This window comes from Mchenga conophoros, linkage group LG5, assembly GCF_057382185.1.
Source record: "Mchenga conophoros isolate Kocher_MC1m ecotype Shallow Benthic linkage group LG5, M_conophoros_male_GT1.1, whole genome shotgun sequence".
In the NCBI taxonomy this organism is placed as follows: Eukaryota; Metazoa; Chordata; class Actinopteri; order Cichliformes; family Cichlidae; genus Mchenga; species Mchenga conophoros.
The window spans coordinates 27,528,306-27,600,394 of record NC_140530.1 but is presented as its reverse complement, the minus strand read 5'-3'; the positions used below and the strand labels follow the sequence as shown (position 1 = coordinate 27,600,394).

At 38.3% G+C, this 72,089-nt stretch overlaps 2 protein-coding genes across 3 annotated transcripts; one reads left to right on the top strand and one right to left on the bottom strand.

Annotated features, from left to right (window-relative positions):
• Positions 1 to 361: 361 nt before the first annotated feature.
• On the top strand, positions 362 to 5,561 carry abraa (actin binding Rho activating protein a). Its single transcript, XM_085274674.1, has 2 exons — positions 362 to 1,392; positions 3,855 to 5,561. The coding sequence occupies exons 1-2, from the start codon at positions 763 to 765 to the stop codon at positions 4,290 to 4,292; spliced, it is 1,068 nt and encodes a 355-aa protein (XP_085130800.1). The 5' UTR covers positions 362 to 762; the 3' UTR covers positions 4,293 to 5,561.
• Positions 5,562 to 15,209: 9,648 nt separating this feature from the next.
• rims4 (regulating synaptic membrane exocytosis 4) lies at positions 15,210 to 66,690 on the bottom strand. 2 transcript variants are annotated; one of them, XM_085274672.1, is made up of 6 exons: positions 65,431 to 66,690; positions 37,690 to 37,834; positions 30,580 to 30,692; positions 28,808 to 28,909; positions 26,392 to 26,531; positions 15,210 to 22,417 (listed from the first exon to the last, which is right to left on the bottom strand). In XM_085274672.1, the coding sequence occupies exons 1-6, from the start codon at positions 65,525 to 65,527 to the stop codon at positions 22,199 to 22,201; spliced, it is 816 nt and encodes a 271-aa protein (XP_085130798.1). In that variant the 5' UTR covers positions 65,528 to 66,690; the 3' UTR covers positions 15,210 to 22,198. The 2 variants fall into 2 exon arrangements, with proteins under 2 accessions (XP_085130798.1, XP_085130799.1); XM_085274673.1 differs by having other exon boundaries at positions 26,392 to 26,528.
• Between the last annotated feature and the right edge of the window lie 5,399 nt (positions 66,691 to 72,089).

The window sequence follows — 72,089 nt, the reverse complement described above, 5'->3', positions numbered from 1 at the left end:
GTCATCTAATAAATTTAGGTAGCATTTGAATGAAAACATGCCTATATATAAACAATAAACTCAGGCACATATATGTGGGGTCACCTATGTATTACTGGCTGACTCAGACCAAAGGCCTGTTTGTGTTGTGCAAGTATGTGTGTGTGATGACAGAAACCACAGAGACACTAAAAAAGAAGTGGACACCTGTTCTCTGGATAGCACTGGGAGAAATTCCACTCCACAGTCACAGCGCATGTTTGTGTGTGTGTGTGTGTTAGAAACAAGTATGGTGACACCGTACTTTTCCTGTCTCACGTGGACTAGATGCCCATCACTTCGTTTATGACCCTTCCCTTTTTAAAGGCCAGTATGGAGCCAGAGGGGCTTCAGCAGGGGATTAAAGTCAAAGTCCTTGCACTCTTCACACCAGCAGCTCACCCACTGACCAACTTATCTGGAAGGGTGTGGATATTTCCGTAAAGATCCATCGTGGCTATAAAGGCTGAGGAACACTGATGATCATTTGGAAAGATTCACTTTACAAGTTTGAAGTCTTTAAGATTTGAGCTGAAACCTTAGGAAGCTGAATCCATTAAGATTCACTTCAGCCTTTTTTAAGCGTTAAGTTAACTCGCTAGAATTTTCACGTGACGAAATTTTTTTTCAAGACTTTTTGGCATCTTAAGCCAATTGACCAAAACTGAAGCTAGAAATAACGACATCACCTGCAAGAGTAGATTATTATACGGGCAATAAAAGTGAATACGTTGGAAATTCACCATGAGTAGCAGTGGGATCGCTACAGCTTCATCCCGGGATCCACAGGCTTTCAAACGGACTGTAAAGAAGATAAAATGTGCTGCTATGGTGGCCAATTTGGCTAAAAGTTGGCAGGGATGGGCTAAAGAACATGCTGGCAAGCAAGAAGCCATGCCAAGTGGCTGGATGCCTTCATCTGTGGAGGAGGAAGATAAAAAAGAACGCAACCATGTTGTTAAACTTACAGTTACCCCACGTGTAATCTTAGCAGATCCCAGTGACAATAGTGAGAATAAGATCAGAACCTGCTCTGTAAACAAGACCGTTCAGCCAAAACGCAGCGAGTGCAGCAGCAGCGATGTAGTTAATGCCATTCGTGGCAAGATGGAGTCAGGTCCTGAGGAGACCAAGCCATTCATGGGCAACGAATCACCAACACGGCGGCGGCAGATGAGGGCACTACAAAGTGGAGAAGGAGGCGGGAGGATACAGAACAGGAAACTAAAGCTCCAGGAGAAGAAGTTGGGGTCAAGAAGCAGCAGCGTGGACACAGATGACAGCGGGTTGGGAGAGGAAAATGGGCTCAGCGACAACAATGAATCTAAAACCGAAAATGGCGAGCTCCAGTCTAAGCAGACCAACAGGCCAAAGGTAGAGTGGCTAATAACAAAGATCTTTAACGATACGTTTAAACAATATCAATATAGTTTTAAAAAAACTGTTAGAAATGTATTCAGGTTTAAAGGTAGATCAATCAACATTTTGATCACATTGACAAATCCATAGAGATTTATCCAAAATTTTAGGTTTTTCTTTAACCCTTAAAACATTCTTCTTCTTACTATTTTGGTTTTATAAAGTGTTGTTTCATCTTTCAATCATTTAAAAAAATATATTTATAGCATGGTTTACGGGAGGAGGAATAAGTGCAAAATAAGTGCAAAATACTAAAATAAAAGAAAAGTAATTGTTGGACTAGCATGACGTGAAACACATTAACATGAATGATAACATAAGTCAGAGACAATTGGATATTTACATAATATCTAACCACAACATCTTTATAAGAGGTTTCTTCAAAATATCTTTAGATACACTTGCATTAGATTTAACTGTCACGTTTCCCTGTACCCAACATTGATATTGTTATTTAAAAAATTTCAAATAATAAGTCAAATAAAAGAGAAGAAAAGCTATTCAGGGATACTTTTTCTTAGTTATTATTATAAAGTGTAGAAAGACACGTGAAAGCACACTGATAGCAGAAAAGCTCCACAACTCTTTATTTTAGAGGTTATTTGTAACTGTCACTGAATGTTTTGGTAATGACAGCCTTACAAAAGAGGCGGAGTATTTTGCAGAGTTTTTGACAAGTCGGCTTTTTACAACTATATTAAATGTCCCCCAGTCAAAGACACAAAGGAGAATAAATTCCCCTAAAATAGAACAAGTCACACAGTGTGAATAAACAAGATTAAGCAGAAGTGCCTTTGATGTCACCTGAAGAAATCCAACTCCCTCATGGACACCAAACATCATAACAGTTACATAACTGCAATACTGAAATCTCTCCCATAAAAGGCAAAGGCTTTTTTAGTGGCCCTCTAGACATGTTAAAGGGGTTGCCAGAGAGCAAGTCCAGATCATAAAACACATGCTGGAATGCAGTGCAGTGGAATATATGTAAATAAATATAGTTACACCCTGACCTTCAGGTGGAACAGTCAGCGAGAGGAAAACAGGGTGAAGGGAGAGAGGTCAATGAAGGACATGAATTCGAGGTAATATGAGACACTGAGAGAGACAGTGCAATTATAATCAAAATATGAAGAAAAATGGTTTCTGAAATTATTTTTGTTTTATTGCTGTGTATTTTTGCTTTGTGTTGTTCAAAAATCCTGTTAAAGCATCAAAGGTGTGCATTATCAAGTTAAACGAGACTTAAGGAATACAGAGAAAAAAGTGATGGGCATACCAAAAAGGTAACACTGCTATTCATAAATCTTTTATCTGCTAGTAAAAAGGCAAAAGAGAAGCTAAAAGAATGTAGAACTGTTGAAAATGGCTGTGTGTGCCGACAGCAAACAACACCTATCAAATTAAACCAGTTTACATGACCCATGATTTATCTGCAAACATATATTAGCATAAAAAGTAACAATAGTAGTAGCACTTTAGTAATAAATGCTAACTAACTTCAGCATATCAGGCGTTAAATGAAAATGAAGTAACCTATCAAAGAAACTAAATTCAGAAAATATTATATGCATGCGTTATTGAATTTCACCGACGCTGCAATTTAAAAGCTCATGGTTAAATATTTCCCTCTAAAATAAACGCGAGTTAAAGTATGCCATTTGCAGTTAATGAAAAAAAAATTGTAAATAAGTGTTTACCACTGCTCAAATCCATGCCAACACTGTTTTATTAGCATAGAGTAAAAACAAATGTTACAAATTCAGATCAGTTCAATTCACAACACGTTAAAGTCTAAGGTGAGACATTAATAGAAAGAAAAATAAGGAATAGCAGCATTATCATCTTGAAAGTTCACAGAGTTTTGTGGAAGGTCCCTCCGTGACACATCTCAAGATTTCATAGATCAAATACCAAAGAGATCTGATGACACTCTTCCGAAGCTCTGGAAAGCTAAGACACATACCAGGGGAATCGGGGTGGAGTGGGGAACTGTGGGGGTGGAAAAAGTTTTTCTGAAAAAAATATACTAAAGAAAGATTAGGACACCCTCTCCTTTGGTTTATATAAGGTTCTCATTTCCAAGTACTCATTTATTTACATCCATGCTTCTTTATTTGCACATGTGCAGTCTCACTGTATTTATCGACAGACTAGGGATCAATTTCACCAACTAAAACATAGTTTTTAAAAGGACTAAGGGTTAATAACTCTACAGATTCCTATAGTGATGAAATACACTGCAGGTTTTTCTTTTGCTTTAAGCTCACCCAGCGCTAAATGAACAATACACAAATGTTTTGACGACCTATGTACTCCTCTTTAATAAATTTCAAAAGACATGTGTTGCTTTGCGCTTTTGTTTCCTTGAAAAGGTTTCAATGGATTTTTCAGTTTTGATTTTAACCTTTCTACAGATTAAAATTGCCACCACGGGTGACATCAGAAGTCGCTGGCAACAGTGGTCCGAACACCACATTGAAGGCCAGAAGCTCAATCCCTTCAGTGAGGAATTTGACTATGAGTATGCTATGGCCCAGCGCCTCCACAAGGGTGACTCTGGCTATGGACGACCCAAAGAAGGCTCCAAGACAGCAGAGAGGGGAGACAGGGCCCAGAAACACATCTACAGGGAGATGGAGGAGATGGTCTGGATTATAAGAGACATGGGCTTCAAGGATAAAGAGGGTAGAACAATCATAACTTTTGGCCGTCTCTTTGACCGCTACGTGAAAATCTCGGACAAAGTGGTGGGCATTCTGCTTCGCTGCCGCAAACACAAGATGCTGGACTTTGAGGGGGAGATGGTGTGGAAGGGGCAGGATGATGATGTCATTATTACGCTAAAGGATTGAAAAAATATTATGCGTATGCAAACGTACCTATAAATCTCATACATCAGAGCTCCAGTAGAAACAACTACTCATTCTGAGCATGCAATGTCATGTACGTAAGGAAAATGTAGTATCTTTATAATGTTTAAAAATTAAACATGCATACATATCTAATGTTTCATACACACACACACAGACACACACGCTAGAGTCATTAGTTCTTCTCATATACCTGACAGATTATGGGGTGAAGGGAAGCTATCTTTAGCTTGCAAACCATGCTCAACTTGCTAACTATGCTACATGCTAGAAGCCTTAAGAATCCATCGCAATGTCAGTCATGGTAGAAGGCTTTACTGAGTCTCCAACTAAACAAACAAGGACTTTGAGTTAATTTCATCTAATAATTCATGACAGAATTGACAAGGGAAGTTTATGTTCATTTAGCTAATTTTGCTAAAAACATGCAAGCAGTGGTAGCAACTTACTAGTCTTGTTTATTGTTTGTTTGTTTTCTTAAATAGTTAAAAAGTACTTTAATGAGACCAATGTCTGCGTTTCCTTAGTTTGTTTTTATTTGTTTTGTTTTTCGTCTTCTTTGGAATGACAGTTTAAGACTAAATAGTTAAATTAAGCTAAGCTAACATTTATTTTTATGTAGGAATATGTGACATCTTTAGAAATAGAAATAATGGATATAAATGTACCTTAAACCTCAGTTTTCAACTAAAGTACTTAAAAGCACACTACACCAGTCTTTCTTACAGGACTACAACCATGTTTACTCTGGACCATGCTCACTTTCAAAGATTTAATCTCCAGTAAAATGTTTGGTCAAAATGGCTTTCTTATTTGGTTGACATACACAACAAAAATTAATTGCAAAATAATGTAATTATATTTAGAAAAGGGAAAATGACAATAAAAAGAAGCTTACATGCAGTAATGTGAATAATGTGAATGAGTTTGAAAAACTTCTGCATGTTAAGTTTGTGTAAGGCGAGATTTTTTTGAAATAAATCATTTTAGAGCAAACATTTAAATGTTAAAATGGGATCATCTCATATTAAAATTAAATGAAAGAGGTGCTTTAAATGTCAAATGTTTGCTTCTTTCAAAGTGAAAGCGTGGATGTTCTTTATATATGTATTACAAAAACTGTAAGCATTTGTATAATGTGTACAGTTTTTTAGTTAGTTTTTAGTTAATTAGTTTATTTTCAGTATTGTTGTGGTCAGAGTGGTGACACATGCTATGTGGAAGCAAACAAAGAATAAAAATTAAATGCTGCTTTTGTTTTTCTATATATATACTCAAACTGTGTTGCATACTAAGCTTATTTCAGTTTGTTTACTGACTGTGGTGTTGCATTAGGTCACTCTAGCTGACAAGGCTAGTATGTCATTGTTGAGTTGTGTGTTGTATGTTTCTGACAAAAACCTTTTTGCTTGCGTGAAAACAACAGTCTGCAGAGCATAAGCTTTAAGATAAAAGATATATGTTTTACATCAAATTAAAATAATATTTAAAAAATAAATAAACCCATGCAAACTGGTTAACTGCACTTGAACATCAAATGCAATATCCTACATGATCACCTTAACCCAAGGAGAGAAATTAAATGTTGCATTTAAAGTGGTTATGTTGCGCACAACGGCGCTTTTACAGGGAGTGCAGAATTATTAGGCAAGTTGTATTTTTGAGGAATAATTTTATTATTGAACAACAACCATGTTCTCAATGAACCCAAAAAACTCATTAATATCAAAGCTGAATGTTTTTGGAAGTAGTTTTTAGTTTGTTTTTAGTTTTAGCTATTTTAGGGGGATATCTGTGTGTGCAGGTGACTATTGCTGTGCATAATTATTAGGCAACTTAACAAAAAACAAATATATACCCATTTCAATTATTTATTTTTACCAGTGAAACCAATATAACATCTCCACATTCACAAATATACATTTCTGACATTCAAAAACAAAACAAGAACAAATCAGCGACCAATATAGCCACCTTTCTTTGCAAGGAGACTCAAAAGCCTGCCATCCATGGATTCTGTCAGTGTTTTGATCTGTTCACCATCAACATTGCGTGCAGCAGCAACCACAGCCTCCCAGACACTGTTCAGAGAGGTGTACTGTTTTCCCTCCTTGTAAATCTCACATTTGATGATGGACCACAGGTTCTCAATGGGGTTCAGATCAGGTGAACAAGGTGGCCATGTCATTAGTTTTTCTTCTTTTATACCCTTTCTTGCCAGCCACGCTGTGGAGTACTTGGACGCGTGTGATGGAGCATTGTCCTGCATGAAAATCATGTTTTTCTTGAAGGATGCAGACTTCTTCCTGTACCACTGCTTGAATGGTAAATGGCCTGTATTTATATAGCACTTTACTACTCCCTAAGGACCCCAAAGCGCTTTACATATCCAGTCATCCACCCATTCACACACACATTCACACAGTGGTGATGGCAAGTTACATTGTAGCCACAGCCACCCTGGGGCGCACTGACAGAGGCGAGGCTGCCGGACACTGGCGCCACCGGGCCCTCTGACCACCACCAGTAGGCTACGGGTGAAGTGTCTTGCCCAAGGACACAACGACCGAGACTGTCCGAGCCGGGGCTCGAACCAGCAACCTTCCGATTACAAGGCGAACTCCCAACTCTTGAGCCACAATCGCCCTAGAAGAAGGTGTCTTCCAGAAACTGGCAGTAGGACTGGGAGTTGAGCTTGACTCCATCCTCAACCCGAAAAGGCCCCACAAGCTCATCTTTGATGATACCAGCCCAAACCAGTACTCCACCTCCACCTTGCTGGCGTCTGAGTCGGACTGGAGCTCTCTGCCCTTTACCAATCCAGCCACGGGCCCATCCATCTGGCCCATCAAGACTCACTCTCATGTCATCAGTCCATAAAACCTTAGAAAAACCAGTCTTGAGATATTTCTTGGCCCAGTCTTGACGTTTCAGCTTGTGTGTCTTGTTCAGTGGTGGTCGTCTTTCAGCCTTTCTTACCTTGGCCATGTCTCTGAGTATTGCACACCTTGTGCTTTTGGGCACTCCAGTGATGTTGCAGCTCTGAAATATGGCCAAACTGGTGGCAAGTGGCATCTTGGCAGCTGCACGCTTGACTTTTCTCAGTTCATGGGCAGTTATTTTGCGCCTTGGTTTTTCCACACGCTTCTTGCGACCCTGTTGACTATTTTGAATGAAACGCTTGATTGTTCGATGATCACGCTTCAGAAGCTTTGCAATTTTGAGACTGCTGCATCCCTCTGCAAGATATCTCACTATTTTTGACTTTTCTGAGCCTGTCAAGTCCTTCTTTTGACCCATTTTGCCAAAGGAAAGGACGTTGCCTAATAATTATGCACACCTGATATAGGGTGTTGATGTCATTAGACCACACCCCTTCTCATTACAGCGATGCACATCACCTAATATGCTTAATTGGTAGTAGGCTTTCGAGCCTATACAGCTTGGAGTAAGACAACATGCATGGAGAGAAGGAAGTGGACAAAATACTCATTTGCCTAATAATTCTGCACTCCCTGTATATGTGCATTTACCTTCTATAATTTCATCAGGAACTGAACAATTATTTAACATTTAGAAGTTATTTATACAAAATTTTGTTCTTGTAAGTAAGAACTTGAATGTCTACGTGTTGAAGAGTTATCTAAGGTATCTAAATGAACTTTTATTACCACTTAGTCAGACATACACATTGCATGCACAATCACCTGTCAAAACTGATAATAACTTATCAAAAAGGTTCCTTACTTTCTCTTGGGAAACATTTTGGGGTTTTGCAATACAAAACAGACACATTCTCTTGCATCGGACTTTCAGAGTGAAATAAAATGACACACGCTTTTTGGTACCGAACCAAACAGGCTAGTCACCACAGCAGCCTTAATACTGAATACAAGCTGGAGGCCAGATAATATTTTCTTTTTAGGATGTTTTTGATATATAGAAAGTTGTATGGCATCAAATGCTACAGATATAGTTATACTATAGACTACCACTGTTACACAGGAAAATAAATTAATAAAACATGACAATACTTGGCAGGCTTATAAGCTTGTGTCAGTATTGACATTTATAACATGTGTGAGTTTATAACTGCTACAAAAGTTACAAAAGTTCCTTTTGTAGAAGTTCATGGCAAAGCCCACACTTGCTGATTTTGTAGTGAGACAATTTTAAGCCCCTCTGGACTTTGGTTTTGAAGTGCTCACTTTATAATTGTTTTTTCATAGCCTTGTCTTGATTGAAAAATACTTATCCAGTCTTTAAGTCTAACATCATTAGCTGTGTCTGGGCCCAAACTCCGCTGCAGGTCCATAAGCCAAACGATCACAGCGGCATCACTGAGAGTTAAGTGTCTAAATTCTTTCATCTGTAATAAAATGATCAGTGTGGCTGCTCTACCAGGTGTAACAATTAAGTTAAACATCCAGGCATCCATGAAAACGGAATTTATTAAACTGAACGCAGTTAGAAGTTAGCAAGGAGTTAGCTCGCTAGTTTCCATCTAAATATAATATAGCCTGTCCTGACAGAGAGGTTTCTGAAACAAATTAAGACGTACAGCTCTGCTATCACTTCCGACATAAATGAAGACAGGAAAGTAAATAGCAGTGGCGTTTGTAGGGTTACTTTAGTTTGGCTAGCTGATATATAATGATGTGCTACGTGATCGCTAGTGACACAGCTATGTTAGCATAATATAAACAGTGAAGGTGGAGGATGAACGCTAATTTCTTTCCACTCAATAAAAGTTGCTGTGAGGATTCTCGATGGTCAGGGAGAAATGTAATCGCATGGCACGATGCTGTAAACGGACCGAACTTAAGTCAGGAGAACAACTGAGATAATTCATCCACAATCCGAGGTTATTCATTAATATACTGCTGCATGAGCTGGGCTGTAGTTGCGTCGTAAGGTTTTAAAAACCGAGCTTTAAAATAAATAGCGGTAATAAAAACCGAGAGAGGGCGACAGTGATCACTGACTGTTTTTAGGGGCTTTTTGAGAATAAACAGAACCAGATACATTCAGAACCAGAGAGACATTCGGGACTGCAATCTCCTCTGCTTCACCGAGACATGGCTGAACCCAGCGGTGCCGGACCACGCCATTCAGCCGGCCGAGTTCTTCTCGGTTCACCGCATGGACAGGACACGGGACTCGGGGAAGTCAAGGGGAGGCGGCGTGTGTTTAATGGTGAACAACAACTGGTGCAACAGTGCGAACGTTGTTCCTCTCACACGCTCCTGCACACCAAATCTGGAACTACTGTCCATCATGTGTCGTCCTTTTTATCTACCTCGGGAATTTACATCGGTCATTGTAAGTGCCGTTTATATTCCACCACAAGCGGACACGGTCACCGCCTTATGCGAGCTGCATGAGGCACTCACACAGCACCAGACACAACACCGGGACGCTGCGCTTATTGTGACGGGGGACTTTAATAGCGCCAACCTCAAACGCGCAGCGCCGAACTTTTATCAACACATCACCTGCCACACCAGGGGTGAAAGGACACTGGACCACTGCTACACTACGGTCAAGGACGGCTACAAGGCACAATCCCGCCCCCCGTTTGGCAAATCTGATCACGCCGCCATCTTCCTCATGCCAAAATACAAACAAAGGCTGAAACAGGAAGTTCCGGTTCAGAGGAAGGTCGCGCGCTGGACGGATCAATCGGTGGCCGCGTTACAGGACGCACTCGATGACGCAGACTGGGGCATGTTCAGAAACAGCTCCGACGATGACGTCAACGTGTTTACGGAAGCGGTTGTGGGATTCATCGGGAAACTAGCGGATGATACCGTGGAGACAAAGACTATCACAACGTTTCCCAACCAGAAGCCGTGGGTGGATAAAACCATCCGCAACGCTCTGAGATCCCGCACCGCTGCCTACAACACGGGACTCATGACGGGGGACATGGACCCGTACAAAGCCGCATCATATAACGTGCGGAGGGCGGTGAAAGAGGCGAAGCAGCGCTACGGGAGGAAACTAGAGTCACAACTCCAACAGAGTGACTCTAGGAGCCTGTGGCGGGGACTAAGGACAATAACGGACTATAAAGCACCAACAACCGGTATGACGAACGCGGCCGTGACTCTGGCAGACGAGCTGAACACTTTCTATGCTCGCTTCGAGGCTGCAGCTAAGGTCTCCAACAATGCTAGTGTTAGCGGCGCTAACGGCTGCAGACAGGAAGATACTGCCAGCACCGGAAACGTGCTCGTCATCTCCGAGCATGAAGTAAGGAGAGCCTTCAAAAGAGTGAACACCAGGAAAGCAGCAGGACCAGACGGCATCCCAGGTCGTATCCTAAGAGACTGCGCATACCAGCTAGCTCCTGTGTTCACTGAGATATTCAACATCTCTTTATCTCAGTCGGTGATCCCCACATGCTTCAAAGAGTCCATCATTGTTCCTGTCCCGAAGAAACCCCACCCTGCTTCTCTCAATGACTATCGCCCTGTAGCCCTCACCTCAGTAGTGATGAAGTGCTTTGAACGCCTGGTCAGAGACTTCATCATTTCTTCACTACCAGACACACTGGACCCACTACAGTTCGCTTACCGTCCAAATCGTTCCACAGACGATGCCATCTCTCATCTCCTCCACACATCACTCACTCACTTGGACACTAGAAGGGGGAATTATGTTAAAATGCTCTTCATAGACTACAGCTCTGCATTTAACACCATAATTCCCTCCACACTCACCACCAAGCTGGAGCATCTGGGACTCAGCTCATCTATGTGTCAGTGGATCTCCAACTTCCTAACTGGCAGACCACAGGCAGTAAGGATGGGCGGACATGTCTCAGCCTCCACCACTCTCAGCACTGGAGCCCCCCAGGGGTGTGTTCTGAGCCCCCTGCTGTACTCTTTGTACACATATGACTGCGTGGCCACTACCAGCTCCACCACCATCATCAAGTTTGCTGACGACACTGTCGTGGTGGGCCTGATCTCTGATAACAACGAGACGGCCTACCTGAAGGAGATTAGGAATCTGGAGAACTGGTGCCAGAGGAACAACCTCCTTCTAAACGTCAGTAAGACAAAGGAGCTGATAGTGGACTTCAGCACTAAGCAGGAGAGGAACTACCAGACCCCCGTCATCAACGAGTGCCCAGTGGAGAGAGTGGACAGCTTCAAATACCTCGGAGTTCACATCACGCAGGACCTGTCATGGTCCTGTCACATCAACACCGTGGTGAAAAAGGCCCGACAGCGTCTCTACCACCTCAGACGCTTGAGAGACTTCCAACTGCCCTCCAAGGTGCTCAGGAACTTTTACTCGTGCACCATAGAGAGCATCCTGGCGGGAAACATCTTAACCTGGTTCGGGAACAGCACCATGCAGGACAGACGAGCTCTACAGAGGGTTGTGCGGTCAGCTGAGCGCACCATCCGCTCCGAGCTCCCTGACCTGCACTCAATCTACAGCAGGCGGTGCTGGACCAAGGCCAGGAAGATCGTGAAGGACCTCAGCCATCCCAACAACAGACTGTTCTCTCTGTTGAGGTCAGGAAAGCGATTCCGCTCCCTGAAGACCAACACAGAGAGACTGAGGAGGAGCTTCTTCCCGCAGGCGATACGGTCTCTCAATCACACCACCACACAGTACTGACCCACACATACAGTTCTTACACACACACTGGACTTTCTGGACTTTGGTTTTGCACAACACTGGTCACTATATTCTTCATTTCCGGTTAATGCTTGTACAGCTGCTGTTATTGTGTATATATTTATTTATATTTAGATTTCTTCATACATTCTTATATAGTTCTATATTGTGTATTTTGTATTTTGTTGTACAGTTATTTAATTTTCAACTTTAATTTATATATTTATCTTTATCTTATTCTTCCCAGTTAAATTTACCCTTCATTCTAATTTGTGTTGTACAGTTATTTCATTTTTAACCTTAATTTATATTTTATTCCTTCCTAGTTAAATTTACCCTTTTTAATTTTTCATATTTATTTCCTATCTTATTCATAGCCTTTTCCTTTTTTGTTTTCTTTAGGTCACGAGCAGTTGTCCAAGCATTTCACTACATATCGTACTGTGTATGACTGTGTACATGACAAATAAAATTTGAATTTATTTATTTATTTATTTATACAAAGCATTAAAACATGTTAAAAACACAAAGATTGGGCCCAGAAGCAGGATTCATCACGTCATCACTTAAAGACCAGATAGTCTGTGATGTTACATGACTGTTTGGTCATCCTACTTAGGCTTTCTAACAAGTTTGTGTTTTTTGATATTATTTTGTTATTAATTGAAACAAAATGAAACAAAATTCACTTTTAGTAAGAGTACGAAATGGTCAGTTCCCCATGAGGAAGTTACCAATCTTACCAGTGAATACACTCATTTAACTTATATCCATTAAATAGGTTTTATAAGTCTGTGCACATAGACTGAACTTTATATTACTTCCAAATCACAACTATTTAATAACAAAGGTTGATAAAAACAACAACACAGATATTTACTATAAAAATATAGTCTATATTATTTGCTCTGAAAGAGAGAGCCTTAGATTACCATTTGCAAAGCAATCTCTATTTGCTTACTTTATTTATAGTTCACAGTCTTTTCCTAACATAACTTTGTCAATATGAGGCAGGAAAGGATATCCCATGGAAGACAGAAAAGCAGAAATGAGGTAGTAAAAAAGAGAATTGGGGGCATTTAAACCAAAATTACTTACAAAAACCAAAAAGTTAATGGAAGCAAAAAGTAACACAAGGAGACAAGTCGAAATTAATTTTTTTGTAATTTTGATCGAGAAGCAGTCCCTGAATCTGTTACATTACACAACAGTGATGTGAGAGGAGGTGCCAGAGTAAGTCGAAGGAGCGTCTTGTTCAACGGCCAGTTCCTTCCTGTACAGAATCAATGTTTTACTCATATGAAACATGTTGTTTTTGTTTGGATCTGTAATTTCCCGCATGGACAGAATGATTTATGTCTCAATTTACATTTGCACCATCAGAGGCCCCCTGCTGGTTCATCCCATTTTAGTGTGTGAGTTTAATTTCCTGTCTTTGCAATGCAAGTCACACTTACTGTACACTTGCATGCACAAACGTGTGTCTGTGTCTTTTTCTTTCTGTCACTCTGCGCATGTGCATGCAAGTCATGCCTTTGCGTGTGTGTGCGAGGGTGCCTGCCTAGAATGACCTGTCTTCCTGTCACGCAACTGCTTTGTGTGTGCATTACAGAGAGAAAGAGACTGCAAGAGAGAGAAAAAAGGAAAGAGAGACATTAATATAAGCTGATCAGTTTGTTCACCAGGGAGTCTGGACATCTGCCAGGGACAGGGAACGACAGGGAAAATAGTGATAGAGGAAATACGAGATTAAAAGACAATGAAAGAGTAAAAAAGGAAACAAGTTAGAAAATATAGTAGATGTAAGTAAAAGATGAGAACTAGAGAAAAAGAGAATATATATATATGGAGAGACAGACAGACTAAAGCTTCAGACTTGGTCATCCTTAGCGACTCTATCTAGCAAAATGAATCCTTCCTCCCTTCTGTTTTATCTCCAACTCATTCTCATCTCATTCTCTTCGTCTACATTTTACTTATTTTTTTCTTCTCTTGTGTCTTTCTCTGTATTTCTGTTTTCCCTTCTCAAGTCTTCACAGAAAATCTTCCCAGGAGCTTTAGTTGATGATCAGTCTACAGTGATGATAACAGAGCACCAATAATTCCTAACTGCACACACACACCCACACACACATTGCATTTACAGGTAGAGATCTACATAGTCACCACCACCCCCAAAAAATACATAAAATAAATAAATAAATAAATACATTGCATTCCTGATGTAGCACATATGATACAAATTTAAAGTCAAATATGCAAATTCTTTTTTTTTTTCATCAGATGGGTGACTAAACACTTAATTTTTTAAAGAAATCTGAATTTTCTGGCAATTATTTTATGGTTCAGGCTTTAAGGGAAGTAAAAGCATGGAAACCTACATGAGGCCCTAACCTTCAAAATAAAGTGTTTTCGAAGAGGGACAGGAGCAAAATCACACAGGCAGAGAGGCAGAAAGGAACCAAGAACTTGCAGTTACTAAAAACCTAAGCATTAATGTCACTCAGCACAGAGAAAGATAACTAATAACTAATAATAAAATCATATACATTGACAAGAACCAACACCACCAAGTTCAAGGTCACTGTGGATTTATGTTTTATAAAATAGTTATCAATAAAGTCACGATGAATGGCTAAAAGGGCTCCATAAAGGCACAGAATGTCAAATAGAGTGACATAAACCAACAACAGGTGAAATAATGATTACTGATGTTGAATGATGCAGATTACTTATCAAATGACATATAGGTTACAATTAAGTGCTTAGTCTGTGACCTCGAAGTGTCTTTTGTTGTAAAGCTGTAGTCCTCTGTCCATCCAAACCAGACTCTCACCCTTATGTAGCTTGTCAGTGTTATGTTGCTTATGGGCTAACTGTGCCCCCTTCTGAAAAATAAAAATTCAAGTATAATTCAAAAGTACTTCTTAGCTGGTATGACAAGTATGTGTCTGATTGTCTCCCTTTGAGTGGATGTGACATTCCTTTTCCAGGATTTTGATGTATTTGTTTTTTTCTTTCTAACAGGGATGATGTGCATTAATAAACATTGCAGTAAATGTCCCAGAGTTAACCATAGGCTTGTTTTCTTCTGTAGCGCTTGGCCAGATCTTAAAAAGGCTGTTTAAAAATAAAGCAATATAATATCGACATTGTACAAATAATCAATAAGCAATGTTTTGTAAGCATAGAACGTCTTTCTGCTGCTTTTTATATGACCACCTTAAATTAAACAAATAGATAAAAAAAACAGATAAAGCATTTAATGATGGAGTTAAACTATTTTATTGACAGCTGGAATAGAATAACAATACACCAAATTGTGCATTTACTCAACAATATAACGGTTTCCCAAAGAATCTGCAAATATATGTGTTTTAAATGACAGCGCAGTGACTAAAACTAAAGTTACAACATTTTGTCACTCTTCTGATAACATTCAGGACTTCAAGTCAGTAAAACATGAGCAACAAATGGAAAGCAATGCATATGGACTTTTGCAGCTTTTTTGTACTTTAATGCTAACGATTGTTAATGCTATTCTACTGGAATAAAGTAAATTAAAAAAATGCAATATACTTACAAATCAGTATTTCAAATATTTAAACAGATTGGCAATTCTTAAAATATGGCGTTTAAACAGATACCTGGCAAAATACCTTACTGTTACTGCTGTTAATGTTCTAGTAGCAAAAATTGCAAGTGCAACAATAAAGACAATGAAGAAAGAAAATGGATAGGTTTATTTATCTAATGAAAGTATAGCTGACAAAAACAATTTTTCCCTGGATAAATGCTCGTCACTAAGGAAAACTTTTCCAGTAACATTGCTTCCAGACGTTGCCCATATTACATGTCCTTGAAAACATAAGAAGGCCTGTAAAACTGTTTTATACTACGCATCTTAAAACCAAAACATCGCCTTCCCTTATTATGTTAGGGGTCTTGGGAATATGTATGGTTTAGACAATTCTCATATGCCTTTAGAAGACATCACCACATGATTTAAAGAATAGAATTTAAGGCTGTGGATTTTTTAATATGATGGCTTTGTATCACTGAGGAAATAAAACAACCATGTTTGCAAAACAGTGAGTTAAGACTTGTGTAGAACTGAATGACTGAGATATAATCTAGAAAGATGAGAGCTAAATCTACACCAAACAGTCATAAAATAAAAACAGTAACAACAAAATAGAACAAAAAAAAAAAGCAAAACAAAACCAAAAGAAAAGAAAAAAACAAAGTTATGATTTCTCATGGCACTTTGATTCTCACTTGGTTCACCGAACTGTGTAATGTATTAAGTCATGGTAATATGAAATGCTTTGAACGCGATAATCTACCAGATGGTGTGTGAGGGAAAACATTTATGAGGGTTAGTTTTGGGCTGTGAGGCAGTTGGGGGCTCTAAGAAGGAAAGAAATAAAGCTTGTGGATCGCTGTCTCTGCAGCACAGCGGACTGGAGGAGATGTGCTGCTTTTGGGATCCACCAGCCACTGTTTCATAATAGCCACAGAGGAGCAGCATCTTCCCTTTCATCCACCCACTCATCCACCTCTTCCCTGTGAGAGAACATAATTTGATATGTCGAGAAACATACACACTGTCACTCTAAAGAAAACGATTCAAGGAGTGCTTGCTTTCTTTCTAATGAGTAAAATCTCATGTACTTCAGAGGGGAAAGATATGGCTGATTTTAGCAGATAACAGAAATTTTTTTCTTTTCTTCTTCAAAGGTAAATCTTTCCAGTGTCACTTTTAGGTTGATCTGCAAAAACACACAGACTTAACCCATTGTACACCAAGGTTAGCTCGGTGTTTTATTGACTACTACATGAAAAAGTAGTTCTCCAGTTTACACATATTGAAGCTATTTGCTGACATTTAAACACAAACTACATAATCTCTGTCAAAATGGGGCAAAACATTAACTATCTTTTGGCCTATTTTAATTTACAATTTAAGTAAGAGATATTTGTCATTATTAAGGATGTTTTGTTTACCTCAAAATTTTGGAGGATTCCCCTGAGGTCATAAACCCTAGGCATATACGTTTTATCACTACAACTTGGTGTTGGGCCTAAAAGACTTTTGGCATAGTGGTCATTTATCGCTGACACAGCACACTTAACCACACCAGACTAGCATTCTGTGCTGAGTCTTTAGAAAGTATGCATTTTTCTGACAGTCCAAAATATCCCCAAATGAATTGTATTATTGAATGTACTTAATATTCAGTGCCACAAGCTGTGCTTGTACATTATATCATCACTAATCTTATCAGCTGCTTAGCAGCAGAAAGTCTGGCCTGCCAGGAAGCATAATATTCATATTTGACTATTTTATTTTAAAGAATGTGATTTTTTTTAAGAATTTGATTTTCAACTGTCTCGACATATCTGCTCTTCATTGATTTATTTTTAAAGTTAATATAAATAAAGACCGAAGGAGCACATGACTCATCTTAATATACTACTGTTTGCTATAACCAGGTGAATGGCAGTTTATAATGTGTAAAAGCCAGCAGCAGCCAAAGGAGCAGGTATGTAAAAATTACACCCTAAAAAATATGAGCAAAAACACACAAGAAGCTTAATACATGTAACAAAATCGTTCCCCTACAGTTTTCTTCATTTCTTGGGCATTGGTCCCAAATGGCACCATGTATACAATCAAGTACCACTAATATATAAAAAGTAAGGTCTGGTTTTGCAGAATTACAACCTTAACAGTGTAAAAGGACCTCGGCAAGATAGGATTAGTGGGGGCTTTTTGTTTTGTTTAAACACCTCATTTGAAACATAAAAGTAAAACGAGGTGCATCCAAACATCAACAGATAAACAACAGCACAGTTTAGAAAATATGTTTTGATAAGAAATGGGTCAAAATGGTTGAATCTATCCTGTAAAATATGTTTTTATTGTTTTATTATTAGTAGTTTTTTTGCTCAATTTGTTCATTTGTTCAGTATATCAGAAATTCATTAAGAACATATGCACAGATTTCTATTTCCATAGATGACACTAAAGTTGTTTTAAATAATGGATTGAAATGTCTTTTTCTCTCTTTTCTTGCCCTGCGTTGATCACTTAGTGTGCCAATTCTCATTCCTTAGCCCTGGCAAAAATGTGTATTGTGTGTTTAAGGCCTCTACTTACATTACAATTGATAGAAATACACAATTAACATCCAAGTGGCAGACACAATCAAAACATGGAGGAATGCAAAAACATACATTTTTGGTCCTGAACATGTCAACAATAACATTAACAGACTTCATCAGGTCAATCATTTGCCTTCAAAATTACACAGTGTCACTGACTAACTCAAAGTGATGAAGGCGAATCATTGCATGAGAAAATTTACACAATGATTATTAACAGTTACTCTTAATCCTGGTAAGAAGGCTGGCATATAAACTGTCTCTCAGACACTTACAGAATTATTATTATTATTATTAACAATATTATTATTAATATTAATATTATTCGAATAATAAATCATACCCCAAATTCACACAAATGACTGCATCTGTAGACGTCATAAAAACCCCATTATTTCCTGCATGCATCGCACACTACTGCTGTCATGTTTCTCCACTGGAGAGGGGAAATTTTGGGAAACTTGTTTAAAGTTTAATATGGTACAGTTAACAATTGTCTCTTTGATAAATGCTTTATAAACATCTGTTCCTTTATGTTGCACAGGGAGCGGCTGCAGGTTAGAGATAGAGAGGTGGGAAACTTCAGTGATGTTTTTTTACATCACTCCTGGCTGCCATTAGATAAATCTAAATCATTTGGATGCATGTATCCTGCTTATGGCTTGGTGAACGACTGAATCCCAGTTTTGTGAAACTGGCTTTCATTGAATCAAAACTGGGAAAACAACCCATTACCCATCAAATATCTAATCTAATCTCTGTTTTGGCACAAAAAGCACTAATACAAACACATTCCTTGAGTGAAAGTAAGGGGAGTTCATTATTTTATATCTAATTATATATTAATTTTATATATTTGTATATATGTATGTATGGTACATACAGAGTTCTAACACTTTTTTACAGATATAAGACACTACATGACAGTTTTGTTGAAAAAACATTGAAAAAAATAAAATGACATTTTTCTGGAAGTGATTTTCAGTTTCTGCATTCAATGTCATTTGTCTGCACATGCAACAAATGGACACGTTAAGACATTTTTTTTCAAAGTAAAAGTTTGGAATTGCACATTTAAAAAAAAAAGTCCCTTTATGCCTCATGATGAATTCAATTGTTTTGTTTTCAATGATGAATCTTACCACAGCGAAAATCACTACTTACTCATGTCATTTTTCTGTCAAGTAACAGACAAATACAGTGAGTGGATGCTTTCTGATTATTGCTTTACAGAATTTTGTTAAACAGTTTGGAACTAAATGCAGCATTAATATCCCTGCAACACTGCTACTGGCAAAAGAGAGGCAATTTTAGAGGCCCCTTTTTAGAGTAAAATTGCTCCAAATTGGGTGATTTGATTAAATTAAAAGCAGATTTAATAAAAATTTGGTTCTGAAATTTTCATTCAAAGTAAAAAAAACCCAAAAACAATAAATTAATTAATGAAATAAACTGGCTTAAAATCTTCATATTAGAATGTTTTATTAATTTAGAAAAAAAAAACAATTAGTCACCTTTATCATTATCTAAATACATTTGCTACATATTTTGACCCCCACTATCATTGGATCTTAACCCAATGTACTGTATTTCACTAGTCTTCCTGCTGTGTAGCATGTAGTTCATGCTTAGTCTTATCAAGTTGTTTGTTAATTAGAAGTTTAAATTAGTCATGCGAATGCTACCAGCTAATGCTACAATCTTACAGTAACTAACAAGAATATCACTTCCCTCTTTCAGAGCTTTGACATTAACCACCTCAGCCATGATAAGTTAACTTTGGCTCACTCCAGAAGACACTAACAATATTTACACATAAAAAGACATTAAGAATCATAAAGTGCCCAAATGAAATACATATGCTTTTGCGTTTCAATAAACTATGAATTTCTCTACAGTGTGCACATTGTGTTTCCTTTAATTCCACCTATTTTTGTGTCCTTTTCTGAAGTCCACAAAACCTGACGCCAGTCCACTCAGATCCTTTGTTTGGATGATGCAAAGTACATTTCATGCTTCCTTCCTCTCTTTCCTTTTTTCCTCTGTACTGAGTGGTAGCATGGCTAATCACCAGGTGCCTTGACGTTCTGTGGATTAGGACTGTAATTTAGAATAAAGGGGGTGATTCTCTGCACAGCCTGAATGTTGCTGTCAGATGTTATAAGTGGTTGTTTTTGTGCCTCCCTCATAATGGCACATGCCGCAAGGTAATTGAAGAAAAGGAAGAAGAAGACACTTGCTGGTAAAAATTGGCACAGTATAAACTGTTATTAGAGAACGTTAGCCAACGCTTTAAAAATAGCGGGGAGGAATCTATTTCCACAGTATTAGCTAAAAAGAAACTACACTTAAACTGGGATGTACAGCAATGTGTTAAGTCAGTGACGTCAGATTGCTATTGCATTTGCTTGTTGTTTGTCAGTGCTACAGCTCAGATACAAAACTACCTCCTGTATTCCATGTGAATGTGGAATGTGAAAACTATATTAAACTAAATAAGAGTAAAACACCTTCAACATGAGCCCATTAAACCCTGGTTGTTTCTTGCCAGGCGGATGTAGACGGTGTCCTCATAAAGGTTAACATAATTTAATCATGCTAAGATCATGCATTTATGGTTATTTGGTTTGAATTCTAATTCTAATCTAATACGATATAATGCATGCATAAAATCCAATTTAGTGTGGTTGTGAAACTATCAAACTAGCATTTTCATAACGATATTCAAGAGGAAGGAGTCAAATGTTTTCACATATCACACCGCCTGAAGTGATTCAGGTTGGTGGACTTTGATTACATCTGGTGCCATACTCTGGAAATCTCTAATTGAACATAATCGGTGTGCTGTTGATTCAAGAAACACCCAGCTATTTTTTTTAAACCCAAAGGATACATGTTTTTATGTGCTTGATTCCAAACACAACAGTAACTGATGTGATTGAAAAGCACCTTCCAAAAATGGTGACAAAACAATCTGCAAAATCAGCTAATACCAAGATTCATTGCAATTTAAAAAGTACATGCTTTGGGGTTATAATGAGACACGTTTTTTTTTTAAACTCATAATGTGGTAGTTCTTCTTCTAAGCCATATAAATTCACTCTTTGACCACTTTATACCTTGTATTCCAGGTAAATGTAGTTAACAGGAGAGAAAGCCAGGACTAGCCCTGACCCACAAAATCAGTTCCAAATCTTCATCCTTCCAGTAGATGATGGGGGTTTCATTCATATTTCTACCTCTCAGATTCTCTACATTTTACCAAATAAAGTGAACAATGATGGGCCAAACGTGTGACACAAGAAATGTAATACAGGTCAAGTGCTAAAAACCAGGTAATGTCTTGGTCAGTTACAACACTTAACTTTATATATTCTTTGAAAGCCTCTCAAGTTGCTATGCACACATTCATTCGCCATCAATGCTCCCTCAAAATGAGATGGTGGTTTGTCAAACAATTTGAGGACAGTCTCACTTTCTCCTAGGACTCGTGGGTAGACAATAACACTCAGAAGCTGCCCAGCCCCTTAATGAAGACACAGAAAGACAACAAGCAGTCCTGGGATGGGGAATTGAATGTAGGCTGTAAAGAAGGGCTGTAGCTGAAGCGAGCTGAGCCTGGAGTCTATCGTGGTCCCAATAGGATGTAATCAATGTCGGCAACCAAACCCTTCTTTGAAGTATCCTCATTAAGAAGGTTTTTGTTTTTTCTTTATAGAGCTCTGAAGAGAAAAAAAAATTCCGGGGGGCGGTCGGTTGCAACAACAAAAGAAATGTACTTCCCATGAGTCTCGGGAAATAGTCTGATACAATATCAAAGAATTATAACACATTTCCAATGAGAACCAGCATGACCAACTGGTTTGTAAATTGATTTCCAAATTAGGGAAGTGATTCATTCCCCAGTGTAGCTGGGCCTGTCGAAGTAGCCTTGAGTGAGATACTTTACATCTACCTGCTCCAGGGACAGCACTGCCTGGCTGACCCAGGTGCAGCAATGCAGGGTTTACAAAAACTCTGTACTTGGTTGAAGCAATGGAAACTTAGCCGCAACATCAAAACTATACATTTCTGCGTGAGTCTTATGATCGCTCACAACAGGGCCCAATGGTGCTCTCCAATGACATCTGGGATGAATGGCGGATGAGCGGTGCCATTGTTGGATCCACCATGGAGGAGGTAGGGAAAAGCTTGTACCAGCCGATAACCATTGTGCTGAGGTCCAGCTCCTCCAGTAGGATTCGAGCTACACCCATGAAGCATTTGCGGTCCATCCGTCCATAGTTGCCCCAAACAATAACCTGTGGAAGAGAGTCGTAGAGTTAGAAGGTAAGACTCTAAAATATACTAAAATATATTCCTATAATAAAAACCAGAATGTTTATTTCCTGCATTTGTAATTACATATAGACTCAGGAAGGGATAGAATGCATGTTTACAGAGCCTACTTCAAGACTGAAAACAAAATAAAGGAATAAGGTTAATAAGTTGCCTTGCTCATCTGTACTAAACCCATCAGTCTTGATAGTTATTCTCTCTGGTACAGCAGCAGAGAGAAGAGTTAGGTGTCAATAAAACTAAATAAAGAGGTGCTGTGCACGAGAGAGAGGGATGATGGTAGTGTTTGGAATCCTGTGTGTGTTTGTACTTTTGTTGTCCTCTGCCTCCTGACATCCTGATAACATCAGGACTCATCTCAGACCACCCAGCAGCTTGTCAAGGAGTGGACAAAATAATCAATATCCTTCAGCAAATGTGTCCACTCATGTTTTGGTCTTGTGTGTCTGTACATCCCAGCACACTGATTTCCTTGATATATGTTAGTGTGTGTCTGCAAGTGATTTCCACAGAGACTCAATGGTCAAATCTATTTCAACCTAGTCTTCTGCTTTTCAAAGAAGGATAATCTATTTCTTTTTCTGATTTTTCTTCAAAAAAGATCTTAACCTTAACCTCTACAAATTAGGAAAGAGACATTGGTAATGGGAGAAGTGAGAGTTAAAACAGCAGAAACCAGTTGTTTGTTAGCTATGGAGGATGACATCTGCAGTGTCCAAGATCCAAAGTTTGCACTCTCTAGGAATAAGAGAAATGCTCGGAGAACAAGGCAGAATCAGTGCTAGATCTCACTAATGTTTCTGGGCCCGAATGGGAGCAAATCCCTCCAGTGGGAAGCTTTCTTAGGCAGCGTAAACAGAAAGATTAATACCCATTATTTTGGAATAACCACTAAGTTTAATAACTGTTTGAGGGTCGTGTCAGAAGAGATTAGGTTAAGACAGGCTGAATTTGAACACTGATGCCAGGTTGACGTTGATCTATAAGCAATGGCACTGGACAGAATTACCTCACCTTGTTAAGTAAGGGTATGTTACAATAAATATTTACATGTCTGTGGTCTAGCATATAAAAGTCACATATAACCTAGTGAGATTATTCCAAATAGCCAGCATGTCATTTTCTAATCCGCTGACAGTTTGACAGCAGAACCTCCCCCTAGTTTGAAGAGACAGCTTAATAATAAATGATTGAAAAGAGTCAGATAAAAGACACATACTGGAAACATACACAAAGTAAACCCTGGATCTGTTTTTAATAATAATCAAAGAAAGAAGAAAATAACTGTAGTATAAATTTAGGAATTCAGTAACAGCTGCCACTCATTTTTGTTGTTTTGTTGTTTATTGACACCGAGTAAAACATCATCTGCCTTTAACGACTTCATTTCAGATTCCAAAATGCTTGTTGTGTTGCATCCTCTGCTTCCGGTTGTATTCTGTGTTATTTTACTTTGTGCCTTGTTGTGAACATTAGTTCATCGTGGCTTTCTGTGCTGTGCATCACCTCATTGTTTCCCTTTTACATTACTGTCTTGAGTCTATTCCCCCTCAGCCTTCTTCCTTGTAATACCCTCATGTTTCTGAGTCTCCCTGGTTGTTTTCTCCTCCTGACTATATCTTTTCTTGAGCTCATTGCTTTCAATTTTTTTCACCATGTTGGACTCATCTACCTCACTGTGCAGTGTTTTATATTAGTATCACTGTAAATAAATAAAGCACAATTTCATTCTGTCACCCACGCAGGCCCTTGGTGTTCACTTCAAGTTATTTTTGGCAGTGTGACAAATGAAGTCTCATTTTAGTTAATTAACAAATCATTATAAAGTGATCATGCAGGGTGGTACTCTATTTAACAACTTTTATGCCCACCCCCTAACCATGAATTTGGTGAATCATTACACACTTTGTCGTCATGCGCCATATAAAATCTTAATTTACCCCTTATAGCCATGCCTCATTTATAAAATGTTCAGAATGGGGACATGGGAGAATGTTTTTTTATGATGTCAAAATAAAAGTTGACAAACAGCTGTTAGTTAGATTTCGCACTTGATATGTTTTGGAAAGGCTGGAAAAATAGCTGAAAAAGCTGAGAGTTGGTTTTGGGCACAAGTAGTAAGTTTCTCAGTGACTTTTCAGTGTAGACTTAAGCAGCTTTTTGCTTTGCTAGATCAGTAAGTGACAAATTGAAAAGTGCTGCTGATTTCAGCGATTTTCATTATCCAGTGTGAATGAGTTTGATGAAACTCGAAGGACAGCGACATGACAGCAGCTAATTAAGAGGGAGGCGTTTAGTGGCTAATTACACAGTGACGGGAGCAGCAGAGCAGCCAGAGCAAGAGCTGCAAGTCTCTCCACTGAACACTATACTATTTTTACCTGCTGATTACTGATGGGAAAAAAATACATAAAAGGGTAATATTCTGGCAGTTGAGACGCCAGAAAAAATGCTCTAAAATAACAGAAATGTATCATTGCATTAACTCACATCAACTTTCTGTAATTAAAATGTAGTTTTTAGCTTTAAGTTACATGAGCTCTTGTGTATTTTTTGTCTGTTTTATGTTAAATAGCGGTATTTACTTGTTAAAACAGTTACCTAATAATATAGCCAAACACTGCTATAATATAAATACCCAGGCCAAAAATGACAGAATATTATTGTTATTAGTTGGAATTTTTTTCAAAATCGTGTACATTTAATCCCTATTAAATGTTAGGAAAAAGATATACTATGCATAAATAGAATTGAAAACACTTTTATAAAAACTATTAAGTGGATTTATCATAACAGCAATGGCCTGGTCTTTACATGTAATTTTACATACATGTATAACTCTTGAATATTTAGTAAATCTGTGCTCCCACAAATACTTATAATAGATTTGACTTTTTAAAAAGGTATTGACATTTTTTTTATGCTAGATGCATTTTCTGATGAAATCCCAAAAGGATTTGTGTCTTACCTTTTTTAAAAATTTCAGAAAGTGTTATTACATGTAAATTATACTGTTAATTTCCATTTAATTAACAATCCTATCATGTAAGAAGAGTGTACTGGATATTAATGGATATTATATTACAGAATGATGAAAATGTGAACTCTGAAACACCAATGACATATTTAATTCCTGTTTAATATTCAATTCTGTTTACAAATAGACCTTTACAAAAAAAACCAATTGCTCTTCTTTCAACATTTTTGATGACAAAACTTGAAATTATGTGTTACATTTTAGACAAATGAAAGTGCTCTGTGCCAAATAGCTTTTAGGGAGCCACGCAACCAAAACAAAACAAAAAACAAAAATATCTATCAATTAAACTTAGGGCACCTGAAACTTAGAATCACACATAACAAAACCCTTGTAAAAATAGTGTGAAAAATAAAGTCACAATTTTATGTAAAAAACAAAACAAAACGCATTTTCTTTAAAAAAAAAAATCCAAATTTTGGATCTATTCACAGTTACAGGTTTTTCACAATATTGTAGATTAGACACGTAAATTCACAGCTTATTTTTTGTATTCGTCAGGAATCCTTTTGCTGCGCATTAAGCTTTGTTGTTAACTTGTTGACAAATCAAAGTGATCTGTACCAATGATTGTTCCACAGTTGACAGTCATTGGAAGCCATGAGGGTGTTTTAGGTGTAAGGACACTGCAAGCTGATGCTCTCATACAGAATTCATGTTTCTTTAATAGATATATTTTCTTCACAAAGATGACACAAAATGTCTATGGATGCTAACTTTCGAAGCACCTCCAACTTTGGCCCACTGTACTTCTTATTTAGCACTTTCATAAAATATTGAATGGTTCCATGATATGATTAGCCTGCAATAGAATCAGCATTCTCTGTATTTTCTGCTGATGCCCAAATTGAATGTTCTGTGTAACGAACTGCATGGCACGTCAAGTTAGGTGTATCTTACCTGGACCACTTTCCCCTGTGGACTCTCAGAGAAGACCAGGACCTGGTTGTAGAGAGGATCCAGAGATTTTCTCACTGATTTCGTCTTCTTCTTGGCCACACAGATTCCATTCTCCAGAAGATAAACTTTAATGTAGGCTGCTAGAATGACAGCAAACACATAGATTTGACTGATTAATTTCTAGTTTTTCAGTATATGATAAAAAAATATGCTCATCTTGTTGAGACTAAAAGATCTTCCAACACACTGTCTGGGCATTTGTCACATACAGTGTGTTTTGAACAGATGCTATAAAATAATGACTAACAAATAATGGTGTGCAATATGACATAAAGTACAATGCTGTTAAAAGTGCTGTTTTGATATGTAGAACTAAGCAGGATAAACAGCTAAATTTCCCTTTGTTTAAAGTGGCCCAAAAAAAAGGTGAACTACCTTGGTCACTTTATTACTGAGCAAATGAATGATGATGATGACATATAGAGACAACGGTGTAAGCTCTATGTGCAGGCAAATACTATTGCACGCAAATTCAGCTTTTGTTCACTTCCAGTTAAAGTGGCTTTGTTAAAGCATATTGTACACTGCTATATACTGCCCCCCTTGTGGTCATCCTACAAACAATGTAGCATGCAGAATCTGCATGTTGCATATAATGATGCGATGAGAATCCTTTGCAGGATACCTAGAAGGGGTAGTGCCAGCCAGATGTTTGCAGCTGTGGGTGTTTGGACTTTTAAAGCACTTTTAAGAAAGTTAATGTTCAATTTTAGAGAATGACTGGATGGTTCGAGTAACAGTATAATTTTAGCACTCGCAGATCCGACAGTGAGTGGTTCCCGTTACTCATCCAGTCTGAGAAAGCACTGGTTGAAGTGTTTGTGTATTTATTGATTTCTTTTAAGTAATTGTGTTTTAGGTATATTACGGTTTTATATTTTTACAAATGTTTTATATGTTATATATTTATTTATATATATATATATATATATATATATATATATATATATTTATTTATATATATATTTATATATATAAATATATATATATTTTTTTTAAAGTTTATACCTTGTGTTTTGGGGAGGGGGAGGGCTTGTGTGTGTGTGTGTCTCTGTCTTGTTTCTATGGACATGAAGTCTGCCAATAAAGATTGAATTGAATTGAATTGAATACTCCTTATAATGTACAAATGGAATTTGGAGGCTGAACTGAGATGAACCAAACAGTTGATCGTGTCAGTACTGAATTGTGAATGAAGCTGTAATGTTGTATAATCACATCAACAAGCCTAAGATGAAAGCACAACACATGAATGTGTAACCCTCGAATGTTCTAAGATACCTGTGGTGATGCTCCCATCTAACCTTGCAAAATACAGGCTAGGGAACAAGCTTATTGTTCAAAATTTTGCTGTTCACAGTGACCAGAAAGTAAGGAGAAAGTTCCAATCATCTGTATATTTTGAAAAGAAAAATGATAAAAACTGAAAACTATGATTTATGATCATTCATGATCACTTGACCAGCTGTCAGAATAAAAGCATCTACTACTGTTTGTACAGGTTTAAAGAAGAAATATTGGCTAATAATAACATATGGTTTCGCTAACAGCATTCTAATGTAAGTTTACAGTACTGGAGCTTACACACAGGTCACAGCTTTCTGTCTAGTGTGCTGATAACAGGATAGAAATAATTCAGACACTGGCTCACTAAAATCTGCAGGCAAAACCTCACTTGTCTTTACACTGTACACGGAGTTCCTTTTATCTCTATACCTCCCTTGTCATGACCATGTTTTTCTTTCAGTTACAATATAGTGGTCTATGCTGATTTGTTTGCTTTCCTCTGTTTATTTTCCTATTCTCTTTTATCTCTCCTTCATAGTTTTTTTCCCAGATACTTTTTGTTCCATTTCGGTGAAGGTGTTTAGCTCTTATCCAGTTGGGATTGATGCCTGCTTTAGTATTGTGCAGCGGCGAGGCGCTACAATCAAAGTCAACAATATGATCATTCTGACCAGAGGAGGCATTTAATACTGGACTGTATCTATGGATTAAAATCTGAAGTCAGAGCATCAAGATGCACATTTCACTACTGCATGAGCAAAGACAAATGCAGTTTTTACTTATTTAGTGCATCGCCTGCTTCTGCTCCATTCCCCCCTTCACTCGTCTATTTTTTATATTGTCAAGCACAAAAAGTATGTTTTTGGAAGCTATATCCCATTAGTATTAAATATGCCCTACAGGCTGTTGTGTATGTGAAACTATTTGCTGGCTTGTAAAGCATTCATGTGGAGTACAAACAGAAGTAAAGCAGCTTTATAAATGTTAAATTTCGACTCAAAACACCTCACGTTATGGTATAAATGGTATTCTCTGAAAAACAGAGCTCAAAGACTGATCACAGACAAACCTGGAGGTCCCTTTGAACCTGGTTTCATGGTGAGGCCTCTGGCCTGGACGACCTCCACCTCCAGTCCCCCATTCCGCTCCATCAGTCCAATCTCTACATCACCTGATTGGGTGAAAAAATGAGATTAAAGGAGGTGAATATTAGCCCAACAATTAGTAAATAGTTTTAGAAGAAGATACTAAAATGGATGTGAGACATAATCGTGTAAGATCACTTGGTAACTTCAAGTCAGTTGCTAGACATGTCCAAACTATCCATCATGTATAAAAATGTACATCCTGCACTGGTTTGTCAAATGCCTTTTACACATTGTGACCATGGCCGTGTCATATTATGAAGGTGATTCTGAATGAGAAGCCAGTCACACTGTATGAGCAATCACAGAAGGATCCTTTGACTTATGTCCTATTTTACTTTGCATGGGACCATATCCTACTAAATTAATATCTGACTGCATCAAATAAGTGAAACTAGAGTACAAGACCGTAGTTTCACTTATTGTTTTCTCAAACACTCTCTAGACCTCAGTTCAGTTTGACTTCTTTGCACAACCAGAGAACCAGAGAAATGGCTCTGGTTGACCATTAGAAAGAATAAAAGTACTTGACACATTAGCATTCCTTTTCAGACCCAGAACCCAAATCCATTTTTTATATACGATCCAACTTCCAAACCAAATCTTGGAGCCAAGGAAAAGACGGTCCCAAAGCAAGTTCAGTTTACTGTAAGAGCAAAATACTGCATCACATAGAGCACACTTCTCTCTGTCCAAACGTTCTGCATATTATGTTTTCTGTAGCAATAAACCCAACCAACAATAAAAATCATGGTAAGTTACTTATTAATAGAGTAATAATATAAAGGCTTAATATAAAAACTATTTAGAGATTCTGAAATATCTTGTTGGTCTCCCAACATCAAGCTCCTTGAATTATGTTAAGCAAAATGGTGTGAACTTCAATACAAGCATCTCTGAAGCTTTCTTTTTAATAAGTCATGGTTTTGGTTCAGTCTTAACACTATAATTTATCCCAGTCAGCTGGCTCCTCACAGAAAAAAGCCATAAAGACAGTAAAACATGTAAGAGACAAAGCTTTTACTGCTAAATAAGTAAATATATCATTCATATGTACTCTCTAATCATAGCTCTGTCTGCGTTTTCTTCCAATAATGATCTGCATTTTTTATATTAAAATTGCGTGCACATTGCAATAATTTCTCTCATTAGAAGTAACTTTGGAATAAAAGTTTTAACTAAATGTCCCCAAAATGACAAATGTATTCCTTTGAAAGTGACACAGCTCAGATGAAAGCCAAGTTATTCTGGGTTCTCTGACATTATATAATGTTGGACCAGGCAGCAGGTTTGGAGTGGAGCTGGTCCAGTCAGTGTCACTGTTGTTGGGCCAAGGACACTGTCTGGCTGCCAGTGAGGAAACTGACCCACTTACAGTAAATCACTGCTGTAGAGGACAGACTTCATGCAATATATCCAGTATATACAGCCTGGAAATGAATAAGTGAAGTGCTGGAGATGATGAGAAAAACAGTAAGACTGCTGATTTGTGAGGCACTTTCTTTGCCAATGTAAAATGATTTTAAGGAACCATTTGGTTCAGTTTTATGAGTATAAAGCTTTTTTTTTTTCTTTTTAATTTTCTGACCCAGCCTGTATATCAAAAATGGAAAACACATTTTTATTCTACAGAAACAGAAATGTAAGAAATTGAATTGGCTGTAGCAAAATAATTAAAACTCCAGTCTTCTCTTACCCATGGATGTTGTCGCCAGTGTCTGTCGCCCAACAAACTGGGCTGGTCCCATCCCATCCAGGAAGTCACTGAACTGAGCATCGGATGCCAGACACATGCCACTGTAGTTAAGACTGCAGAGGGAACAAAAAAGCAGGCAGACAAAGACACGGATGGTTAAACATGACCAGACAGTGCTTAATGCAGTTCAATTAGCAGAAGAAAGTGAGTGACTGAAAGATAATGAGACAATGGAAGAGAGGAGTAACAGAATAGGGACAAAAGCAATCCAGAGGAATAACGAGATAGGGACTGAAAAAAAGAAAGAAAGAAAGAAAGAAAAGGCTGATAACCGAATACCATTTATCACTCCCCTTTCAGGTTAGTTAAACTCACAAAATTTTAATTGGCTTCCTGAAACTAGGCTCAGATGTTGGCTCTAGAGTTTGACCCCATGTGTCCTTATTTTGTGTGGTTTTTATGTGTATACAAATCGGCTCAAAGTGCTTTAGTGGCAAACAGCCAGGTAGTAAATATGTGTGTGAGTGTGTGGGTTTATTTGTTCTATGAGCAATAGACGACAGCACTTTTCTTCCATTGCTCTACGAGTCTAACATGATGTGTAAATAAAAACATACCAATGCACTCTCAAAAGTAGGAGCATAGTAAAAGTCAGTTTTCGTCCCTACAGTTTAAGTCTACACAGATATACCCCTCAAGGCTAAAAGCTGGACCTCCACTGTGTACCAAAAACATCCCAGGCAGCAGTGATGTGTCATGATTTATACATTTTATTGGCCTAATCACTGTGACTTTCACCTTGTAGTTAGTTAACACAATAAAAAGGACACCTTTCAGCTATCTTGTATTTTTAAAAAAACATTAATATAGTTCACTAACAGAATAACTTCTTTAGCTAAATTCAGTGTTGTGGATATATTATTTGAATATCTGAATATATTTGATAAGTAATCAGTCTACTAAAGAAACAACATTATGTAATGCTGAAGAACCAACATGAGTCATGAGTAAATTATTACTTTCAACCCTGTCTGAGCTACCAGCTTATTTTCATAGAGGTTATCCTTGCTTCTATGAAAGGACTGAGACAGTGACCTCTGTCTCTGTGCTGGGGGTCAGGGTCAGGGATTTACTTCCTCCTCTCTTCATTTCTTTTGCTGCTTGTTCCAGGACAAAGCTCTCTTTTCATGGACTTTCGTGTCTTTGTACAAGTTGATGGTTTTGCCACAGTAGAGAATAGCCTGCATGCATCACTGTTTGCAGTGTTTTCATTTACAGCTGTAATGTACTTCTCACTCACTGCAGCATGTCGCTGCTCAGTGGTGAGCCACGTGATCACAGGAAAACTAAACACAGCAGAGAAGGGAGGAGGAGGTGGAGCACAGTGTGCCTGCATGACAGGAGAAGTGTTTATGCTGGTATCGATCCAATACCAATACCAGCGATGGTATCGGTACTATCGATATTTAGATCGCTCTACCCACCTCTACCATGATGACAAACTGCTGTACCTCTAAAGGGCCATTTATGCAGAAAGTGAATAGCAGTAATGTGGCATCTATACAGGGTACAGTAATTTTAACAAATGACAAGGAGAAAAACACAATGGTGACATTGGAGTAGACAGGTCCCTGGTTAAACTTTTCCAACTTAGAGTTAAGCGACTGAAGAAATTTCCAATGAAAGCAAAGTGACTGGACCACACTGGACCACCTAGAAATGGCATTACACCCTCAGGAACTGGAAGCGCCTTGTGCAGATTTCTGTGTTGATTTTAATTCCAGAGGAAGTTTGGAGCTCTCCAGTTACTGAGTCAGTTGAGTGTTGGTGACTTTTACGCACTATGCCCCTCAACACTTGACAATCCAACTCTGTCGCTTGTAAAACACTGGCCAAAAGTTGGGACACACTGCAAACTTTTGCCTGGCACTATATTTGTAGTAAAATGCATGCATGCATTTTTGAAGAATTCATTTAAATCTGTAGGAACTTGGTATGTTTAAAAAGAGGCCTATGAGGCAGGCAGTGTTTGTATGCCTTTGAATGACACTGTACATGATGTAAAAGGTCACACAGACATACTGTATATATATTGTATCTGTATCTGAGGTGTGAGTGACAATTGTGAGGGTAACACAACCTTGAAGCATGCATAAAATTGAACAATGAACTTTTCGTAACTTGGACGGTGGCAATAATTTAATTTAACGACAAATGTGCAATGTGACTACTGGTTCTGTAGAGAATTTATTCATTACTCAAAAAACATTTAAGAGAGTGGGGAAAGTAGTATATGTCACATAATTCACCATTCTCTAACAGCCACTTGGAGCCAGTGGCAGTCAACCCATTCTGTCGTTTAGTTACGAGGACATGTTGGTTCTAAATAAAGTCATTAGCCATGTTCCCAACCAGAGACTGAGCAAAGAAAGACAGGAAAGATTAACTACACACATCCCTCTCTCACTGTCATTTCTTTTCCTTTCACCTCTCCTCCTTCTCTCCAGAGCTCTCATTAGTCTCTTTCTTTCCTCCTTTTTCTCAGATTATGCAGTTTGCAGCTGTTTCGAGCCCCACGAGATAACATTCTCTCCTTGTCTCTACTTTTATCTCTTTTCCATATCCCTCTCTTCTTCTTCTTCTTCTTCTTCCCCTCTTTAACCTACATGTTTTTCCACCTTGCCTTCACTTTGATATTTTATCATACTTTATGGTTGCTCAATTTTAAATTATCCCCACTCTCACAAGAGTGCTTGGGTGCACATATAAGGAACAAATCATTATATTTTTTTTTAAACTAGACACTCAATGCTGACTTTGTCTTCAGTTATTAGATTGTTCGAGCAACGTCATACAAAAGCACAAAGTCTAACCTTTAATACTAACTGCAAACCAAGTATGCAAATGCTTCATTACAAAATAATTTAGAAGTCGTTCAGTGCAATAAAGGAAAGCAATTATTTAAATTAGTAATTTACATTCAGGTGGCAGCATATAATAAGTAATGACATGTCAATTTTAGGGGATGAAAGATAATCCCAAACTCTCATTTACATCTCGTTACTTTATCTTTTCCCCTGTGTTGTTTGTATACATCCCATGGACGCTTGGGATCTGGGAAGTTTGGACACCAGATCAGGATCTTGAGCTTTTTGTTGTGTAACTTCAAGTCATTCTTGGACAGCTTATGTGGTGCATTGTCCTTCTTGGAGAAATTGCATCTGAAAAAAAATATTTAAGTGGGTTTTAAGTAACATGCACAAATACCAGGAGGTTTCCAAACAGAACCTTGCATTATCATGTAATGATCAACATTATTCACTTCGAGTGTCAGTGGTTTTATGTGGTAGCATGCTGGTCTATGTATATCACAGCATGTTTTTTTTTCTTCTTTTGTTTTGTTTCTGTGACCATAATGCATGAATGTAATATGCAAAGTATTAAAGTGCTGCATATATGCAATTAACATAATACATCAATTAATATGTTTGTATACTGAAGAAATTACATTCCTAATGAGGTAAAAACCTTTGTATATGTGTATCATGAGTACGCATGCAAAGATATTAGTCAAACAACATTAGCTGAGTGGGTATTACTGGGTGATAAATTCCTGAGCTTTAGATTATGTTAGTGTGTGGGGCACATCTGGGGATTACACTGCTGTTTCGCAGAAATATGACGTTCAATGCAAACCGCAAGTGGGAAACCGATGGGAACTTTGCATAAATATAAGATCTCATACTACTCAGTTTTTTGTAATGCACTGGAATTTAGAACAACAACAACCTTTCATTAAAGTTAAATAAATATGGAAATATATTTGCAGATTTTACAAATATATTGGTAAAAAAAAATCTGTCTTTCTGTTGTTAAAATATCATTTGAACAGAACTACATTTATGTTTTCTGTCATCATTGTCATAAGCTCCACACATACTGCACTAAAATTTAAAGCGTCACAGTGCAGCTGAAGCACTGCTTTGCACCGCTGACAAAGGATTGGTTGTCAGGAGTACATTATAATTTTACAACATGAACCCAGTAAAATGTCAACATGTTTTTTCCTGGATATTTTTTAAAATGATGTCTCCTTTTAGAAAGAGTCACAGTTGTGTGTCTCTCTTACACAAAGACACACATTTCCATTTACCTCAGTTTCCACAGTGAATGTGTGCGTGCATTGGATCCTGAATGGCTCCCACCATAAATCAATAAGCTCATAAGTGTGACTGGATGGTGTTAGCTAACAAAGTGCTTATTCATGACTGTGCATAGAGAATGATGGAGCTTTTCAATCAGCAGACTGAGCCAGACAGCTGACGTAAAGACTGAAATACAGACAGGAAGATGAGCAGTGGTTTGCTGCGGATGATTTAAATGATGCAGTGAGTCAACTGTTGCCAGCTTAATGAGTCAACTGTTGTTCCCTTTAATGTTTTGTTGCTTGCAGCATGGTGCATGCACAGATTTTAAAGGCCCCTTCTGTTTCTGGTTTTATATAATTTTTAATGTGCTTTTAATATATAAAAAAAAAGAACTGAAAGAAAAAACTAAATGAGACAATCATGGAGAATAGAGCTGAACATACTGGAACACCAGTTAGTTACACAATCTATGTGATCTGGTATCTTTTGAACATTGATAGCATTGATTTCCCCAATGTATTTTCCATGTGGGTTATGTTTACAAGAATTATTTTTCATTAACACAAATATGTACAAATTATGTTCATTTCAGTTTGAAAAAGACAATGATCAGTCACAGGATTTAAGATAGAAATATATCTTCCTTGTTCTTGTGTAGAATTAGGGATGTCAAGCATATTGACATTGTTTTGGAAATCTTAAAATGGGAGATAATATAAAGTAAAAACGTATTACTATGGAGCTTGTCTGTTTATCTATATTAAACCAAATAACAAAATACAGAGAAGGTAAAATTCTTTAGATTTCTGTCACAACATACACCTTTTTATCTTGCACAAAATAATCAATATTGAACATTAAAAAAAACACTTGAACTTACCTCAATATGACGACACTTACACTAAATGGAAAAAAGTCCTGGGCGACCTGAGTTGTTCTGAGCTATTGTGTAAGTTATCTTTTGTTTACATTTGTCATATCAACCATGTATAGTATGAACAAAGATGGTAATGGAGCCTGGTGAGTCTGCAAGGCACAGCACTTTGGGACCATGAAGAACATTCTGGGTGTTTTCATAGGATAACAAATTTTATCTAATATTAACCATGTTTCATGTCACATTTGTCAGGGAACTGGGTCTGTGACCCACTATTTTTGAGGGGTTTTTTTTAATTGTTTTTGCAAAACAATTCAAATACATTTTGGTGGTGCATGTCGACATTTTTATGTCGGACAATCACTTCAATAGAAATACATATCAGCAATGTCTGTGACCCAGGTGGCATTGCTTTTTAAACTATTTTTAAATTAATAGTGTGTGGTATAAGTGGTAAAAGGCAGAGCTCCATTTAGGTAAGCTAGACAACATATGACGTGATGCGATGTGTGCTGTGTTTTCAGCTAAAGTGACTTGGATGTGGAAGAGCAGTAAAGACTGCAGAGTTTGAATAAGCTAAATCAAAGAGCCTCGTGTGAACACAGATTTTCTTGCACTCTTTCTCCTTCTAAAACTCTCTTTGTCATTTTTTTTTTTATCTGTGCCTGTAATGCCTTCATTAATTTTTTTTTTACCTCACAGTTATTAAGGCTTCACTGTGGACTTCTAGGAAACAATCAATTAGGTTGTCTTCTTCTTCTTTTCATATAGTTGTGTATGTTGGCTCTGACTGACATCTTCTGTTTGATTTATTCATCATTAAAAAAGGATTTGCTTCTGCTACTAAATAATAAATAAGCTAGCATCATTAAAATCTAGCTAATGAATTCGTTTTTTTTCCCATACTATGCAAAGTAATCCATGTTTTTAAGCAGAAGCTCATAAACAACGTATTTGCATATTCCAAATATAAATGGAATATTAATATGCACACAAACACACTCAATGATGCAATCATCCTCTCGTTATTTTCGTCCCTCCTCTGTTCCTCTGTAAACCCTCCCAGCCTACATCAGTCTGTCTGACTTGTCTTGTTATGTAACAGTAGGAATTCAAGCTGGTAGCCAGGTTGGCAGTTATCTGCATGTGTCCGTGTGTGTGTGTATGAGCGTGTTCAGTAGTACTACACTATTACTGCTGATGTCATAGGTGCTCTGTATGCTCTCTCTCTCTCTCTCTCTCTCTGTCTCTCTCTCTCTCCCCCTGTGCATCAAAGACATTGCTGATGTTTTTCCTGTATGACAGGTAATAGAAACACAGCATCTTCTGATTGCAAAACCTCAACCAAAGGAATCAAATCTCTGAAATTCCAATACACTAAAATATATTCCTTTTTTCATTTTAAGTTTGAATGAACTGAATTTGAATCCTTGCAAAAATGTGCTATTTTCAAAATAGTCTCAGTAGTTTTACTGATATAGTTTAAAGTGCAAATAGATTGTCCAACATCCAAAATGAATTCAGAAGAAAGAAGAAGAGAAATAACGAGTTAACATAAACCAGTGACACACTCCAGGGCCTGATCAACCCTGGTAGGGCCTCCTTGGATGCGGGTGTCTAGTGATAATGGCCGAAACACCCGATGAATCCAAGGTCCACTACTGACTATGTGTCCCAAACTGGTAAAGTGTCTGGGCTGCCTTTCCTCATAACAGCCATCCCTCAAGATTTTCTCCATTTAAAGCAATGCATTATCAGGGACTGTAACACCTAGTCCTTTTTACTGAAACAAAAATCCAATCTACAGCCTAAAGTTTACGGGAAATTGTTCCTAAACAACTAAAATAAAGAAAGCCAAGTAACAGCAACAAAAACTACCATCGAAGGAGGGTAAAACAAAAAGAAAAACAGCTGTAAAAACATATTGCAGAGGACCTAATGTAATAAGTTTGTAGCAGGCTTTTTGTAATTTTACCAAAATGTGGATTTTTTGTGTTGGCTTTTGTTTAGTTTAGTTTTTTCAGACTCAGAATGCTGTATTTGTGGTTAAAATGGTATTTAATTAAAGCAGTATTTGTTACTTACTTCCCTTCGGAGCCATAGCTGTTCATGCTGTCTTCTATGGACTCGTGGCTAGCCTGGCGAACAGTTCGACTGGGCATCTCCACAGCCAGCCCCGTCTCTGTGCTCCTCTGGATAGCTCCCTTCAACTTCCTGCCATCTGTATCCACTGCAAGTAAGCAAACACACAAAAATAAAACCTGAATTCAGCTACATGTGAATAGAGTACAGTGTTGTGTATGTCTGCTAGCTTTAAAATTCTTACAGTTGTTTTAGTTTATACAATCCCTTGTTTCGAAATGTCTACAGTGTTGCTAATGCCGTTACTACGTAAGGATGTTCAGTTTTAGTACAGATTGATATTTACCCTTTTCTTGCAGTAAATCAGCTTCTAATTAAAAATTGACAAAAAGTCACTAAAATAAATAACCTTCAACTATTATACATCTCATCACATAAGCTGAGTACAATAAAACACTCAAATCAACTTTAAAGTAAGCGAGTGACTGCATGCGACTGGCATTTGTTGTGGCAGGATTTTCCTCTAGTTTCCGTTTTTAATATTTCATTTGTAGTTTGGAAAATATAAACAGGAGAGGATGTCAGGTTTGTTTGTGTCCCGCTGTGACCTCATCAGTGTCACACGAAAGACGACCAGAGAGATGAGAAATTTAACAAGGCCAAGGACAAAAGCACCCGATTACTCCTTAAAGCAGGGACATACATCTTGTTGCAAAGTAGCCCACAAAATCGATGTGTGGAGCACTTTATGGGACCACTCTCTGGCTTCAAGGTGTCCTGTGTGTGTGTTTGTGTGTTGATGGTGTTCATGTTGGTTTAGTTCATAATGAAGTGTTTTAGCAGGAGGTCTTTCGACCTTGTTTTTAGAACAGGACAGGAAAGATGTTTTCCTTTTAATGGTCAGGACACCCGCAAGGAAAACACACTAAGACAACACACATTCACCACAGTCGCTCGAATACATCAGCCTAAAACACATTTTAGACCATGCCACATTAATTTTGTGAAGCTGAGTGTTTTTCAAATAAATGCCAAACGTGATTAAATAACTGAATAAAGGGTAAAATCCCCCAAATGAAATACATCTCAACAAAAAGGCACCCACAGTCACACACTCTCACACACAACTACATGGGCACAGTACTGTGAAAGTTAGTTCTGCAATTATTAAAGAGCGACCTAGAATGGTGCTATTTCTATCGTGTTCAAGTGGGACGGGACGCTGGCAGATTTGGGTTACTTGCTTCTTCTTGCTGTCTGGTTTCGTATGATCAGTTATCTCCTGTGTTGGTCCACAGATGCACTGTCATCCATTAATACCAAAGTCAGTATAGCGTGCAGTCCAGAAAACCAGTGAAGGTAAAAATTCAAGGCAGTGAAAGAAATTTTTAAGAAAAATAAAACATAGTACTGGTAGACAGAAGAAAGCTTTAATACTGTTCCACTTACTTAGCATAATTCATGTTGCTTTTAAGTTTTTGATGTGTAAGATCCCTTTTTTTCCTGCATTCACACAGCACTTCCTAGAATTTTGCTGTTTCCATATAACCATTTTGGATTTGATACTGACATCCAACAACTGTTTAGAGAAAAAGAAACGTAATATGTTCTTTGCATGACTAAACATGGGACATTGATTTTTCCTACTATCTAATTAAGCTGCATCTACATGTTAAACAAGCATATTTTCAGAAACTAGACGATGTTACTTGGGAACTTAAACTCTACTCCAGACGACAAACAGGTCACAGACAGTCTTTAAAAGGTCTGACTGAATCAGTCATTGTCACACATCCCTTTCAGAATAATTTCTATCTTAAGTCTATGGCTGATTCCTGGGTTCGTTCCTTGTATAAAAGTTGAAAAAGTCTTGAGTGTGGTATGGTGGCTAAAGGAAAAAGTGTAACTACAGAGAACTGGGTAACACTTTGAAAATGCTGCTCCAAAACCTCACACCTGACATACAGTAAGCCAGGAATTTGATACCAATACCATGCTTTACACAGCACAAACTTCTATTAACCGATGAACCAAATTTCTAGTGCCACCAATTGCCTAAAAGCTACACAAATTGAACACAATTCTCAGTAACTAAAGTTACAGCAACTGAACCTGATTCTTAGCCAAACTGATCAAACTATACCCGAACCAAAGCAAACAAACAGGACAGCCGAGTGTGGACCAAGGCCAGTTCACATATAGCCCTGTGGACTGAGTGCAACAATGTGTAGCAGCAATAATCCTTCAATATCATAAACATATACAGGCACAAGTCAGTAATATGCATCTGCTGCAATTCATATCTCAAGCATTTATGTAATGTTTCCATTCAGAGAGATTTATATTATAATACAAGCTTAAAGCTCCAAGGTTATAAAGATAATGAGCGACAGAAAATTGGGTCAGAATGCAGATGTAATGCGTGTGACATGGTGAGCAACCTGAATATCCACATAAAAACCTTTAGAGTTGTAAAATAAGTTTCCTAATCCTAATCTTACCCGGCATCTGGATTTACGAGCAAACAAATCTGCTTTACTCCCAATCCTCCTGCCAAACTATTGTGGTAACAAGAGTCACAAGTCTTGCCAGTCTTTACTAGTATCTCCTTAACATTAAAAGGCCTTTATGAAGTTTCAGACTTCTAGCAAAATATTGCTGAATAGTTTATGGTTGCAATGCCTTTCAAATGCTGTGTAACACAAACAATTTGTATTATTTGCTGTTCGCACAACTTTGCTAACTGCTAATGTTCAACACAGGTCCTCATTGTGTTTTATAGTAGATAGAGCAATAAGAGTATTTGAATGTTAGTCTGCTAATATTTGCTGGCTGAGCAGTGTTACATTTGCTGACTTTACTTGTATTTGTCACGGTCCTGGGTCTCCTGACCCAGCGTTTTTAGTTCTTTGTGATTTTTGTATTATTGTACTTGTGTGTGATTTATTCTATGGCTTCTAGTTTTGATCCCTTGCCCTTCATGTCTCTCTGTGTCCCCTCTGTTCTGTGTAATTGTGTGTCTTTGCATGTTTGAGTTTCTTGTTTTCTGTCACTCTGCATTGTGCATTATGTTCTCATGGTTGGTTTTTTGTTACTCTCTCTAGTCTAGTCTCTTGTGTTCCCAGCTGAGTATTTCCCTGTGTATTTTGGTTCTTAGACCTCTGCCTTATGGTTTATGTCTCTGTATTTCTTAGTTGCTGTCTCCACTGTGTCAAGTTCGCGTCTCTGTGTGATACTTCCTGTTTTACTTTGATGGTCCGTGTCTCATGTGAATGCGTCCTGCTTTGCTTGTCTCGTCAGTCCTGATTTCTCCCAGCTGTGCCCTCCTTCTGTGTCTCATTCCCCTCGTTACTTCCCAGTGTATTTAAACCCTGTGTTTCTCTGAGTCAGTGTCGCGTCGTCCCTCATGCTGTGTGGAGCGCCCTGTGTGTCTCTCTGTGAGTTTTCCAAGTTCCCAGTTTAGATTAGTTTGTATGTTTTTTCCCTGCCAGCAAATAAAGCTGAGTTTTGAGTTCACCTCCCTGAGTCTGTGAGTCCTGCACTTTGGGTCCAACTCCTGCCTGCCGCACAGCGATTCATGACAGTATTGCTATGTTTTAGCTAGGCAGCTTTACTCACAACAAGTGCTTTTAACCAAATCTACCTGTCGTTTCTGGAAAACAAGTCCTTTCCATTAGTTCACTTCTGGCTAAATCCTCTTATTGGACAGTGGCACTCTTTGTAAGATATTGACGGCTAAGCAAAGACATTCACTTTGCTTGTGTTTGAATTTGTGTTCTAAAAAGATTCTAACAAAAAAATAGGGCAAGAAGCAACTCCTGCCACTTAGCAGCCATCTTGTAAAATGAAAATGAAAAAAGTAACTCAATTTCTCTTTGTCGTAGAAAAGGTTTAGGAAGGTTTTTTGTCTCTTTTTCTGTACAAGTTTGAATTCTGTTTTACATGAGCATATTTATAGAGCTTTATTCATGACAAGTCTCGTGTTAATTCATGTTATAGATCATTAAGCCAAGAAACAGTTACAATGAACAAGTTTTCTTCTTTCTCATCTCTTAATTTACTGCTTTACTGCTTATTATTTACATGAACAGTGATGCACAAGTCAATGAGGAAGTGATTTGGGCACAGCTTGTGTCACCAGCAGTGACACGGATATGGTTGCCATGGACACAGATGCCATTACTATGGAGACTGCAGTCAAACCAGAGACAGCGGTGAGGATGTTCTGTGAGCATTTTAACACAGGGGCATATTATTAGCTTGCTTCAGTGTTTGTGTGCATGTTTCCATTATGTTGTGTTATGTAGACACAAAACATGTGGAAACAACTTCTACTTGAAAACAAAATTCTGTTGGTAGAAATTCTTTGTTTTTAGGATAAAAACTTGGTTAAAGAAAATATTAGCTTTGGTTTGAGGTTAACATTATGGGCTAAATATGGTTATGCTTAAAGTGAGTCTACCGAAAATGCATTTAAGTTCATGTTAGGTCCTCTGAAGTAATGGAAACTAGATCGTGTGTGTGTGTGTGTGTGTGTGTGTGTAGCCTCCTGTCACCTCTTGTCACGGGTGGTGTATTGAGGTGGAGTAGAGTTACATAACTAATACAACAGGTGGGTAATGGCCGGAGACACATCTACCACTCTGGTTTGCTGCAACCCTTTTCATGCCACTGATGGGATATTATCTCTGTTCACTTCAATCCAATTGAACATGCTTTATCTGCAGCAGAGTGAAAGGCAATCTTGCCAGGCAATCAAGATAAAAGATTAAAATTTAGAGGACTGACAGTTTTTTTTTTTTTTTTTTTTTTTTTTTTTTTTTTTATTTGCAGCATTTCTCCACTGATTTGTCCCCAACACTTTGCACAAAACATTAGGCCTGCGATGTTTTCTCCTTTCTCCTGCCTGCCTGCATCTTTGCATCTCTTTCAGTGCTTTCAGTGAAGTCACATCAGTTACTGCATGCTAACAAGTCATAAAAATGACAGAAAACCTTGCTACATATATACAGGCAACACCACCAGTCAAGACTAAACATGGCCTGTAACTGAACGACAGGAAACTTTTAGCTGTATGCAGTTTTTCCTATTTTTTTTGACAATCAGTCCAGCGACCAAAACTCACTCACAGGTCTATGCTGTCTGTGTTGAGCGCTCAGTGGATCTGCGCTCGACAGTGCAGACAGCATCGTCAGAAGGAAAATTGATAAAATAAATTACAAATGTTGTATTGTTCGATACATATGCGTACCGAACCGAAAGCACTGTATCGAACGGTTCAATATCGATACGAATATCGTTGCACCCCTAATATACACATATACATATTGTCTAAAAATGTGTTTGTTTTGATTCAATTCAGATATAATCACCCTGAAATACAAATGTTTACTGATATGACGATGACAGATGTTGGTCAGCCAGCATCTGCTTAGAAAGCCAAGCCCGGCCACTTTTCCTTCTGAGACCAGCTGCTGTTGTTTATTTGTTTCCAGATGCCTCGGGTCTTAAGTCTGGTGCAGTCATTTGAAATCTGGAAGCTCACTGCAAAGGTTCCTTCTGTCAACTTGAATTCTCTCCTTTCTTTCACTGCATCCCCAACCCTGGTCCAAGTGCAAGTGACCTGTCCTTCCTTTCACCTTAAAACGTTTTTAAAGTAATCAAATGTCTGAAAAAAGTAAATCTTTGTAAAAGTGAAGAATTAATATCAGAATTGGGTATTATTCCCCTCAGACATGATAAGGTTTACCTAATGCTCTTGAAAGGTGAATACCATTTCCCCACTATCCTAAATGTCATCTCTATATAAATATCAGCAAGGGCATTTCTCCCAGTCTTTTCTCCTCTCTGTTCTCCACCTCTGAAAGAGGGGGAAAAAAGAATAAAAATAAAATCTCACTCCAATCTAAAATAGCCTCCTGCATTTCTGGTGAATGTAGTTCACAGCGTGTGATGAAGTGTGCCTGCTGTGATGTAGCACAAAAAGTGTCTGAGGTGACGCACAAAAGTTGTGATGTAGCAATCAGTGAGCCAGGACTCATTAGTTTGTCTCCCAGCAGAGAGATATTAATGAAAGCAGAGCAGATACAAAAATAGTCGCTCTCCATTCAGACAACTTATCTGACCAACATACAGACAGGGAGACTTGTAGACAAGGTAGGTCATACCTTGTGGCCTAACTCACTCAATAGGCAGATATTTCTGCAGTGAATTGGGATCTGCCTTAACATAAATCTCCCAAAATTGATTTCAGACTTTTACTGGTAAAATGTCTAGAAATGACAAAATAAGTATTTGCTTGTGTTGTGCAAATATGTGTGAATGTTTATGATAGAGTGTAAGTTAGTTTAAGGCACTTTGACAGCAGTAGCGAGAATCCCATATACAAATAATATTCATGAATATATGTCAAATATGTCCTTAATTAAGACAAATATGACATGAAAGGAGCAGCTGTGTTAGAGGTGGCTTGCAATGTGGCTTGCAGATACTGTAGACAGCAGTCTCAGGCAGCTTAAAGCAGCTTAAATAGCATGCTCTATAGAAGTTTTGCACTTGCAAAGTCACCAGCATTATGAATCATTAATGTATCTAAAGTACTTAAGAAAACTGTTTTTTAAAAATCACTTCATGATTCACAACTTAGGAGACACTGCCAAATATAATCTTGGCAGTGTGGTCAAATTTTCTATGTACAGCTACAGACAACATCTCTCCAACTTTCCAAACAGCATCACAAATACATCCCCTTCTTGCACAGTGGGGTGTTATCATGTCAAAGCCCTGTCAGTGTTACTGCCATAGAGTGAACTGTAGCATCATATAACTTCCCTCTTTTCTCAGGAAGGACCTTTTTTTCTGAGAAACCCTTTATAAAGTTTAAAAACTCAACTTCACACACTTCTGAGGTCCTCCTAAATTGTACTGTACATATTATAGCCAATTTAAAAGCAGACTCCCTGCTTATTTTAGTTCTGCAGATAAATTTTTTTTAGCAATTATCTATATGTAATTTGTCAATCAGGTTATTGTTTCCATTCTTCATAACATGACATATGCAAAAATGTGTTAATGCATACTTTGTTGGAAAAGGGACAGTCATCGCTGCATGTCTGAACCTCTGTGGATGAATCAGTGGTTAAATGAAACTAAATGGATGTACAGCAATATCCAGTGAGTGAAATTACTTTGTCACCAGTAGACTATTCATTACAGAAAGAGATGATTTAGCATAAGGTGCCTGTCAGATTGAGAGGATTCTGGGAGGCGCTGAGAGAGTTGCATTTATTTAAAAAATGACTTTCCTGGTAGCGGTACTACAGACGATGACGAGCGATGACTAAGGCTGGAGATGAAAAAGAAGCTGCCTTTTCAAAGCTTTGGCACCACATATGATGGGCAAAGCAGAACACTGAACGCCGGAAGAAGGAGTCAGCGCTAATTACTTTATTGGTAGATAAGCATTTTTTTAACCTTCCTAGAAATTGAGGGTTTTGCTGAGTGTGCTATACTATTTTTGAACACTGGGGAGTACTGTCACAGTCTTATGTGTTTGGCCAGGAGATACCCCAGTTTGAATGCCTTGCTCAAAGATATTAGGATAGATTAACTGACAAACAATGTTTCAGACTGATTATAGTATCAGGATAGTTTTGCTCAGCTGCAGGAGTTTATTGGCACAGCTGCTGCCCGTGAATTAATCAGTTTCTTCTCATTTAAGCAGCAGTGTGATGGCACCTGGGTCCCTTGTACACATGCCTCTACCACAGTGATTGGTGCTCCCTGTTTACAGGCTATCTAACCTAACACCAAGATACATGACTGTTTGGTAAGATGGTCTTTGTACAGTTAGTGTATGTGCATAAAAAAGTAAAGCTGCCTCACTAACACAAGATCGTGTTTGTAGTTAGAGGACACTCGCAGTAACAGTCTTGTTACACTAGTTTGCACATGAAACGGAACAAGATGGGGTGATAAAGTGGTAGCCACCCCTCATCTCACTTTAAACGAGGATGTGACTGAGGCCAAAGATTATCTGACATCAAACTAGACATCCATCAGATCATGCATGTAGTCACAGCTGAGAGGTATTTAATTAGTATGAGCAGGCACTACTAATTAAGTGTACCATACGTACTTATTTCTGCATTTCCCATATAAAGTTGTATTATTAGCTACAGTATGTAAGTACAGATTCTCACAGTATGTACAGTAGTATGTGCTTGTAAAGTGTGTCTCAGTTTTTCAAAATAAAAATAAAACTTGTACACTCAATAAAGTAGGGAATTTTTTTATATTCATATTAGCAATTTAAGCAGAAGATAGATGTAATGTGGAGGTGCAAGGTGAATTTAAGGGAGTGACTGAGTGAGTATATTCGCAGGCTTTTATGGTGTTCGTTGGGCCTCATTAGCTGACCATCCTCCCAGGTCAGCCCAGTCTATTGATGTTGGCCAGGGGAGCATGTTGATCATGCATCATGCAATCTCTGTTTTAGCATATATACTGTATATTTAAATCAATACTGTATACAACAACAGCTCTCAGAGAGCACTAATTGGTAATATGGAAATCCATATTGACAGAGATTTTAAGATCTAGAGTGGTTTTGTGAAACTTTATGATGTCATTGTGACTTTGTAGGGCATCATATTGGAAACATAAAAAGTGCATTTTGCTGTTCTCACCAAGCCCTCTAATATGACATATTACTTGATACCTTGATTACTTGATTCTTAAAAAAAAATTTCAATGTCATCATTGACCTTGAGTGCTAACAATGTTAGTCAAGGTCAAATGCTTAGCCAAACTAGGTACTCATGTTCCCCGAGGCCTAGTATATTGCTGTGAAGTTTGAAGACGCTCCATGAAAAACTGTGGGTAATATAACATTTTTACAGATTTTCAGATTTGATGTGATCTTTACCCAATTTTCAAGAAGATTAAATCAGCTCACATTTATATTGGTGCCATCACACAAAACCTGAAAATTATATATTGAAAACTGTGCACACTAGACTGCTAACAAACTCCTTTCAGAGGGAGAAATATAGGTGCAGTTAAGGAGAATGAAATCAAAGCTTTCTCTTCTATGTACATGCCTTATCTGTTATCTCCTCTCAGGTGAAATGAAATGTCCCTGTGACCTGTGAAAAAGTTATTGATGAGCTGCCAATATTCTGATTAACCCTTTATATTGATTGAAAATCTCAGTTACAAAGATCTTCATTTGTCATTGGTTCATTAGTGAACTTGCTGCACTCTGGTTGACCTCCTCCTCCTCCAACATGATGAAAAGCCATATCGTTTTTGCAAGACTTGCCGAATACCTGTTTGGTCATTTATGAGCTGCCAAATATGCTAATCTATGGATTCTACAAGATTTACAGTGGTACACTTTGGCACCAAAAAATCAGCAATAAATTGTTTTGTGTTAACTTTTACTTAACCAGGAGATTTTTTTTAATTTTATTTTTCCAATAATGTCCTGTGCCTCTAGGTTATGTAAGCTACATGGTGTAATCATCTGTATCAGACTTGGTCTAGCACATCTCCCAGCATCCAGTTACTGTATCTTTTTTTCTTGTTTCCTTAAATCACTTTTAATAAGTGCCCAACACTTATGGCTACGAGCAAACCTCAAGCCGTGCTTTTTAGAAATAAGTTGGCATTTGTCATCAGCCGTTAAATGTGACAATATTGTGAAACAGGTCAGGCCATCTTGGTAAGTTATTCTGTCTCATGTACAGTACACACTTCTCAAGTGGTTTTGCTACTGTTAACAGAGTTAAACCAAAGGAGCTGCCTGGGTAAGGCAATCAGAAGCAGGAAGTATTCTCACATCGGCAGCTTCAGAAGTCACATGGGCATTGTACTAGTTAGCATTTTCACTAGTGAATAATTCTTTTAAGCTTTAAACTCAGTCATGATTCACTACTCATTCACTCGCTCATGTATATTTATGCAGCTTTTTGTTCCATGAACTGTGCATGCATTTCAAAGGAAGCTGAAAATTTGAAGTTCTATACTATTGTGCATAAGAAAACAGCAGGGACAGTATCAAATACCATTTAATGTCTACACTAAATTTTTATATTGGCATGCACAAAGTAGTACCAAACACAGTGTATGTTGTATTTAATAAAGGAAAGTATTGACTTTTAATTAAGGGGATTATTACGAAGTTATAAGGTCATGTAATCAACAAAGTAATACAATTCATGCTGTCATGAGCAATTTGATTATATTTGTTGTTAAGATCTTCTAATGTGGGCGAACATCATATACTACAAACACTTAATAATAATAATAGTGGACTGCATTTATATAGCGCTTTCGGAGCCCTCAAAGCACTGTACAATTCCACCATTCATTCACTCTCACATTCACACACTACAGTTGTAGCCACAGCTGCCCTGGGGCAGACTGACAGAGGCGATGCTGCCATATCGCGCCATTGGCCCCTCTGGCCAACACCAGTAGGCGGTAGGTGAAGTGTCTTGCCCAAGGACACAACGACCGAGACTGTCCGAGCCAGGGCTTGAACCGGCAACCTTCCGGTTACAAGACGAACTGCCAACTCTTTGAGCCACGATCGTGCACTCAAAACGCTTTATATAACATGCCTCATTGAATCATTCATACCAGAACTTTTTTCTATGCTTTTTCTACCCAAGTGCTTCCTGTCTAACATTCACACACATTCCAGAAAGAAACTTGGCGTTCAGTATGTTGCCCAAGGATACTTTAGCATGCAAACTGGAGCAACCAGGGATCGAACCATCTACCAGTGTATAACCTGCTCTACCTCCTGAGCTACAGCCAGCCCAAATCCCTCTGTAAGACCAGCTAAACACTCACTGGATAAAAATACTAACAGAACCTCATTGAATCATTTCTTTCCATCCCTGTGGCTTCTGAGAAAAAGTGCTCAGTCTAGTGACATCAAGGAAGATATGAGGACACTGACGTCAGCATACGTATGCATTATTTACTTGAATACCACTTCCACACAAATCTAAGATTCTCATTGCTCTGATTTGAACATACTGGATGACTGTTTCTCATCTATAAAACATTTATTGTGTTAGAAGAACAAGCGATGTTATATTCAGCAAAAGGCTAGTTATTTTCCGATAGAAAGACAAAGAGAGACAGGAAGAAAAAATAATGTAAAGAGGCAGGGCCTCTTGGAAGAAGAAAAATATCTGTCAAGATGGCGAGTTACAAAAGAGAAGAAGCCCAAATTAAAAAGAACAAGACAGAGTTTGAGTGGCAGGATCGAGAGCTACAGAAAAGATAGAGATAAAATGAAGGGTTGGCAGCATCGATGAAATGTGATAATGAAAGGGAGAAAAAAAGAAAGATGATTTATTTCTGCTCCTCCATACTGTAAGTACTCTGCCACTGAAGCAATTTAACAAAGTGATAAACAGCTTTCCAGAGAATTACACAACTCATATTTATCCTCGTTGTCTGACAGACCCCATACACTTAACTCTTTTTTTTACTCTTTGATACAAGCCAAAGCAGCTAAAGGAAGTTTATAAGACACTCACATGATAGAAAGAAATGTAAAATACTCAGTTTTTAATTATTTTTTACAATTTTATGTAATGCAAAGCATGTTTGATCACCATTAAAACTTTTTTTCAATATTTACATAATTTTGTGTAAAATGCAAAGAACGGCAGAGTTTGTTATTTTATGAAATCCCTATGGTGGTAAAAACTGATATGGAAAAGATATATATAAATCTTATAAAGTTTGTATCTGTCTTGTGTGAAACTTGTATGAAAAGCATACAAGAGTGAAAACAGATATAAGATCCCTTGAAAAATCATATAATGAAACTTGTATGTTTTGGATACTTACTAAAACAATATATGAAAGTAATGAGAAAGTGGCCACTTTCATGAGTAAATCATGTAAGCCTTATATGATTTACTCATGAAAGTTTTTACTATTTCTTTTCCATATGGGAAGATTCATCCATTCGTTTTTGTCTGCTCTTACAGTTCCGGGTCATTGGGGGCGGAGCCTATGCCAGCTATGATAGGGTGAGAGTTTATCATAAAATATGTTTTTTTAATTACAGTTCTGTTGTTTTTACAAAACAAGCCCTATGAATGAAAACAAGTCCCATCCATTGGCCCCTTAATGCAGTGAGGTCAACCTGTACCCTTACCGGGAAAACAGCCTCAAAGTATAATATTTCCACCTCCACGTGTGACTGTGGAGGTAGATAGTATTCACTTAATCCAAACACTGCTGGTTGAGTTAATGCCAAAGAGTTTGATTTTGATTTCATGTGACCACAGAACTTTATCCCAAACCATCTCTGTATCATTTGCCTGTACATGTTCCCTATGCTTGCAAGCATAGGGGGCCTTGGGCGCCATTACCGGTGTAGTGTGTTACCAATGGTGACACACTACACACGAACAAGGCTCCTCCTGTGTAGTTTTGGGCTGATCCACAACCCCTTCTCATGATCATCCTCACCCCATGAGGCAAGATCTTGCATAGAGCTCCAGACTTAGAGCATTTGATGGTCATTTTATAGTTCTTCCATTTCCAAATATTCGCACCAACAGTTGTCACGTTCTCACTAAGCTCCTAAGCTGATGGCCTCGTAGCCTATTTAACCCTTGTATAGGTCTATAATTTTGTTTCTGACATCATTTGACTTTGGTTGTGCCCATGGTGATGGAGAGGTTGGACTGGAAGAAACTGATTCTGTGGACAGGTGTGCTTCATACACATGGTAAATGGACTGGTTCACACGCATTCATGCATTGGAGAGCAACTTGGAGTTAGTTTCTTGCCAAGGATATTTGGCATGTAGACTGGAGCAGACAGGTATCGAACCACCAACCTTCTGATTAGTAGGTGACCTGCTCCACCACCCAAGACTTCAGGAGGATCAGGAGGATCTGTAATTTAATGACTGATTAATTGCAATCTGTGTGCCATGTGGGCACAGACTGGATTCTTGCCCACTGGAGCCAGAATTCAAATACTTATTTCACTCAATTGCAGGCAAACAAATTCATAACTATTTACTTTTTGGGTTTTTTATTGTTTTTTTTTTTTATGAAAATACTTTGTCCTATCAGCGTTTTTTCATCTAGTACATCTGTTTTGACTCTAACCTGATAGTTTTTTTTTATTTTTTTAACGGATCAAAAAGGAAAAAAATCTCGCAGTTTACTACATGCAAAACTTTGCAGTCTTGTAGCCACTGTACTAGTGTTAACATCAGCATCCCAACATGTTCTGACTGTTACTCTAATGATTAGCAGTTTAAAGATTTTTGACTTGCAAAGTTACCATAAGGCAAAACATGCAGTAAGTACCATTGGAGTTTAGTGTATTAGCATCCCAGCATTTGCTAATTGGTAGAAAAGTGGATGTTCAGTGCTAAAGACTGTACTGGACCTGAGGTACAGTACAATGCAGAACAATACATGTTCAGAAACCAAAAAATATTGTCCTCATTAAGATAAAAAGTTAAAAAGACAACTTTTTAAGTTTAAAAAACTGATTAGTTTCAGGTAATCAAACAGGTCCCTGTACAATCTGAAAAGGAAGCATAATAAAGTCAGATATGGTGTAGGATTATCTTATCAGACTAGTGTCTGAACCAGTATAACATTTCTATCCAGCACATTATCAGTGATAATATCTTGATCAAATCAATGGCAGTGCAAGAACCCTTTTTCTACTTACAAGCGATGACTGGACAGTTTTCTTGTGTTGCTGCAGGGAGAATAAATCACTTTAAGGAGCACCAATTTTGTTGGTCCTTTCAATGAAATAAATTTAACATGATTTTGGCTAGTTCTTTGATAAAGGACTCACACGTGCACACAAAAAGCCCTTGTGTAAGCACTCACTCTCACATCCACACAAGAGAGTCCTCTAACCTCTATTACAGCTGGCACTATGGTGATTTGTTCCCGCCAAGGTCTATATTAGAACCGCAGGGCAGTGAAGAGGAATAACTGGTCCAGAATGGAAGCAGAGGCTCCAACAAGCACTTTTTTTAAAAGCAAGAAAATGCCTGAGCAAGGACTTTTGAAAATAGACTCTGAAGAATCAAGTATAACAATGAAATTAGAAAGAAATGGTCCAAAGTTGAGTTAGATCTATATTAGAATTATTTTATACGGACACTAGAGGTCATTTTTAAGGAAACCTTCTCCAAAATATTATAAAGTATTTTACACATCATAACTTAGAGTTGACCTGAAAAAGCACATTTCCTTTTTTACAAGTAGTAACAATCCCAAAACTTATTTTCAAAGTATATTTTCTTGTACCAGCTAATCCAAGCTCACTCTGATATTCTAACAGCTGTTACAGTTTTAAAATTTCATAACGCCAGATGACAAATTGTCTTGTTTTTAATGGATTATTGATAATCTACTGTGTGCACCCCTGGTTTGTCTAAAAATAAAAAAGGACCCAGTAAATAAGGATGTATAGAAAAAGACAGGTTGCATATGTTATCATTAAACAAAAAGCCTAACATCTGTGTTACTTTCTTTTCTTTAGTTAGTCCTCTATCACAGTAAAATGAATTATCTTTCAACATTTTGACAGAAATGTGGATAAAAAAGAATTATGGATACTTTTTGTTCTGATAAACTAGCGAAATATCACTACAAAAGTCTTCGTGTCCTTAAGGTGCTGTTGGAGAGAAAATTCTTGGTGGTAAACTGATTCTTGGGGGATTGTAAATGGCGATTAATAGATGTTAAAATATAATTAATTAATTTTGAAATGAATGCTTTCAATTATATGAAAAGAGACCACAAATCCCCAGAGCTGCAAACAGAATTTGGAACACTACTGAGAAAATATCCATGAGCATATCTTTGTACAGTGATGGACTATTTTCTACTCACAAAATCTCTCCCAATGAGAGGACATCATATTAGATTCAGTGCATGTTACATACATCTTTACAGCAACTCCTAATATTCATTACAGAAACATGTTCCATAGAAAATTCAGTTAGAGCCAGTGAACATCTTTACACTCAGTTACTTAGTGTAGATGCAACACTTCTGCAAGAACAGAGACAAAAAGCGTTGGATAATCTGAGCTTAGTCGATCCAATAATAGCATCAGATAATTTTCTAAGCTTTTCGCTATGTAGCTTGAGTTTATTAGCATTATGATACCAAACAAACGGATTGTAAATGTTACTGCTAAAATTCTGAGACATCAGTAGGTGGAGCACATGTTTATCTTCATGCGGTTTCATGAAAAGGGCTCTTTCGCGAGCATTTCAAATTTAAGAAATTCGAGTAAAACTAAATGAAAGCGGTGGCTGTGATATATTTTCTCTTAAGTGTTCACAAATTAAAGCATCAGAAGGGGGAGGTCATGAGGAGGGGAGGTGGGGTGGTTGTGCTGCTAGCTGTAGCCTTAATTTAAATTTATCAGATACGAGAGTGGCAATAAATCTCATCTAGCACTCAAATAAGAACATTTGCCAAATGTTATGGCCTTGACCACTGTCACCCACCCATCTGCTTAACCTCTTCTGTGTTTTCATGATATGTAGATCCTGCTGTGCAGTCCTTGAACCATGATTGGACCCAAGTGCCAATTAGTCTGCTTCCAGGATTCATTCGACCCTGATTGGAAAGGCAACCCATCCAGCTCACCAATCAGCAAACTCACCTTGTTGCTGACATCTAATTTAAGGGAAGCACTGATGTCATTCGGGCAGTGCTGTGATATAATGTGAGCAGCCTGCCTCTGAGTCTCCTGTAGTTCACTGTGTATTCGTCTTTACTGTGCAGATTCTGTTTGGTAGTAATTTGAAGTGAGTTAACACTATGCAGATGTAGTTCAAAGCTGTTTAACTGGTTGTTTTTCTAAAGAGTTTGTTTCATTGAATCATATTACTGCCAATTTATTCAGATTTCAGGACCCTTGTTTTTACTTTTGCAGTTTTGTCTCTTCTTTTTAGTAGCCATTACCATTTTATTGTTCTTCGCTTTACAGTGTTATGTTTCCTTTAGCCGAGCTAAGAAAGGACAAGGACTGAAACTTTTTCTATGAGGACAGAAAAAGTGCATGTTTTCTCAAAAATTATGAATTTTCAGATATCAATTGTTGTCCTCCCTTAAAAAGCTGCTTAAGTGTATACACAAGAGCTGTTTTATTTGCCAGAAAAAGGACATAGTGTAAAATATATTTTGCTGACACATTTAATGTATTTGTCTTCCAAAAATCTCTTTGGAAATATGATAATAACACAGAAAACACAACAAAATACAGCTGTAGTGAAAAAAAATATACAGATGTTGGACTAATTTAGTTTCTAATTCAAATTCAGTTTTATTTATATATATATCGCCAAATCATAACAACAGTCATGTCATTGTGCTTCATTGTGAGGTAGACACCCTACAATAATAAAGGGAAAACACCAAGCATCAGTAAGCAAGCACTTGGCAAAGGTGGAAAGGAAAAACCCCTTTTTAACAGGAAGAAACCTCTGACAAACCCGGCTCATTTGCTGTAACCAGTTAGGGGTAAGGAAGGGAAACAAGGGTATGGGAAATCAAGATTTCCACTCACTAAGATGCTTTAAAATAATAAATCTGTCATTAATTCCTTTTCTTTTTCTACAATATATTGAATTATTTGAGTGAGAGGTTTTATTTAGACCCAGAATGGGTCTAAGCACTGACTGTGGTGTCTGCAACATCTCGCAAAAATGATGTTCAAGCAACAAAAATAAAATCCAAGTTGCTATAACTCATAGCTAGTTTTTGACAGCACGGAAGATGGGCATAATGTCAGAAAACAGAGAGGTGAAGAGTCAGGTCACTGCACAGGAAGAAAGGACTGCCAAAAGAGGAAAAGGAGCGGGAAAAAATTATGACAGGTGAGAGCAGGAGGTGAAGGAGACAGCAGAAAATTAGAGGCAATGATGGCTGAAAAGAGGTGAGGGAAGACAATGAAACATGATGATAAAAGAGAAGAACGAAAGGAAGAAGAGTCCAAAAACAAATTGGACAAAGGGGGAAACTATGAAGTAGGAAAAGTTTTTTTTTTACTTAATATTTCTATTTAACTCATTAAAGGTTCTAGTAATCACAGCAGTTTACCAGGAGCCTGAGCAGGAAGTGGTGATTTTAACCTGTCATGAGAGACAATGGGAGGTGGCTGTCAAAGCTCGTCGGATCAACACATTCAAATTGCCTCTCGGTGGCTTCCTGTCATTACCACACAAAGCACGGCTGTTAACAGGCTGTGGCATTAAGAATGAAATCTCACTCTCATTCATTATGTAACGGTATGTTTGGAGAGGAATCGCAGAGGCTGTCTCGTCTGGCTTTGTCTCCACTTGAAACCCACGTCAACTTGACTTCCTGCTCTCAGGCTGTCACAATGCAGCCTGTCAAGACAGTCAGGCATCATTCAGACCTTCATTTCATTTCTGTACTCATCTTACGTATTTTTTTTTTCTACCTTTCCCTAATTCTTTGGCTTTCTTGTTATTTTTAGTCCTTGCTTGGATCCCTGCATCTCGTCCTAGTGTCTGAGTCCAGCCCCTATTTGGAACTATGTCAGTCTGAAATCTGAAGGGGTATTTAAAAGGAGATCAGTTATTTTAAGCACCCCCAGTGAGTTAGTTGCCAGTGTAAATGGTGTCTGGAAAGCACAAATTCTACAATAGGGTCCAGCATAGAAATCGATTTATTTCATCAATTATCTAGTATCACTGAAAGCAAGAACGCTTCAGAGTGCCAGATGGTTCTAGCTCGCTGTCAGCAAGTAATCCATTCATTTGCAGGCCTGCTACACCAAGAGAATGCTTTTTGCAATAGATATAAGCCGCAATATCTGATAGCTAGTCGCTCATGTTTTATTAGAACCTCATGAGTTGCTGCCTGCTTTAAAGGTCAGCTGCATTCACATCACATTTGCCTAACATACTGCTGAATGAGGAATCGGGCAGCTGTTTAAACTACATTTTATGCTACAATTCGCAGAATGCATGCAAATACAGAGCTGCTCTTGGCCAGATGCACTGATATGACAAAATCTTTTACATTTCTACACAACTAAGTTTCCATTTACACTTGGGATAATTTTAATCACTGGGTGAATTAAATGAAAAGATTTTTTATTTTGGGTGTGATTTTTACAAAGGTTGAACTGTGCAGGTGGATAACTTAGTAGTAGCAGGACACATTTTCAGTGAACCCATTGCTAGCAAATTCAGTATCAACACTATGCATCTGCACACGTAACAAATGCTTGACTTGATCTGAGCTTGTGCTTATGTCACACAGATTGAATATGAGTGCTGTTAGGTCTTTTGGAGTCCATTAAAACACAAAATAACAAACAAAAAATGTTTTTGTTTTTGAATGGATGTTGGTTTCTGTTTGGATCTACACAACCAGACAATACTGCCAGTAACACAACATAAGGAAGCAAGAAGGACACACAAAGGATGCGGAGTAAGAGCTGGTAAATGGCTGAAACAGGAAACCTTTGCCAATAATGCAACACATGCGCACAGTAGGGGGCTCTGTTCTGTGGTGGTTGGCATAGCTATTCGTTATTATAGTAAAGATGGTGGTGTGTGCTTTTTCTTTTATTTTCAATTAGAATTGCATTTGTTTTGTGCTTTGGATGCTGATCATGATGTGAAAATAAAGAAACCATAATGCTGTGCAGCTGAGTAGTACTAGCGTGAGCTGTAGGAAAAAACTTACCATCCTTTTTAAGCTTTTTTCCCTCTTTTTTATTTAATATTTAAAAAAAAATTTCACTCAGACTGAACTGGTGATCCGAGGTCCCCTTTACTGCCCAAATAATTACTCTTAGGCATTTCATTAATGTCTTTCAAGCAGTAACAATCGTCTCTAAAAGGACCTTGCCATTTCCTTGATTTCCATTTTGCTTTGTGTTCAATCTGAATAAGGCTTCAAAGAAATTCAAACTGTCTTCTACAAAGCAGTGAGCGACATTCGGCACAGAGAATTTGCCAACATTAGATCTTCGTCTCCTCGCAGCTCTTTCATTCCCATTGGTGTGAAAAGAGACGAGCTGCTGGTTTGTTAAAGAGGATGTCATATTGCATTATAATCTCCGGGTAAGAAATTCATCAAACCTTCCCCTGCCATGTGGCGCTGCTGACGTGCTTTTGTACCCCGTGGAGAAAAACACTGTGTTAAAGCAACAACTCGATCTCTGTTCCCGCATCAGACTAAAACACACCTAAGAACACACTCCCTGCTGCCATATTGCTCAGTATAACAAATGAACACCTGCAGCCTTTACCTCCCTCCCTCCAGCCCCTCCTCCTTGCCCTCCCTATAGAATAGACCTCCTTTCCTGGCAGTCCATTTTTTTTACTCTTGACTTTTCTGGGTCGTCTCTCTAGCTTAGAAGCACACCAGAGACCTCTCTGCTTTTTCTGTTCTTCTCCTCAGTTCTTCCGCTACTAATTCATATCTTTGGCATCTTTCTTTCAGTTATTTTCATAAAGAACACTACTGCACAGACTTTGCCTTATTTTGACTTGGAAATATTTTGCTCTTTTCCTTAATCTCTCCACTGCCTTCTCTTCATACACTTGGCCTCTGTGTGACTTCACAGCAGAACAGAAGAGGAAAACGAGTTGTTATTCAATGAAGGGGAGCAGGGGAAGGAGGAAAAGAAAAAAACAAGAGATGCAAGAAGGAAGAGAGCATGAAAGATTTAACTTCTTTTTAAAGCAAGAAGGGAAAAGGAGACCTATTGTGCTATTGTACTTTTTTTCAGTCTTACCTTCTTCGTCCCTCCTCATGCTCTTCTTTTCACCTTTACCACTTTTGTCCTATTCCTCCGTATCTATCGCCAGCTGATGTTTGACTGATATCCTCTTTCTTCATGTCATTTTTCCATCCTGCTTCTTTTCTTTACTCGCTCCACTTATGCTCATCATACATAAGTCCCAACTCCCTTCCTCTCAATTTCCCTTCATGTCATTCTGCTCACTCTCTCTCTCCTGATTTGCAGAAGGCTAATGTCCCAGATCCTCCTTTTAGAAGTGACATCTCGTCTAGCTGCTTTATGAAGCCATAATACCTGATGCACATTCGTACTTCACACACACACACACATTTAACACTTTCATTTCTAACTAAAAGGTAGTTCTTTTAATGTTTCTATAGGAAATCTGGATTCTGCAGTTTAAATAAATAGACACTAACACGTGTCCTCGCAGAGGAGCAGTCCAAGTGTAAACCTGTACATAATCCTGCTGTTGATCTTCAGATTTCATCCTAAATTAGCTAAGTAAGGGATAAAATCACCACTTTGGAAGATTTTCCTAATTTCCTTCTCCTTATGAGAACATTTTGTTCCCACAAGCAAAGAATTACTGCAGCACACACACTCACACAATGAAATATAAAGTCAATTAATCTCCCAGTACAGCAGCACCAGGAGCGCCTGTTCTGTTTCTATTAGAGTTTTTTTTTCTCTATCTGATTAATGGCAGGATTAGAGTGAACGAGAACAAGTCTGAGAGGAAAAAAAGTGTTCTCCCTAAAACACTTAAACATTATTGTTTTCATTTTCATTTTACATTCAAAGAAAAAGAGAACTTGTCTCTGCTGGTTGTATTTTTTGTACACAGCATTTTTTTTTTAAATCAGATAGACAAAAAAAATCTAGTTTTGGACTCTGGAAAATAAAACTGGACCGCATTCATATAGTATTGTCCTAGCCTTATTTACTACTTAAAGTACTTGCAGCTGTTAATTGGACAAGCAGGGCTAGTACAATGAAATTTGCAGGATCAATCAGGGGCTGAACAACACAACAGTGTAGAGAACACAATAACATGCAATTTCAAATAAGATAAAATGGCTCAACTTGGGGAATGGCAAAATACAATACAGTATCACACAATGTATTATAGAATAAGAAAAACATGCAATAGCACCAGACTAGTGACCTCATAGGTCGTCTATATAAAGTAGATCACTCAGAAACACCAGCCACAGCTATGGATATTTAGATGATGTTTACTTTATACAGATGATTTCTAAAAATCCACAAATGTAATTTAAATAATTTACTGACAATAAGACTAATATTTTTTACTTACAATTTAAGGACCTTACATTGATTTTTTTTTTACTGATTGTGTTTCTCTGTATCTTTCACACATTACCAGTGTGCGTCTCTGGGTTTTGGACCCTGTCCCGTGCTGATGGATAGGATGTTGTGTTATATGAGATCATATTTGCAACTGACACAAATTAAAGCTTGTTGGAAAATAAATAAATAAATAAGCTGAGACACATCACTCATCCAATAAAGTAAAGATATGAGGCTTTCCATTTCAATTCAACCATCTCACAAGTTCTTTAGGCTCAATTGTTCAGCTTTTTGCATGAAGCATTTTTCATGGAATAATATCGAGTGCTGCTATGAATGCCTTTACTTTTACTTTCCAGTGATGATACTTATCCCACTTATGGTAGACACTCAGGTGCAGTTTTGTAGGAAGATTTGACAAAAACATATCATAGAAGAGGCACAACAATTAGTTTCTGCATCCACTGAAGGGGGAATCAGCTCAGAATAAAATGCAGCAACGCATACTGAGAAGCTTTCATTAATTACATCGCTAAATTGGAGCATTTCTCACTATGTTATCACTCTCGTCACTTTCCTTTAAAAAGCACAGCTGAGTGCAACAAGAGGACATTCGGCAGCAAAGTGTGTAAAGTCAGAACCAGAAGGAGAAAATAAGAAAGTGGCATTTGCGCTTTACGGCATAAAGTTACTTCTGGAATAAACTCCATTACTGTGAGATTCACTGTTCCCTGGGACGTTGGTTCAAACAGATGATAGGGGAAAAAATGCATGCACTGATGACTGGCTTTCATATTTTACATTAATCAACTCAGCTGTCAGTCTGTCACCTAAATGGTGAAACCTGACACCTGAATTGCTAATAACACATGCATGGCCTACATAAGGCTGTGTGTCATCAGCTGGGGCATGTACTGTAAGCATGAATTCATTTATTGTTGTTTATTTTTTAACTATCAGGGAGTACATAAACTCTATTTACATGAATCACAGCTCATTTCCCACTTATTTGGTCAATTAAAAGGCTTACAATTAAGGATCAGTCGTCCTTTTTTTTTACCAACCTACAACTGTTCTGCTTTTCCCAATTATGTGGTGGCTGTTTCATTTTAACGGGGACCTATTATTATGGAGTTGAAAATAATCCTTATTTATCTTATACTGGGTTGTAGTGTGGCCCCTGAGTTGGTTTGCCAGTCTGGAGGTGCTTTAGCTCATTTCCTGTTAAGACCACTTTCTTTTAAAGCTGTTTTTTCTCCTGAGTGAGCAGAAAAAACTGTCTCAAACAGAACATTTAGAAAAGTGTGAATCCAGGGATTACTTGTACATACCCTGAGCTCAGTACTTAAACCTTCCCCATGTTTACACCACCATTTTATCAGTATATTGTATATGTCCGTCTTCTATTTGTTCAGCTACTCCTTTTAGGGGTTTGCACACCTTCCATTTCTCTCAGAATCCTCCTCTGTCACACCAACCCTCCAAATGTCCTTCTCAGTGGTTGTCCTATTCTCCTGCCTGGCAGCTCCATATTCAACATCCTTTGTGCAACATATCCACTATTTCTCCTCTGCACAGGTCCAAGTCAACGTGCCCTAGACTCGCCCCTCTAAAATATGCTCATTTCTAATCCTGTCCATTCTTATCAGTCACAAGAAAAATCTCCAGCTGTGCCTCCTGTCTTCCTGTTAGGGCCACTGTCTCCAAACTGTAAGTCATAGCAGGTCTCACTACCATCTTGTAAATTTCCCGGTTATTCCTGCTGCGATCCTTCTGGAACAAATCACTCCTGATACTCATCTCTACCCTCGTCACCCTGTCTACACTCTCTTTTTCACCTCTCTTGTGCACTGTCTACTGCTTTAGGTGGTGAACTCCAGGTATTTAAACGCAGTCACCCTTACTACCTGTTTTCCTTTCAGTTTCACTGCTACATCTGTCTCCCTCTCACTCATACACATATTCTGTCTTGCATTAGTCACCTTTACTCCTCTTCTCTTGAGTGTATACCTCCACTTTTCCAGGCTCTCTTTCACCTTCTCCCTACTCTCACTGCAGATCACACTGTGATCCTAGTCCACAGAAACTCCTGCTTGACCTCATTTATCAACCTGTCCATCAACACTGCAAACACGAAGATGCTCAGAGCCAGTCCCAAATGTAATCCCACCCCTCCCTCCTCTGACCCATCTGTCACTCCTACTACACACACCTCACCACTGTCGCACTGTCCTCATGACCTGCTACAGCCTCACATACTTATCTGTAATTCCTGACTTCCTCATAAAATGCCACTCTTCCTCTCTCTTATGCTTTTTGTAGATCCACAAAGACACAGTGTAGCTCCATCTGACCTTCTGCATATTTCCCTATCAGCATTCTCAAAGCAAACATCATCATCGCTGCTCCTTCCTGGCATGAAGCCATGCTGCTGCCCACTGATTGTCACCTTAATCATGTGATGTAATTTTGAGGTTTCCATATTGTGTCACCTCTATTTGACAGTAAAAGGTAAATATTATATCTGTCATATGTAATACTTATTCAGAGCTCAATCTAATCCCAATATAATAAATTACATTTTTAATATTACACACAGGATAAACATTACTGACCAAATACAGAGTGCAAATATACTCCAAAACAAGGCAGCGGTGTGCTGTCAGTGACCAAGCTAAGCAAACAAACAAGCAGGACACAGGTCAATTTGCAGAAGTGTTAAGAAATACTTCCATGAATAAAATGGATGTGTTTTAGCTATAAAACACACTCAAGCCAAGCAATTTCTTCTCCTCATCTGACCGTCAAAACAAGTAGTTGTGATGGCTTCTAAAATCCTACAATTGCTTTTAGCAGTTCTTTTAAAGTAAATTTAAATCCAGCACATCAGTGAGATGTACCCTTGCAGATAGGGCTACTGTCTTGCCTTGCTTCTACTTTTTCACCTGTTCTTTCTTATTGTTGTTAGAACAGTACTCTCCTTCCTGTGCTGTCAGAGAAGCATATTTGAATTGAGCTGAAATGAAGCGAGAGAGAGAGGACAAATGAAACAAAGAGAGCAAGGGAAGGGGAAAAAGGAAGGGGAAGGGAAACAAGAAGTCAAGCGATTAAAAGGCAATTTAAGGTGGAAAGACAGAGCTAACCTGCAAACAGGATTTCAAAACTGCAGAGTGAAAATGGCTCAGGGAGGGAGTGAAGGCTTGAGAGAGCATGTGAGAGAGACAATGAGACAGAAAACGGGAGAGAGAGAATTAACCTGCAATCAGGCCTCTATTTAGCTGCAGTCAGCCACAATCAGCAGCCATATTAGCATTTAATTAGATGGAGAGCCACAAACCACGGCCTGTCGCTTCGCTCTGATTACCTCACACACTGCTTTCATGTTCCTATGTGTGCGCGCTTGTATCTTGAGGCTTACCTGCGTATTTGCTCATACAGCATACCTACGATCACAAATGCCTGTACATATAAATTTGTTTGTCTAGACATGGGAATACGTCTATTTGTCAATGCATGAGTGCTCATAGAAGAGCGTGCTTGTGCTGGTAAGAGACTGAGCTTTCCCGTGCAGTGCTTACACCATGAAATGACTGCTTGAGTATTAGTTTTGATTCATCCTGAATACCATTCTACATGTACAATGAGATTGTGGGTGCTCCACACCAACTGTGCCTGAATAAAATATAAAAAGTAGACAGCAGGAATAAATAACAAACAGGAGAAAGATAAACAATCAAGAGGAATATATACAAAAAAATAGGAGAAAGACAGACATTAGAGAACAAAAAATAGTTGCAAAGTTCTTAAAAGTAGTGCAAAGAAAAGTCTGAATAGAGTCCCTATGTCAGAGGCCTGAGTCATGGGGTTACTCATACCATGGCTCAGATTGGTGAGGTGGGTGGGATGTGGGGGGATAGTGTTTGTTAACAATCTGAATGCCCCAGGGGAAGAACCTGTTTGTGATCCTGGAGGTGTGGGACCTGATTGACCAGAGGGCAGCTGGTCAAACGGGTGGTGGGCGGGGTGTAAGGGTTCACCTGTGATTTTGGCACTGGTTTTCCTGACACACGAGGATTTGGCTATGGCCTCATGAGGTAGCAGAGGGCAGCCAATTATTTTTTTTGGGTGGTGTTAGTTACCCTCTGCGTAGCCTTCCTGTTCTCAGTTGTGGCCCCTGCATACCAAACACCCAGGCAGCAGGAGAGCACGCTCTCCACTGAGGAGGGGAAGAAGGCCAGCAGCAGCTTCCGGTCCAGGTTATTCTTCCTCAGCACACGGAGGAAGTACAGCCACTGCTGGTCCTTCTCCAGGGTGTTGGTGTTGTGGGTCCAGGTGAAGTCAACAGAGATAACCACACTAATGTGTGTGTGTCTGTGTGCTCTTGAGCAGGCGCAGGTGTACACAATATTTCTAAAAACAGTCCTCTAAGCGCTGGTTTGGTTAGACACAGCTGCTGCATGTGTTGGTTTGAAAACTGCTATGATTTACTATGTAAATAATTATAACAGGTGGTCTCAGCCAATAATGGCTCATGTTCCAACTATTCCAATACTTCTAACTGTCTTTAAAATAAGAAAAATGCAGACTGCTGCCGTTTGGGCCTTTTATCTCTCCTGTATGATTTAGAAATGTCTGTGACACAAGAGCAGCATTTACACTTTTAAATTCACAGTTAAAATGTCCTTAAGGATGAACATTTTATACACATCTCTGTATATGGGCCAGCCTGTTATTTGATCTCACAGCTTTTAGATCTATGGCTATCTCTGCAATGTGTAGGTTTCCGCAAAAACAATAAAAAGCACTTCTGCATGTGTGTGGACAACATTAATAAGAGTTTGTCATAAAATGTAACTCTAAAAGTTATTGGTTTTAGAGTTACATTTTAACAAATAGACCAAGTCTTCAAAACAGAGTAACACATAAATAATTTAAGACTTGTTTTAATTTTGATCTTCTGTGTTTTAAGAATGATATGCACCAAACTTGTGTAGATTTTCAAAATCATTTGGCAATATATACTGTATGAACATATGGGATACATTTTAACATGACTTTTCTTAATAGTGTGGTAAAAACATGCATTATAACCAAACAAAGGTAATTTCATAAAGGTAATCAAGTCAATCAAACAGCCACAACAAGTGGATTGTAAGGAAGGTGTTTGTGTGTTTTTCACTGTTGTTTTCATGTTAACTGTGTGGAATTTGTTTTTTTTCAATTACAATGAAAAGTTTCTTATAAATTTTTTTATACATGAACATTGTGTTCCCCATTTACATTCTTTATACCAAAAATAAAAACCCTGGTGAAGCCAATTTACCAGGATTTTTTATATATATATATATATCTCTTTAGATGGATTAAAAGCACTTTTGCCCTTTATGTCAATTCGTTTCCACATATGTTGTTAACCTTGATACGATGCGTGGTTTCCTTTGGAAAGACAGTCATAACACAGTTTATCCACCACAGCTCATTGTCCTCCAATGTTACTTAACAAACAAACAACAGGAAACAGAAAAAAATGCATACTCTGCCAAATAATCCAGTATGAATTGGGCTCTAGAAAAGATATTAGTAATGCAGTTTTCTAGGCAGGATTAATACGACAGTGAATCAGAGGTTACGTAGTTTGCAATAATACCAGTTCAGGAGCAAAATACATTACATCATCTAATGCATCCAGTTTGAGGAATTACTTTATCCTACCAGCAATCTCATCAATGAAAGTGGATATAAGTGTGCATAGGCTTTGCTGTCTTTCTCCCTCTGCATAGTTGCAATGACAATCTGAAGAATGAGAACCTGACAATGAAACCACAGAGGCATGAACGTACAGTATATGTGGTATACAGCGCAGAGACAAACATATGCAACACATGATATACCACAGCGCCACGCTCAGTCATAGACACACATACAGAGATGTAATGTCGATATCACTGGTAAAGATTTTCACTTCTTTTTATGCACTTAACATATCTGCTCTTCAAAGTGTTAGAATAGTAGAAAATGCACATTATCTACCCACAGTTCTGCTAAAAGTCCAACACAGTAATACCAGCTTACTCTCATACCTGACAGAATGCTTAAACTGACAATGACAACCAAAGCCACAAGAGTCTCTGCAGACATGACATATCCATATTTATAACTTTAGCGCCTCTAGTGGGGCAGATATAGACAGACAGTCTCAGAGCATGATTGCTTTTATTTTTAGTTGTTGTTCACTTTGTTTCAGTAAAATATTGATAGATAATAGTTCCTATTAAAGTAATATATTACTGTCTTTGTGGTTGTAGTGCTAGGCACTGCTCTCTTATGTGGTATTTTTAAATGACCTCCATCCACTATAAAAAAATGACTGATAAAATATTGAATATTAAAAATTGAAAAAAAAAGGGAAAAAACTACCTATTAGGTTTTAGATCAATGAACCCATGCTGAAAGGAGATAGTCCTTCAAGTTCTGGCAGGTTTTACATAACTCACTGCCTAACAGACACAAATAATGTATCTTGGAGGCCTGTGTTTTATGAATTAATCCATCAGTCATGTTGATGTCCTTTGCAGGTTTGCGCATATGTGTGTGTGTTTCATTACCACTTACCTCCATCATCCTCATCAAAGGAGTTCATGCAGGGGAAGTAGATAGCGAGGGCCTCAAAGGACGCTGACAGGCTGATGCGGCTCTGCGACCTCTCCATGTAGAGGCCCGTCGTCGGGCCCGGGTCGGCCGGCTTGGCCAAGCGCGGCTGGGCATTTTTCACGCGGAGTACGGCTCGCGGCGTCTTGGATGGTTGTCAGCTGCCCCCCACGGCAGATCCACTTCACTCCAAAAAGAACAGTCAAATGAGAGCCCCAAGGCACTCACACCGACTTGAATCGGTGCAGAAAGTTACTTGCACTGACTGGTGGCACAAGTTGACATGAAATAAAGTTTTTGCTGTTCGTCTTTCTCTTTATGTGAAATTAATGTCCTCTGGTGCAAAAACATGATAGAAATCTGAAATGTGGAAAGATATACGTCAAGGTTGCTCACTTTTGATCAGGTAAATAGTTTCAAAGAATAATTATGGATCTATCTGTGACCGTGTGCTCCAGGGTTAGGTTTCTCTTTTTCTGTCATCTCTCCTCTAGTTATTGGCTTCTGGTTTGTTGATCCTCATGTGCATTGTCCTTTTCATGTCTCTCATGCCGTCAGAAGTCAAAATGAGAGTCAGGTGGAACTACTGACGGCACCCGATCTCACCTGCACCGTTAAAACGAGATCTTGCTCTTTGATTCACAGCAAAACTCCCTAAACTCTGCACTCTGCATGCCAGTCTAACATCCTCCTGTTTGTGCATTCAAAGCTCGAATTTCTTCCTTAGATCCCAGTGTAGAAAGGAAGATGTGGATGTGAGGAGACACTGATGGTGGAGGTGGTGCTGACGCCCAGCAACGTGTTGCTTTACGGCTGAATCAAAGCTTTTGGTTCCTGTCGCTCAGCACTGTTAATTCCTTCCTCTTTGTACAGAGCAAAAGCATTTCTTTCAGACAGAGAAACTGACCACGAGATGCCAGGAGCTGTTCCCAGTCTGCTTCATTTCCAAGCCCAGAACATCAGTTGTAGCAGCAATTGCAAGTGAGGGCAATCTGTTGCTTCTGCTCTGCTTTCAACTGTATTACAATTGATGTTCTGCCGTAAATGTTCTTAATTGTTTTCTGTCAGCAGTTGTCGACTTCGTCCTCCTCCGTCAGTCCTGTGCCGCTCTGATGCCGTGCCGATGCTCCACTGACTGTCTGCTCCAGAGACGGGAGAGGACAGAGAGAGAGAGTAAAAGAGATGTGTGAGCGAAAGAGAGAGAGAGACTGCACTGTTAAACAGCTTGTGTCTGACTGGACTCATTCACTGGCAAGCTGCATGGAGAGGGAGATGGAGCGGGGGGAATTGGAGGGGGAGGGAGGATGGATGAGAGGGGAAAGCAGAAACGGGGGGGGAGAGACAGAGAGCAAGAAGGCAGGAAAAAGGCGGTGGGAGAGGGGACAGAGTGCAGACTGTTGCCTGCAGCCCAACCAATCAAAATGTGGATGAGGGAATATGGGTGTGGCTTGGGGATTGTCGAGGAGATGTAGGGCAGTACAAGTGCACATCGTCTCTCACTCGTTCTCCTTATGTTTCAGTAACCATTAACCTTTTTTTTTGAGAAAATATCACAAATGCATAAAAGAAGCCAGCAGTCACTTTTACAATGGTAAAAAAAATACATCTTTCTTTAATTTCCATACTGAAAGATGAAGCTGAGGTATGATATTATTTAGGATCTCAACCCTCCTAAAGTAATCCACAAAAACACAACTTCAAAATGGGTCAGTGGTTGTACTTTTATTTTCCCTTAGTGTTTTCATATCCGGAGAAACCCTTAGGCATTTCTATCTAACCAGCTGGACACACTAATAAGATTTAATTAAGCTTAATATGGATGTTGCTTTCAATCTATTGATCAAAAACATAATTTAGAAAAAAAATTATAAATATAATGTTTAATGTGCACTGTGGTCAAAAAAAATAAGATGCAGCTATGAAAACTGCTGTTTATGGTATTTCTTGGAAATTAATTTGATGTTAAAGAAGTTGTAAACTGTTGCACATAAAATAGTCACAAAAACGCAAATGACTGCCCTGCTTTTTATTTACACTCAGCACAACTGAGTAAGAGTAAGAGTTTTTTTGATATTGTGTAACCAAGTAGGCTATATTATCTAAACCTAGCCATGCAGTTTTCATTAGTTACTGTGACTAACTTGTCATGAAGAAGTTGACTATGCAACACTTTAAACCTCTGGGGATCACTTTCAATCACACGACAATTGCATAGGTCAACTATTGGGAGGCAACCTGTCTCCAAAAAAAAAAATCGCGATTCAGGACTCACAGCAATCACTCTCACCCAAGGTTTGGCTATAATTGCTAATGCTAATAATTGCTGATTTATAAACACAGACAGATTCCCAGATTTGCATCAGAAGGCAACAGCTTGCAGTCTTCACTGATTTATCAGTTATTAGCTTATTATCACAAATGGATTGCAGGATTGAATTGATGAGCAACTTGACTCCATTCGATCACAAACAGGCCACACTGAGAGGAAACTGATTCCATCTTATAGCCGTTTTACTGCATCTCGAGACACCAAAGTTGTTTTGAACACAACAACTTACTATGTCTTATTTCAAAGACAATGCCAATGAGCTGCACTGCAATAGTCACAAAAATGTGGTCATAGTGCAGTCTCAGTCTCTAACCACTGTTTTGCCCGAGTGTGACTGTACCATATATGCCGGACCCTAAACATATAATTTTTTATAACCTCAACTGAACCACATAGTTTTATTACCGAAACCTAATCAAACAGGTTGGGTTTTGTTTTGGGGTTTTTTGATACAGGTGCCCAAACCTAAACGTGTAGCAGTGGCGTTTTCATAAAGTAAGCCAGACAGATCATAGAACAGATGGGTATTCTGTATTTTGACAGTTTCCTGGATGTTGATGAACTCTGTCTGGATATCTTCACCATTCTGCAATGCTTCCTGGCTCGAGAATTGTTGAAAATGACTATAGTGATAATAAAAACAATATATTTACCGTTTCATGACAAGGACTCAAAAGAAAGGAACTGTTTAAGAGCTGTAAAAGAAGCAAAACCACACTAAACACCTCAGTACTGTGTATTAATAGCCTCCTTTGGGCGACTGTTATTATTTTGCAGAAAAATGTTTCCTGTCACTATTATGTGGATCAGTATGACTGCTGCAGATTGTAAAAGCTAAGCTAACTTTAAAAACATTAGAATCATATTCTGTAATATTTGTTTGTATGACAGGTTTGTAGTTTTTCCCAGAAGGACTTCGTACAGCTAAAAAACAAAAAAGAAAATAATAACAACAACAAAAAAAACCTATTCCGAAATACATGAAGGTCCACACACAGCACAGCATGTTCTATGTGCTTTGGACAAATTTAAAAGGGAACTTTGCACAAACTAAATGTATGGAGAAACTACAAGAATGTATCATGCAATGGCAAAAGTATGCAACTATGTACTTTCTGGGCATATACATACTTTTTTTTTAATTTCAGAATGAGTTATTGTTTCTATGCTTCTAATAGGCTAATGTTAATATAAGATTGGAGTAATATCTCTGCAAGTTGGTCTTGACAGTGCTTAATTAAATTCTATTTCCCTTCTTGCATTTTCATGTGTATATGACTGGAAAATCCCAGTTCCAAAAAACACATGCACACCTGTGTATGTGTGATGTGCTATTTTTTATTTTGAAATTACAACTGTTAACAGTTAACTGAGTTATCTATAGGGACTGAAAATAATTATCAAAATTTAATGCTGTTTTTTACATTTTTTCTGTAGAGATCTCTAGACAGTGCTTTCACAAGCTTCCTTATTGTGGCTATCCTGTTAGCATAGATTTCATTGCTGTTGTCCTCCACATTTTATTTATTACATTAGTTTGCCAATATGTCAATAAGACATGCAATCTGTCCAGCTGAAGTCACCTGAAGAATCAATTGCACTGACAATAAATGTTTAATGTGAACAATTTAAATATTGTTTTTTTTCTCCACATGTAAATTAAAATTGGACAGGCTACAATTGACAGACATGTCTAAAACACTAATGAAATGAGCCCTTTCGGAGCTTGTAGAGTTTTTAAACGAATCCATTCAAAGGAGACAGGGACAAAAACCAATCTAAAGATATTGGATACTAAAGTGCAACCTATGGGAGGGAAAAATACATTGCACTTAATGATGCTACAAATAAAGAGTTTATTGTGGAAAAACAGCAACAAGAATGTTTTTCACGTAGCATGAAGTAAAAAGACAGCATGAAGCTCCAATATAAAGGTGAGCATTCACATCTGCCAGGCGAAAATTGAAATGGACAGGTCAGTCGATATCAACCAGATCCAAACCCCTTGTATGGGCTTTCTTTTTTTAAATCTTTTTTTTTATTTTTGTTCCTCTCGCTGTGTTTTCTTCCTGCTTTTGTCCTTGTTTTATTCCTCCTTCTTTTTCATCTGTCCCTTCACTCTGCCCGTCTTTGTCTCCATACTGTGCACCTTTTCCCTCTTCCTGTGCAGCAGAAAGACAAAGGAAGGAGGCAATAGGATGTGAAATCCATGTTGCTTCACAGAGCTCCATTCATCTCTGTGCTCCTATAGTTAAAAGCCATAGGGGACACACACCCATAATGAAAACAAACAACACACTGCAGTGACTGAGTCACACAAGTACACAACTCCACAAAGGCAAAATGTGGTGAGTCATCTTTTTTATGTGTAGAAACATAAAAAACTGAAACGATACACAGATGTGCACACAAACACGAATACAGTACATACACACATGCAGCCAGTGGCTGGCAGAAATGATCAAGTTGTTTATGCAAAAGACACCAGAGTTCATTCCACAATGTCAGTCAGACAAATGACTGGTCAGAGAACAAGGGTCACTAATTTATTACACCACATTCATGAAAATGTCAGAAGTGGCAACTCTGATCCGAACAGCTCCTGTAAACACACTGATTAAAGGAAAAACACCTACTTTCTGGAGAGTAAACTATTTGCTAAAAGTGAATTTCATGCAGTCGGTAAATCTTGGCCGAGTAGATAAACAAACATTACAGTGTCCCGAGTCAACTTATATGTTTTTAGTAAATGTTTGTAGGTCTTTCCAAATAAGGATGATGATTCTTCGCTCATTTTTTTGTACTTTAATCAAATTATATTCTTTGATATATACTTTGATATACTCTTCTTATTCTTCATTGACCTTATTCTTTTGCCAGTGTTTTCTCTAAACATCTATTTCTCAATTTATGATTTCAATAGCAAATAGGCATGCTTCATTTTTCGTATTTATGATCCATCTTTATATCTTTTCAATTCATTCATTCTGTATGGCAAACCTTGGTAAATTACATTTCTGTGATTCATTTAAATACCATCCTCCCTTTTTTTTTTTTCAGGGAAATTCCTGCAAATACAAATGTAACAAGGCCAGCTCCAAAAAAATAAAACATCTGCCCACACTTTTTAGCCTTTTCACAGAGCTGAAAGTGTGCCTCTTTATTAAATCCTGACCATTGTTTTTATAAGTCAACAAACAAACAAACGGTTTTGCACTGGTGCAGGCTGTGGAGGCTGGCCTGGAGTAGGGAAAGAATAGATTTGACTGAAGTCCTGAAACTGTCATGTGGCTATCTGAAGATAGTATGTTGTATTACTTAATTGGATATCATAAAGCATAAACAATCTGTCATGGTCCAGGTGAGTTGGCTGTAGTTCACGCCTTTGGGCGGAGCATTGTCATTGCATCTGCTTGCTCACCTGGCAGTGATCAAGAGCTGTCAACAGACAGTATTTAGGACCAGCGTCCTCATCCAATACCTAATCTCTGTTAGTAACAGGTCTCTCTTTGTGCCTTACTTTTCATCCCTACAATTACTTACCTCTTCTTCCTTGTGCCCTCAGTAGTTCCTGGATTCCATCATGCCCACCACCAACAGCTTGCACCTCTAACTGGACGCTGGCCACCTCTGCTTCCGGTTCTCTGGATCTCACGTCACCTGCCTGCCTTCACTGCTCTGGATCACTGGACACTCACCCGGCCAACAGTATTTTTCCCCCGAAGCTCCCCTCCACTCCGCCTGCCAAGTAAGAGATCAGTTTGAGAATTGCCACTACCTCGTTAGCCTTCTCCCTGCCATGCCTTTAATAATATCTCCTCTCCCTCTGTTCACAGTGCCGCCCGTTCGAGACCTCCATTCTTAAGTAGATTCCCCTTGAGCCTTAGTTGAGCCCTCCATGTCGAGGCACCTTTCCTTGTATCATTGTTTCCTTGTATCATTGAGAACTGTACCCGGCCACCTGTGACTGAATCTGCTCATGAGTCTGCGTCCACACTCTGGTCTCCGGGCCCCAGTGTGACACAATCTACTGATTCTGAGGGGATCCAGTGGGAGGCACTCTTTGATTTTTAGCTGCTGATGTCATAATACTGTTGGTCAGTTTGTGTGAACTTATTTTCACATTAGGAAAAGCTGGCATGTGCAGTTTTGCATTGTAACTCTCTCCAAATTCAACTTGTTTATTTTAACTTAAATTTAACTTTGTTTATTTAGCCAAGACATGCCAGAAAAATAGAGAGTCAAATTACTGTGGTAAGTGATCATAAACAACCTCACCAACCCTGTATTAAAC

Excerpts from the sequence above, each read along its gene's own strand:
- abraa (XM_085274674.1), top strand. The coding sequence starts at position 763 with ATGAGTAGCAGTGGGATCGCTACAGCTTCATCCCGGGATCCACAGGCT. Across the intron at positions 1,393-3,854 it reads AGCAGACCAACAGGCCAAAG|ATTAAAATTGCCACCACGGG; the intron begins GTAGAGTGGCTA and ends ACCTTTCTACAG.
- rims4 (XM_085274672.1), bottom strand. The coding sequence starts at position 65,527 with ATGGAGAGGTCGCAGAGCCGCATCAGCCTGTCAGCGTCCTTTGAGGCC. Across the intron at positions 28,910-30,579 it reads ACTGGCGACAACATCCATGG|GTGATGTAGAGATTGGACTG; the intron begins GTAAGAGAAGAC and ends TCACCCAATCAG. Across the intron at positions 22,418-26,391 it reads CACAGGGGAAAGTGGTCCAG|GTTATTGTTTGGGGCAACTA; the intron begins GTAAGATACACC and ends TCTCTTCCACAG.